Raw genomic sequence first — 72,089 nt, 5'->3', positions numbered from 1 at the left:
AGTAAAAAGGACATCACTTCTATCAGCAGTTATGCCAATAAGCAACAACTGTGCCTAACTGTGTGTGTGTTGGGGGAGGGTGAAGAGCTGGGACTGCACAGAGCGATGGCCAAGTTGTCCCGGGGACAGCCGACCAGTTGTAGCCGAGTGTAGGGTTGAATAATGATCTGGAGGTATGGGGGTGCTCTGCCCTTGGTCACCTTGTAGGCGGACACCATTGTTTTGAATTGAATGCGAGCAGCCACTGGGAGCCAGTGGAGTGAGGATAGGAGGGGGGTTACATGGCAGAAGTTAGGGTGGTTGAAGACAAGCAGGCTGTAGCATTCTGGATGAGCTGTAAGGGTCTGAGACTGGATGTAGGGAGTTACAGTAGTCAAGCCTGGAGATGACTAGAGTTTGGACCAGGAGCTGCGCAGACTCCTTGGTGAGGTAGGGTCTGATCCGACATACGGACATAAAGAGCAAATCTGCAGGATCGAGCAGTGGCTGCAATGGGCCTCGTAGGACAGCTGGTTGTCGAGGGTCACACCAAGAGGTACCATTTGTCAATGGTGATGGAGAGATTGTGTAGAGGACAGGATTTCCCAGGGAAGAAGAGCAGCTCAGTCCGGATTTGGCAGGAAATCTGCTGAATTGCTTTATGGCACAAAAGGGAGATCGCTTTATGGCACCACTTGCTTTACTGCATGGTTCATCCAGCGCAAATGGAGCTAAAGCTTTCAGAGTTTCTGGAAATGGCAGATGGTTGAAGGAGAAAAAAGGCTGATGGAAAAATCACTTCCAACATGTTTGTCCTCTTCAGTAAAGCCAAATAGAAAACACTTGGAAGGATAAATAGCAACATCCTCCTTGCAACAGGAAGCAACAGGGTTTATGGGAAATGTGGTCTTAAAGAACCATACAAGTGTTTTTTTGTGTTTTAGCCAATTTACTACAATTGACATATACTTTACATTACTGCCATTTTCCAAAGCATACTATGCTTGTTTAGATGTTTGAATGTGTTTTTCCTAAGTTCCAGGCAGCCATTCATTTCCATTCATTTCAGTATGGTACGAAAATCAATGTTCAGAGACTTGAAACTTGCTTGAGATGGGTAAACCCACTCAACAGAATGCACGTCTCCATCAGAACATAGTAGCAGTGGTGTCAGTGGCCAGAATTCACTGGGGGAACGCACCTCTCTAGGGGGGTCCAATGGATCAGTGTGGTCGCCTCCTAAAAATACTACATGTAGTACCCTTAATGGACCCGCTTGTAGTAATGGCCGGTCAAAAGACATAGAGATCCGGTACAAAAAAAGGATTTGGCTTTATTAGCATAGCAACACCCTCAAACTGCTGCCCCATCGTTGGTCTATTACTTCTTTGCTCTTGCATGTTTGGAGCAGGGGGCTGACGTCTGAAAAGGCTGCCCAAGTTGATCCATATTCTTATAATTTTTAAAATGATGATTATTAATTCAGTCCAAGGCCATGGCAAGATGATATCTGTCAGCTGGTAGTAGTCCTGTACTCCAGTATCAAAGGCCATTGAGGGACCTATTCATCACCAATTCCTATCTTTTCTTTTCTTATCTCAATAAAAATGACAGTATGTTCACAACAGCACCAAAATTCCTACAAAATTGATCAAGATAAGCATATCGTCCGGTCTTCCCTGATCATTGAGACAGCCGCTCTCAAGAAGAGATTGTCTTTTTGTAAAAATAAAGACCATTATCCCTTCAAAGTGAAATGTGTCCTAATACTATTGAGGATCTGACTTCATTATGCAAATCTAGCAGAGGCAGCCATTCCATCTACTAAGGATTTAGCCTCTGAATTCCAACAATATTGAAGTGTTCAGGGAGATTGAGGGCAACCAGTAAACATGACCTCTTTGGAGGGTAGAGAGGAGTGATAAGAGACAGTGTCCTCTGTGTTACTGAGGCCTAGGTGTCAGAGATTCAAAAGATGCAGTCATAAACCCCAAATCAGCCCTTTGTATCATGGTATAACCAGTCCATAGTCCAAGTAATCACTGTTATTAAGAAGTTATGAAGCTACAGTTGGTTTCACACTTCTATCTACTTTCAATGTCATCTTAAAAAAGTATCAAATAGATCCATTATGCAGTTTCAGAGTTGATCTTAATTTCTTGGTTATAGATTATTTAGTGTTGTAGTTAGTGGTTGAATTTCAAAACAGATACTAAAAATGAAAATATGTATTAATTTATATATCTTAAATGAATATATTGGCAGATCTTATATTGTTCCAGTCCAAAAAAAAAAACAGGCTAAAAATGTAAGCTCTTTAGACCCATTGCCCTCAGTTCATGGTGCTTTTGTTTTACATGTTGATCTACGTCTGCACACATTTGGAAGCTGATGGGAGCAGTGTTAAAATAACCACCCACACTGTCTTGACTAATACTGGTGTTCCCCAGGGTAGTTTCACTTCTTATTTACTGTGTCCACTTCTGACTGCGGAAGCAATGCGGCTTATTGTCGCCCTCGGAAATATTTTGATGATCCTGCTAAGTCATGATGACATTTAGATTATAGAAATTAAATTAATCCATTTGTCAACTTGTGTCACAACAACTTGGCATAGATTTCATGAAGTAAACACTATGCTCATCAGTGGGACAGCAGTAGAGATTTTGCCCTCTTGCAAAGTACTTGGGAGTTCTCATAGACACACTGCATGGGCTAGAAGGAGAACACCAGTGTTGTCTATAAAAAGGCACAATCAAGGCTTTTCCCTCTCATGAATCCGATATTATTTGACGTCAATGGGAATCTCTTGTATACATTCTTCTATGGTATTATGGCTAGTGTTCCTTTTCAATGCCGTGTTACAGTGGGAAGGCAGCATTACTGGAGATAACAAAAAGTGAACCAAGGTTGATCTTGAGTGGTTTTCCATGCTATGGGTAGAATCATAAATTAGTTCAAGTTCTCTTTTCACTGTCTCAGCCACATTAGGAGTCTAGTGGTTTGCAAAGGTGTATAGCAGTGCAATGCAGTCAAGTTTCTTTCTCTCCTGTTTTGGCAAATGAGCCTCTGCTGCTACATTTGGGTTGCATCGTCTTCACTATTAGAACAGCAAGCAGAAAACACTCACACATTATCCCATGCAATCATCATCACCACACACACATGCACACACACACACACACACACACACACATTTGTATTACTAACCCTAACCTAATTCTAAAGTCTAATCTTAACCCTGTACCCAAGTCCTAACCCTTACCTAGCCCTTTAAACCTGCAATAAGTGATATCAGACCTTATAACCAATCCTGAAACTAATGTGGAGATTTCATGGAGACATAATGAGATAAACCAATATCCACACAGCAGCAGCTGTGTTGCTGTTTTCAACTCTTTTCTAAAGCTTGTTGTCAAATTCCGCTCCTGAATGAAGCTCCTCCCGCTCCATTCAGCAGCTTTTCATTTTTTTAAAACTAGCTTGGCTCCTCCGTCGCTGTTTAAAAGCGGCGTTCTCCCCCTCCCATTCCTGAAAAAAATTCTCGTAATGGCGGAATCCATGAAGCGAGAATCATGTTAAACTAGTAGTTTAAACATGTTAAACTAGTAAAGTTGTTAAACTAGTAAACTTGCTACCTATCTCTTCACTTGTCATTGTGGGACATGTAACCTTCACCGGGAGAAAAATCTGGCAAAGTGAGACTGGTAAGCGGCGACACACCTCTGTAGGTACGGTTAGCTTAACCGTTATCCTTTATGCATGGTGCTTTGCTAGGTTTGTCTTCAGGGGCCTCCATAGTCCAGCAGCTTTGTTGTGCTTTATTTACAATGTGTCGCAGTTTCTGTCACCCTCTACTGGTCAGAAAATCGCTTATTGCAGCTTTAAACCCATTGGCAAGTTGACTGTCCCATTTATTTTAGTGTTAAGTGGACTGCCAGGGTCAGTGGAAAAAGTCAGGGAGGGTGAAAAGTACTCACTTCCTGTAGCTGGCTATTGCCTGCCAATCAGGCTCTGCTGAGCATGCAGGCTTTGATTTACTTAACTCTTGCTGCTTTTGTTGTTGGCAGTGCTACCAGCAACAGACAGACCCTTCAACACGTCAGGGTTAGAGGCAGTCCTGTCAAATATTCTGTGCCTAGCACCAATAACTCTTTTCTAACCCTAACCCTTCTTACAATTGAGGCCTACAGGTAATGGCCAAAGTTCAAATGCTAGCTGGGTGTCAGGCAGGGCTGGAGTGCTTCATGGAGGAGGAGCGCTGGCTGCCATGGGAGTTCTTCCATCTGAAGCAGAGGAGTTATTATCACATTCTGCAAGGCATGGCTGTCAGAGTGGGATGGGAAACAAAAGGCTAAGCTTCCCATCAAAGCACAAAGCATTGAAAGGATGAGAAAATTAGGCATCCAGTAGAACATTGATTACTAACATACTGCCAGAAAGATACAGAAAGCAAATGCCTGATGATATGGCTTTGAAAAATGCCCTGATGTGATGTGAAAATTGTCACTGAAATGAAATGGGAGCCAATCAGCTTACAGTGTGGGCGTTCATTTTATCGCTCGCTGCGTTGGCTGTCAGTCTAGACGACTTCATTGAAACAACTGACTGTTTTTTGTGCCATTCTGCTGTTGCATGCTCCCGACGCTGTATGTTAGGAACCAGTGGTATCAGTGGGTGGTTTTTGGGACGTAAGTTGAATGCGGTGGTGGAGATGCTAGGCAAGGATCGCAGAGATCCATGCATGAAAACCTTGTTAGTGTGTGAGGTAGAGGAAACTTTGGTATGAGCATTAGATCTTTATGGAGCTGTTTCTTTGAGTGTGAGGTATTTTCTCCTTTCCTATAGTCACTTTGCCACTACCAGCTAGGACACCGCTGTGCATTTATCTTTCTTCCATGTGTGAGGTGGAGTGCCGAGTTTGGGGGAGGGAGGTGGCTGTCAGGGAAAGGGGTTGAGAAAATCATTGCAGGCAGTAACTGTCACTATTTCAGGATTTGAGTAAAAATTCTATCAAAGTCAAACCATGTGGTGTCTGTCTGGCTTGGTCAGTTCTCATGTATCTAAGCATTCACATATTTCCTGTTGCAAGTTGTGTATTTTCAGTGATTGTCAATGTCTACCTTGACCAAAAATTCGGAAATACTTGATTTTGGTCAATAGTCTTCATTTAGGACCATATTTGGTTTACTGCATGTCAAACAAGCCTATTGAAATATTTCATCAGGCTGATTTGTAATCCAATTTGACAGATGTGATGAAACGCAATGAAGGGAAAACTCCCATCAGTTTTGCACTGGGAGTCTTGTGCAGCGTCATTCTTGTGCAAAACTCACCATTATCAATTTTAAGATGGCTAAGTAATGCTGCAGCAGAGAGTAGAAAGTATTGCTTCTCTCCAGTACCCAGCTATAATTTCCTCTGTGGGAAAATCATCCTTTTTATGGCTCCATATAGTGAATTTAGATTTACCTAGAGACCTAATTGTGCGTGGTAAGTATGCATTGTGAAACAATCCAAAAGGGGACGATAAGTGTCATTGGAGTCATTGAGTAGATTTCATCACCTGCATTTATCAACCAGCCAATGGCACGTTAGCCTAAGAATCACTTCCTAGTATACCTAAGAGACTCCTGGTTATAACATGTATTGCTTATGTCCTCCATCAGTCATTAATGCTAGATGAATGAGCCATACATAAACATTCTGTGCTTTCCATGGATATAGACAGTTCTGTAGACTATTAGAGGATGCTTCATGGGTGCGATCTCTACTCCCATTACTGATGATGGGCCTGCCCACTGTCCCACGGCCCATAGCAATGTTACATAAATCTACAGCTCTGGTCAGCAAATTTTTCCTCCTCTTTCCCATGGCCGGGCTAGTCATGGTGACCTCAGGACATCAGCCGTCCACTCGCTTTCTTGGCCTCCCCGAGGATTTCCCATGCTGCTCCTCACTCTGCTGTCCTCGCTTAGTCCCCAACTTCTCTTAACCATGCCGCCCTCCAGGACTTGTACCACAGCTGCTTTAGCAGTTTCAACTGCTCTTCTTTTTCTATACCTTTTTTTCACAACCCCTTTCCATTCCAGTCTATCGAAGAGGATTAGGGCCAAATTTATTTGAGTTCTGAGTTTAAAGTCCGAATTCTGAGAAAAAAGTCAGAATTCTGAGATTAAAGTCAGAGAAAAAAAATCAGAATTCTGAGTTTAAAGTCATAATTCTGAGAATAATGTCAGAATTCTGACTTTAAAGAAAGACTCAGAACTCAAATACATTTTCACATGTGGCCCTAATCCTCTTCCATACCAGCCTGAGTGACTGAAAAAAAGAAATCCTATCAAATGAGGATTTCGACATCTTCTTTATGCTTTCTTTTCTCTCTCCATCACAACACTCTCACAGCTAGAATCACAAGTGTATTCACACATCTCCCACATTCACCGCTGCGTTCCTGAAATACGTCTCAATTATCTATTCTGTCTAACCACACCACTGCACCAAACTGAATGGTTACTTCACTGTCTCTCTGAAGCCAACAGGGAGATGACATCTCCACCATGACTGGGAGATCTCTCTCAATTTTTCACATGCATTTTAAGCAAAGTGCACATCTTGACACAGTTGAACAGATAACCCACTGAAACAGATCTTCATAATGGGATGCATTAGACAGTGATTTCCTCATTCAGATATTTGCCAGCTTGCCCACCATCTCCTGTTCTCTGTGTTCCTCCTTTGACCACACTACTTGTCTTTGTCCACTCCTCTTATTCATCTTTCTCTGTTCACATTTATTCCTGAGGCTGCTGCTTCCCCTGCTTATCTCAAGCTCTACCCCTGTGGTGGCAGTGGCCCCTTATTTGGAGGGGGGCAACTGTCAATGAAATTGTTTTTGTTTCATTCACAACTCTGTCACTTTTCACTTCTTATTCTCCCCACCTGTCACCTACCTTTGCCACCCTAAAGGTGTGCAGTTTTCCCCTATTAAAACATATCTTGGGTACTCATGTACGACTCTGTCTGCCCCAATACAGGAAATGTGCAAGCCACCCTCTTTCTCTGCAATATTAAGAAACATCCTGTTCTACTCTCTGAATGGCCCTTACCATTTACAATATAATTTGCAACAACCTGCATATCCACTGGGTTGCTCTATTCTACTTGTTACAATGCTTCATCCTTGAAGCCAGGCTTGTGTGTTTCAAATTTGTTTGCAGCTCCACATTCACTACTACTTCCTTGCAATTCTGTCTTGTGTCATTAGAGACCTAACTATTATTGACAGTGATACTATCCATTGCAATATAAAAATTGAACAATCTACCCAGTTTGGAAGGGTTCACCCTATATAATTTTCTATTTTACATTATTTCCATTCCCTAAACTCATGTCAAAGTTCCCTGCTCATCAGTTTTCTTCTTATTCCTTCCACATCAGACCTGCTATACTATAGCTAATAATGGCCTGTCTGAACACATTACCAGACATCCAGGAATATAGTGCTGCACAGCTTACAGTATACAGTACATCAAAAAAAAAAAAAAACTGGCATATGTCCGTCAAGTGCAGCTTGAACATGCCCTGTATTGAGTCTGAGACAAGTTCCAACTACCAAACCCGTGAGAGTTGATCAGCACAACCTTAGTCAACAAATGAAATCTTCATGCTTAAATCCCCAAACAGGGATATCAATCATTATATCCACTTAAAACGTTGCTTAATGTACAGTAGGTAGTGTCAGTGTGCAGAATATTATCATTGTGTGATCTTGTTTCTTAGTTACTAGTGGAATACTGTTTTTCTCTATCAGAATGCACCCAATCACAGCTGGTGCACATTTATTTTCTTATCAATTACAACATGCACTCACACACACATACACACACACACACAGGTCTACACATATACCGAAGAGAGGATGAAAAGCCCCATATTTGACTCCAGCTAAGTACGTCATCTAGTCACATGATAAATGGTACCAGGCACTGAGGGAGGCATTTTGCCATCTTGGCTTTGTATGTCACATTTAAATAAAAAGGACATAGTGCGAGAGAGATGCAATGACAGTTAAAATATCCATACAGTGTCAGGAAAGCAACCCTTTTGATGAGGATGAACATAAATAATATATGGCAACATGATTTTGCAATCTTCAAAGCAACAGAGCAAGAGCGTTTTTTTTATCATGGAAGGACTGTGGCCAATGGAGAAGGTTTCAGGTTTTAAGAAACTGTGACAGGAGTCAATAACTGTATTAGATGTGTTTATGACAGTGTGTTTAGAAGACAATATAGGCCAAACCTCAAGTCAACAAGAGAACATCCTGTTGAGTTGCTGAGTCTTCATGCCTTCTTAGTTGGAAGCAAAGGATTTGACCAAATTAGATTCACCAAATTAGAAAAAAAAAAAGAGTAAATGCAGAGCAGAGCCATATTTGCAGTGTGATACTAGCTAAACCGGCATCGGCCAACTATATACGTTAAGAAATATTACAGTCTCAAAACACTGCAAACGGTCACGGTCATTTCAGGACGAAGAAAAGCACGTTCACTGTCATTTAACGGATACGCTAAATGTGTCTCCAATCGCCATAAGGACACACATTAGAAGAAGTGAAATTAGTGACTGAGACCAAAACCTCTTGTGGAAAAAATGTATTGACTTTATATTTTTAGCGAGAAGTTGGGTTGTGGTCCCATTGACTTGCATGGAGTTGGGCTGAGTTTGGAGTTTTTCTGGAGCTAGCCTCTAGCGGACATCAGAAAAACTGCCTCTGCCGCCACTTCTGCATTAGCTTCAAAAACTCACCCGTGATGTTGGTCGCTTGATTACTTCACAGAACTGCTACAGAGATGATCAAAAGTAGCAAATTCTTATGTTGCCATGGTTTAAAAGCAACTCGCAACACCTTGAGCCAGTTCATAAACTGCCAGTGTTAACGCTACTTGGTTTGACTAATGGGCTGCAGACAAACACTAGAGAAAGCTAAACAACAAGGCTTTTCCAATTTTACTTTTAATTTATTCAGACGGCATGAAACTTTTGATGCCTGGCTAGAAGATGAACAGTCCCTGGTAAAGAAGAGGAAAACCAAACAGTCCAGAAGAAACAAAGTAAGGTTAAAAGGCAACAAAGAGCTGGACGAGGAAGGATGTGTCACCATACACGTCTGGCTCAATGTACAGCAACACCTGGCAAATCGAGGCAGAGGGGGGCAATAGAGATTTAACAAGGGACTCTTTTGTTTGAAAAAGGATGAGAATGGAACCAAGTGTATTTCTCTCTCCCACACACCAGCCCGAGCAAGAGGGAAATGCAAAAAACGAGGGTTCAAATGTTACAGCCTGATCTCCTGAAATTTCGTAAAATATGCACAAAGTCTTAAAATGCAAATACGTGCTCCATGCACATAAAGTGAGAAAAATATGTGTTCCCACTATAAAAGGGTTACATGACAGAGGCAGGACTATAAACATGAAGTAGTCTGACATTGTAGTTGAAGATTGGTGGAAAGTAAGCATGTTGCGGTAAGGGTGGTGATGCCGATGGGCATTTGCCTACTATTCTGATGAACTGGGTTTGAGTCCCAAGACATACCGAGGAGATGTCTACCATGAGTGGTATAGTTTTCATTTTTAGCTTTAGTTTTTCTGATTTACCGAAGCCTTTCCCTAACCTTAACCAAGTTGTTTTAGTTGCCTAAACCTAACCATAACCTTAACCCAAACTTGAAATACAGTTGTTTTAGTTAGGCCCAATCTCAGAGTAGATACAGTGATGCTGCAGAACTGATCCAGTGATTGGTATTGGTCATGTTGCTATGGTTGCAGTTCTGCGGGGACTTTGTTTTTTTGTTGGCAGAAGCTTATCAGTTACTTTAACTCATAAAATCATTTATTCATGAATCAAATGATTAATGCCTTTGGTAAGCAGCTGTGTAGTAAGCTTCACATCAGGTCTCGAATCAGGCCGGGCTTTTTTTGCAATAATGACCAGCTGGCTGTATATTTTCCCTTATTTACTGTGTGCTTGCTCAACACCAAGCTTCCCTTTTTTCCAGCTTCTCATTGTTTTATTTGAAAGAAATATGTGATTATGTCTGCTGTATTGGCAACTTGCTTTAGCAAAGGAGGGGAACACATCTTTATAATCTTTGGTCTCTTTTGAATTCCAGGTCGTTCCTGCCGGTGACGTACCCTACCAATGGCGTGAGAGGACCATTTTCTCAATCAAGATATTAGGTTGAGACTAGATATTCCACTCTCCTCCTCAGTGTGTCCACCTGAGCACGTACACAGATCATGCACACTGACCGCAACAGTTTGTGTTTGTGTACAGAATACACAAACCAGGTGAGAAACATCCATATGTTGATCTGGAATAAACAGGGAAGTGCGAGGGAGAGCCAGCTTTCCTCTGGTGCCCTCAGGAAACATTCAACGCTGTCGGTGAGTTTGACGCTCTGACAGAAACCATCGGCCGTTGACTGTACCCCGAGGGCTGCTCTTCCCATTCATGCAGAGAGAGACAGCCAGAATGACGCCCCCAATTCTTGGCTAGCTTGCTTTGACACCATGCTAAAACTCAACGCTCTAACAAGCTAGTTTGATGGCGCCCTAAAGCATGATACATGAAATCACGAGTGCAACCAGCAATGGAGCTAGCATGCATTCTTATCAGGCTCAGAGGCTACAACTTGACAAATATAATGCACAGAAAAGATACGTACCTCTCTTCATATTTTTTGTGTATTGGTTGATGGTCTAACTTCAATGACTTGAATTAAATTAAGCTAGCAAGATATCAGTAGAGAAGATAGGTAAGATTGGCAAGTTAGCCAAGTAATTGCTAATACAATAGATCAAAATAAATAAATAAATAAATGAGAGATTCCCAGAAATGCAAAAAAAAAGTGCATTATTAGCTTTTGCAATTGCGTTAGCTTAGCTTGCTGGCTAGCAAAGAGCTTGTCTAAAGCTAGCGTGCTAAGCTGGCTAACAGTCGCCGGGGTTTGGAAGATGCTGGTGTCTTGTGATTGGCTGAACGCTGAAGGGCGGAGTGAACGAAACAAGCAATATTCCTGCTTTATAAAAAGAGGCTGGATGAATCTTTTCAACGCCTCCTTTGTCTAATGGCTGCGATAAACATTCATTGCTGTCGGTGGGTTTGCTATAAATATAACTCACTGAACGATGAATGCAAACTGCGGTGCAAACACCTCAAGGACCTTGACATGGAGAAGAGTCAAGATGAAAAGGAGGCTGATGGTCATTAAGGAGCAGAAGTCAAGGCACAGATCATCACCTGCACACATGTACACCAGAAGTAATTGTGATAATCCGTCATGATAGTATGTCACAGTGTATTGTATTTAGCATTATCATAATTTTCTATCACAAAATTAAGTTTACAGAAGAGTTTGCCAATTTTGTAAATTCAAGTAAAAGTTGTATTGTGAAAATTGTATGTGATCCATGAAACTTAACACATTTGCAGCACATTTTCACCTTCCACAATCCTCTTCTTGTATTCAGAAAGAACTGTACATCGTTGCTATATAGAAACAGAATAGAGTTCAAACCCAGAAACAAGGGGAATGGCTGGATCATTTTAGGTGTTTAAGACAAGTGGATTTCAATGGTCATGCATTTGTTTCCCAAACACAACAAAATATGTGACAGAAGACAAGAAAAATATGTATTCATATACATCTTACAGAAAAAGTTTAGACTATTAGGCTACACGTATTGCCAGAAAACATGAATTTTTAACATTGGCAGTAATGGGGAGTCTCCCTGTCTACCCTCTTTCAAGTCACATCTTTCCATGGACTGTGGAACTGTACAGAAACTGCACTTGTTTTCTTTTTGCAACGGCAAAATCAATGTAAAACCCAAGGTTACAGTGTCGATTCATAATTCATCTCACTCAGTCTCAATACCCCTTACAAAATAGTCACATGTGAAAACCCACATGTACTCTCATCATAGTTTGATTTCTGAATTGTGCTCTGACACACTTAAGTTATCAAAATCCCTCATTGCCAAGCTCGGAAAAGGTTTCTTAAGTTTTTCTGTGGTTTGCTTGTTGTAACCCTGGCATACACAATTGCACAGCAGCTCTGTTTATCAGTAGAAAAATTAATTCACCAAAATAACTTATTTAAAACCATTCATCTGGTTGGTTTTTCGCCAGAATGTTCTCCCCTTCAAAGTCATACAAGTAGTAGTCAACGGCCTGAAAGCTTCCTTTTGTGTGTCCAGGAAAAAGCTAGAGTGAAGCACTCATTGTTCTGTCATATTCAGTTTTTGTGCAAGAAAGCTCATACGGGTGTATTTTGCATTTTGGTTAGTCATCTCCTTTGTACCCCAAAATTATGGGAAAGTGAAAGAGAACATTCTACACACTAAAATTTTGTGTGCAGAGTGTTTAACGATTATTCTCTCTCTGCGTTTCAGGACATTAGGCCCTAATGCAACGTTCTCCCCTTAATCACCACTACATATAGATGCACACACACAAATAGACACATACATTATACCACTAACATCACATCAGACCCGTCCTCTAGACTCCACATGACATACTCTGTAACCCAACCAACATTATCTAAACCCGCCTGTCAGCCCCCCAGCTTTATTACTGAATCAGCTCTTAATCCCATTGGTCACACTGGCTGTGGGGCTTTTGGGATTGGCTAACAGGGGTCTGTCTCCATGGAAACAGAAGGGATGGAAGTGGAAGCGGACACACTTTTGCGTGAGATTAGTCAAGTTGGGACTTAGCGCAGCACTCTGCTACTCTCCTTTGTTCACATAGGGGGGTGGCTGAGGGTGCTGAGGGCCATCCTGTACAATCAAATAATTATGTCTCCACAGCACCACTGCATGTGTATTCATGTGTGTGGGTGCACATGGGCAAGGCATGGGGGATGCATGGTATGAAGGTGTCCACACACACACACACACACACACCATCATTCCTTTTGATGAGTTAGTTGCTGCAGCGCTTTCTTTTGTCCATCACATAAGTGTAACATCCATATCCAACTCCTGTGCATATAATTTCAGTTATTCACATCTTATTTTCTCTGTTTATTTCTCTATTCTGCTAAATTAGCCTACCTAAAATTAATTAGGTACAATTTTAACATACAGTGCTGGAAGAACAGGGTAGCTGTCGGATATTATAAGACGAAGTTAGGCTGGTGGTTAGTGCGCATTAGTCGGAGTTAGACAGTAGTTACAGCTACCAAGAGGTATAATTCAGTTTCTTTTATTATTATCAGTACCGACACTATAACTGCTACCTGGTCCTTGCAGGGCATTTGGATAATTTCCCAGTGAAGAACCTCAGAGGTAATCAGAGTTATAGCTATGCCTAACAGAAGGTATCATGTAGTTATCAGTACTTACCCGGTCCTTACAGGAGATCAATGATTTTTAGAAGAATCCGTGTGGCTCTTTTTCAAAACGTCAAATCATTTTCAGTTATTTCACTGCAGCTACCATTAGGGATGGGACGATATGCTTATCTCACGATACGATTCAATATGTGATATGGGGTTCACGATTCGATACAACCACAATACAATGTAGTCTGACTGTGCAGAATTAGGTTTATTTCTGAGCCACAGATCTTTCTAGCGATGCCATTGGCTTGCTCGAATGTAAACAATTTTAAATTGTCATTACAAAATGTAAATATACTTTGGATGGAGAGCTTGTGAAATTGTGATGGGCAAGCGGTCTCATTTGTTATTACTACAGCAGAATAAGATGTAGCTAATATTGAGATTCATTTTTCTGTCCCATGATACGTAATATCACATTTTTGTATGAATTTCGATATATTGTCCCATCCCTATCTACCATGTAACTTCACCAGGTGAGCACCGTATACTAGAGCAAACCATTCACAGTAACGTCATGCCTATAACCGATAACTTACCACGCAATTTAAGCTTGATTAGCTATTTAAAACACATCTAAATGGCTCATAGCCATCTAGGCTAAATTTAGGTTAGGCCTACACGGGGTTGAAAAGTGGAAGGTAGATGTTTACTTCTCTATATATACACATTTAGATGATGTTCAGTCGACATAAAACTTTTTCTTTTGGCAGCAATAGATGTATAAAAGTACACATTCCTCTACAGTAGCCATTTTAAAACACCCTGCTCATATGTCAGTGCTCCAGATAATATAATACTCTCATTCTCCAGACTAGTGGCTTTACTCCCCCTTGTGGATAAATGGGGTATGACCTCAGACAGGGCTCTAGGAAGATGCTGGATGTGCCTGTATACTAAGCAGACAGCTTGTAGTAGTCATGCTGCTATTTCTTTTTTACTTTGGAAGGTAACATACAGAGGCATTTAGACCTCTGATTGTTTTGATATTACATAAAAAATAATCCCCCCCCCCAAAAAAAAACAAAAACAAAATCAAGCTCCCAGTGTGGATGTGTTTACGTGCAGCAATATGAACCAGGGCAGTGCTGAAAAAGAGCATGCAGCAAAATCTGTCCCAAGATAAATGTTACTGTACATCTAGATAGAATGACAAAACAAACAATAAGGTAAGGCAAGTGCTTTCAAAATGATGCATTTAATTTACTGTTTTGTTAAAATGAGAAAATTTGGCATTAAGTGTTGAAATAGTTGTGGATGAAACATCACTAGCCCTTTCCCCCCAGCCTTGTGTTCCCTGCGATATGCAATTCTCCTTCTACATTAGCGTATTCATCTGAATTTCTACAAACATTCATAATGATTGCATCTCTACTGGCTAACAGAAGCAAATCTGTAAAATCTGATGCACAATCTGAGGACGATTCAGCAAGGATTTCACAACTTAGAAATGTTCTGTATTTTGAATCAAATTTTAAATTCAGGCACAATGACATAAGGTACCCTGTCAAAACAAAGCAATATTACTTAATCATTTACAACATGGCATCACCCTAGGGATAAAAACATTAAATTCAAAACCTGTTAAAAATATTCATTTACACAAATCAATCAAAATTTCTACTGGCAAGTATTCTGATATTTATACCGAAAACATGTGCCTCATTATGTGTACTTCAGTGTAAACCTTTGCGGGGCAGAAACATCTGTGAAAAAAAACAAACCTGTGTTTTTCCCCATCATGTGTTTTTATGCATGTGCATCGTGCCACCAGACATATAGCACCCCCTAGTCCTCTAGTCCAGGTATTACAGCATCATCTAAAGTGCATGATGATTAACAACAAAATAAAGCATACTGGTTCAGACCATCAGCTGAGTCCACTGTAGGTAGGGTCTTCCAAATGGCTGAAAGTGGTATTTCTATCATGGAGTCTCGTCTGAGTCATTGTGGTCTTAACTGAGACTAGTGTCCATTTCAGCTGGGATCAGATGAGTTAAGCTTGGCCTCACAGCTTGGCTTTTGGCGATTGCTCCAGCAGCATCCTCATGTCCAGCAGAGCGTCCTCCAGGGCCTGGGCCATGTGCGCCGCGTTCGTTTCTGTACAGCTGTTGAACGCCGACACGGCGAAGTTGATGTGGTTGCTCATGGGGTTGTAGCACGTGGCGTAGCCGTCGGGCACGACGGGGCCGAAGCACATGACGCAGTCCGTCTTGGCTGGCACCTGGAGGAGGGTTTGGGAGGGGAACGGGCGGTGGTTAGTTAAGGGCTATCGATAACAGATCTGCAAGGATTCTGGTCTACTGAGGCTACTGTTGGTGGAGAAATTGCTCTCTCTCCTCTTCTACAATGGATTTCTCCCTGTATGATTGTTGAGCGTCGGTGCAAAATGGAGAGTCTAGAAAGAATCTCTTTCTCTTTGATTGTGACACCAAAACCTGCCAATTACTGCTGACATTTTAGATCGCTGAAACATTTTCTGCTATCAAACTCCATTGTAGCTGTGCTGGAAGAATCTTGACATGACATCACATTGTCTATATTTGGCCAGTTATCCACTGGAATAAGAGTGATACACCAAACAATAAAATGGGTCCAGAAATTATCAATTTATCATCATTCAAATTTTTGTGGAACTTTAATATGACTGAACCTTCTTTTGAAGCTAGGCAAGCATCATCTTTCCTGTGATGTTCGAACCAATGTACAGAATTAATACCATTTACTTTAACACTTTTTTGCAAAGCACTAGGTCATAGTGAGAATATAATTAGCTGACATAGAAAGGTATTTTTTTTTAAGTCATGATTGCAACCCTGGGTCATACCTGGCTGGTGGAAAGCTTGTAGTGCATGGCTACAGCGTAGGAGGTGTCCATGAAGACATCGGGCATGGAGACCAGGTCCTCGATAGCCTGCATCTTGAGGCCCAGGAGGTGTCTGTCTATGGCCTGGCCACGGATTGCCTGGGGTGACAGAGTGTGAGTTGGGGACAGTCAAAACTAGAAAAGTATATTTCCTGGAGAGAATGTGTACACTAGCTGAAAGTAGCTGGAGGGGTACTTGCTTCAGCATGAAAGGTTAAAAAGTTGAAGTCATTAAAAGAGCGCATCTTTTCATCTAAGTGTTTACAAGTCAGGATCACCAGATATAACTATTAACTCTCTGACAATCATTTCTATTGAAAAAAATATATATATTGTAAACTATAAAATGTTAAATACATCTCCTAAAGCTCCTGAAAATATTATAGTTGGGACTAAGTTTCTATCTGAAAGTGTGTAGAAGTAGAAAATAATAATGAGGAAATAGTGGGAACAGCATTACATGTGTTAGCTTTCAATCTCTCTAGGAGGAACTGGTTAAATATACTGGTTTAGATATTTCATTGAGATGAGATAGTTTCAAACAGATGGGACACAGCATTAGTCAAGAATGGCAGATGGGATAATATAAAGGAACAACTCCATTTCCAACAAGCCTTAATAACAGTATCAGCAGATCAGTACTTTCAAAAGGCATGTATGATGGTAACACACTGTGCCTCCACAATTTTTTATTAAAGTGAAATGTTTAGTGGTGCTATGAATAGTACTCACCCTGTCAGTGTACGACCTGTGTGCTTTTACAGCTTTCTCCAATAAAGCCACTTTTTCTGAGTTCTATCCAGAACAGAAAGAAGACAGGAATGTTACTACTACATATCACTTCTAGTGGGTAAACATGTCTCTGGCAAAAATCATTCCTGGTATAAAAGTAAGATTCACTTGGAGATATTATTTAAACAGGAACAGGAAAGCTAAATGTGCAGCAGACAAGGCCCATTCAAAAACACTGTAAATGTATCTGTAAATACATTTCCATATCAGTTTTCTGGAAAACACCTCGTCTCTAGATTTACCTGCATGTGCTTACGATTGCTTATGCCATTTAAACTTCAAGTGTAATTGCTCCAACATACTTAAAGTTTGAACAATTGCATTTTTAGAATGCCCCCTCTCATCACACCTGTTTGCTGGGGTCGTCAAAAGCCTTGGCAAAGTTGGCCGAGTCGATCGAGGCTGAACGGATAGTTTCTGTGCGGCCCAGTCTGAACATACGCAAAGAGGCACTTTCATATGTGGAACCACACCGCTGGTGCAACCTGCCGAGACAGGAGGAGAAACAGTGTGAGGAACAGGCAGTTTGTGTCAAATAATAGTTTCATTGCACTTTACTCACTGGGGTGTTTCCCTTATTTTGTGAGGTGCCTGTAGCTTATCAGCCAGCCAAGCAAATAGCTCTACGTTCTGCTAACACAGCAACTAATTAATAACGAGTGACTATGATTATCATAATACTTTTACCCAGTTTGATGTTGCTGGGGCATTTGGTTATCTATTGCTCCTATGACTTGCTGATTAGAAACACAAAAAGGGCCACACCTATCTACAGTGTTCTTTATCTGCAATCTACTGCTATTCTTGCATATAACCTGAAAGCTTTGGGAGAGTTGAATTTGAAACTGCAACTAAATGTAATTGCACTTATAATAAAAAATTAAAAAAATCAGATCCAAAGCATGGAATTTTCACACAAATTTAGTGCGCATATTTCAAATTCAGCTGCCTAGTGGCACAAATTTCAACCCATATTTCTCAACATTTCTTCCTCTCGTATTTACCTTGTTTTGTAGGTATGTTGTAAGTCATGTAGCAGAGTGTGAATCCCCTGACCCAGTGTTAACACAAGCCCTGAGTGTGTGAATAAGGCTCAATCTACCCTAAGTTTTAGGTTAAGCCAGAATTAAAGTTGCACTATCCAATTTTCACGTTGCTAGCCCAAAATGGCAGCAAGAGGTAACTGTTTGAATTTTTACAACACAAAAAATAACCAGAAATCATGTAGTGTCACATCACTGAACTGCACAAGTTTGCCAACCCAGTCGGTCTGTGATGCTTTATACCCCCCCCCCAAAAAAAACTATGGACAAAATTTGGACAATAATTTGACAAAATTTTGGCAAAAGAAATAATTTGACAAAAAAGCATTTGGAATGGTTGTTTGAAAATTGTCGAACTGAGCAAATTTTTTTCTCTTTTCAAAAATGTCTGGATGGACTTAGAGACAAGGGACTAGCCATTTGAGTGTGAGGATGAGATTAATAATGGTAGTGACTTCTTCTGTCATGTTAAACGCAACATCCGGCCTCGCCCCACCTATCCAGCCATATCATGTGTGAATGCATTCTACGCAGAAATTTTTAAGGAGAGTAGCTAACAGTTTGAAGATTGAAAACCGCTAGCGCTGCTGGAAATGTTAAACACAGCAATATCTGTAAGGGGCTAAAGACGGTCCATCTCCACATGACTCTGCGGAGCCTCACCTGTAGTAGGCCAACTGTAGGGCCATCTGTATGAAAGCATCGGGGCTCATCTTGTGGGCCTTTGGGAGGTTTTTCCCAAAGTGCTCGAACACCATCACCCTCATATCCAGGTCTTGGACCATTCTTGGCGGGAAGGTGTGCAGGGTGGGCAGAGAGGGAGAAAGACAATCAATTAATGGATGTTTGCAGAAATGCGTGTCTCAATATATTTCCATGCCTAATGACACGCAGTATATTAACAATTCAACTTTTAACTTTTAACCTTTATCCGGTTTACTGAGCATTACTTTTGTTTTCTTATTGTATGACATTATTCAGATTTATTTTTTTCATATTCAGCATTAATTCTGTGAATCTTGACATTGACACTTGTAATCTCTTGTTTTACAGAGATGCAATTTTTGTTTTTCACTTTTATAAAGACAAGACTAGACATTAGTCAGATGTTACATTTTACGTCACTAAGCCTGTTTACTAGTGTGTGCATTAAAGTTAAACTCAAAAAGCTGTGCATTTTCACAGTGTATGTTAACATGCTATTACAAGTTATTTCAGTGCACAGAAGTCTGCACTGTTTACATTTAATTTGCCTAATAAAGAAGAATGGAAACATTAAAATCAGTTTTTGCCTCAATTTGTCCCCTAATCCATAAATATTGCACATAATCATGTATCACCATACTAAAAATAGAGCCTACACTGTATAGTTTGTATCAATTCACTGCGGATTTCAGTCATATATACTGTATACTGTACACTGCAGCAGCAGTTATGGTGCAAGAAAAGCACATTATTTGACATTCCTCACTACAATTCTCTCAGGCAGCATGAAGAGTCAAGACAATGTCACCATTCAGGCACAAGCTTGCATCTCTGACCTTCAGGTCACCACAGTTCCTTGTTTCACCTCTACATCAGTGTTTCTGTATATAATACACATTTATATATATATATATATCCAAAATATCACGACTCACATATTCATGTTCTGCTTGGCCTCCTCGATGTCCTTCTTTATCTCAGGTGTGATGTTGAAGCGCAGCTTCTTGGGCATGGGCAGAGGCACCATGGGAGTGCGCACAAGCTCAGGCATCTTCCTGTTCCCACAAATGACGACAGAGAGAAAAGAAACGACTGCATGACATGAACAAGAACAGTGTTATATATAGAGTCACTTAATTTTTTTCTAAATAATGTTTCGGCCTACTTACGTGTATTCTACAACATGGTCAATCAAAGCCACTATGGGTGGGCCTTCAGCAGGGGCGTGCTCGTAGTTCAGACCCCACGTCCCGTCTTCTCCAATAATAAACTGAAATCAAGAACAGAAAAGTTTGGGAATCAAACATACCGTGGATTTGCAGTTTTGTTATGTGTGACTGTGTGTTAGACTTGGGTGAGATTTTTAATTACCATTACTTGTATCCATAGCATGGACCCCAAATTCAGCAGTCACTTAGACGGGAAATGTTTGCAATATTTTCAGCAGACTGGCTTAGTCCCAGGGTGAAACACGTGACAGTGGCAGCTGTCAGTCAGTTTAATGCGGGAGGCCAAATTTTTGCCCAAAAGTTTTGAACATGCATGGTATGCACATTAAAAGACTAAAATCAAAGATGAAAAAAATACAATTACTCAACTAGTAGTTTTACTATAAATGATGTTCACCCAATTTCACTCTATTTACCATGCATATGTGAAGTACAAATGCTGTTTTGATTTCACTTTGACTTTAATGTAAAACAAAGTATATATCATAAATGTCCTGCAAAAACCTGGTCACCAAATTTTTGGTAATAAATTGAAAGCTCACACATTCATGGAGGATGTTCTATAATAATGGGACTAAGCCAACCTACTGAAAATCCATGGGTGTCAGAGGAAAATTCAGGCAATTTTCCTTTATTACTGTAAAAATTCCCTTTGGGAGGTAGGGGCATTTTAGACCTGCACTGATGATATGTATTTTCACATGCTAGGAATAAAGCAACACAGTTGTACAAATTACAAATTGATTACCTTAAGTCAACTGGAGCCTGATTTTCTGGCAAATATGGAAACCTAATCTATGTGCAAATAATTATTTCCTTTTGTAAATTGGGATTTTATTCAAGCGGACTACATGAGACAGATCTGGAAAAATTCCTCCTTCTCAAACCAGGTAAAATCATACTTTTTCAGCATCAATATTTTGTGCAACACTATTTTGTCAACACTAACTGCGTATGTGTATCAGTATATGAGGCATACTGAGTGACATTTTGTGTATTAGTGTATCTGTGTCAGATTTGTGTGCATAAGTGTGTGTGTGTGTGTGTGTGTGTGTGTGATGCCTCTGATCTCACCTGCAGTGTCTTGTCAAACCAGCGGTTTCCGCTGTTCCAGCGACTGCCTCCTCCATGCAGCATCTGGACGGCGGCGCGGCTGCGATACATCTCCTGTGACGTACGAGGCATCGGTGCATCCAAGCACACTGTGAAAATGCTCCTCTGGATAGCTTGCACCGATTGTTTGTTGGTCTTATCTGGACACATTCATTACATGCACACAAAGCAAACATGGATGTTATCATGATTCAATCAGATTACAAATATTAACAAATCAGCCTGAGATATTTAAAAAAACAAAAAAGTACATTCTCATTACAGATCTTTTTAGGTACTCATGTTACATTTTTTCCAAGTTGTTTGGGACTTTATTTCAAATAATTTCATGAGTTACTAATCTATAATAAAATAAAGTTTGCACACCTGACAATTTCAATCATGGGTGCTGGGAGAAAAAAAAACAGAGCAACATAAATATACTACTTGCAAAACTCAACTTATTGTGACGTTTCGTTCATAGACCTTTTTCAAAGCAAACTGTTCATATATTTATCAGTTAGTTAATAATCTGAATTTTTGGAAGCTAGACAATAATTCTACAATTGCAATTACAATTAGTTCAGCCTTCCTAGGCTTAAACTCAATTTCTGAAAGGTCAGGTTGAAATGCTTTATTTATTTATTTTTAAATGTATTAGGGGTCCAAGCACAAAGCTAGATTTTTGAAACTTGTTACATATGTAATGGGCATAACTCAACACCACTTGAATATGATAATGATTAGTCCAAAGGGGGTGCTACAATCACCTTCCAAACTCAAAATTATCCGAAGTCACAAACTGCCAAGAACGATAGTCATAGCCTTTTTTTCCGATAAAAAGTTTAGCCATTGTGAGTAACTTCAAAATGATTTACATCACACTTCTTTCAAAGGCCAGATTTCCCACACCATAGGTCACATAAAATCAAATTTCAAAAGTCATAAAATCTCTTTTCGTTTTTTTATCCCGTCTCCTATCTATACCTGTATCGTATCCCTTTGAAGTCAGTTTTTAAGTTAGTTTAGTTACCATCTAATTCTCATGAATAAAGAAGAACCATTAGCCTACCTACTCTAATCAAGTACCAAGTACACAGGACCTTTAGCTTTGCTTGTGCTAAGCCTTTACATGCACCCACAGTCATGCTCACCCTTGATGAGGTTGAGGTAGGCCTTGCCCCAGGAGTTGCGATGCTGGGTGGTGAGGATGCCGATAGGCTCCTTGTTGGTCTGCAGCGATGAGTTCCAGATCTTCTCCAGCTGGACGTACAGCTGATCCGCTGTCAGTGGAGTCCTGTCGCTGTTGTACACGTCCAGCACAAAGAACTGATTCAAAGGGTAGGAAAGAGATGAGAGGTTGAGTCTATAGGTCCAGCCTCAAAACCAGAACTGGTCAGGTCCAAGGCCATCTTTATTCCATTATATGTCTCACCAATCAAAGTGATAAGCACACTGAGAAGTCTGCATGATTTATATCATCTCACCCTGACTACTGTAATGGCTTTTTTTTCCTCTGTCAAGCTGTGGAACAGCTCCTCAGTAAAAACTTAATTATGCTTTTCACGTTACTTTAATGAAATTCTCAATCATAACATAGCATAGGTCAAAAGCGTTAATCGGTTTTCCCATCCCAGGCACCCAGATGAGTCCATCAAAATCATTCTACACCATTAAAAAACTTGGCATTATCTGACATTATCTGTTAGTTTGACTAGCCCATGTAGATACTTTCTGCATTTTGAATAGCCTCAGCAATGTTACAAAAACTATAAAAACGTCTAAATGGGCAAATGATAAAAAGGGACAGGGAAGAAGTGAGAGATTGTGAGGTAGGGATTGGACAGACCTTTCTTTAGCCCTCACCACCTGGCTGCTTTTGTGCATGTATACATTTGCCTATTTCAACCTGTTGTGCAAGGCATATACTGTACATCATTTAGATAGACTTACTTTGGGTTAGAATTAGGTTTCAACAGAACAAACCCTTAACACATGCTCATAGTGTGACACGACAAGTCTAGCATGTAGCCCAGAATTTGGAGGTTGCCAATTTAAACACTGAAACTCAAACAAATAGCTAACTTGGACTTACAATGTTGTTGTCCTCACCTGGAAGTTGTGCACTACAGTGATGTGTGTGGGGGGCCTGGAGCTCTTGGCGTGGTTGACCACCGAGTCTCTCTTCAGGCCGGGGATACGGCAGGATGACAGCAATTCATAGAACTGATTCATACACAGAGGGCTCCCTCCCAGGTACTCAACCGGTAATGTCTCACTAAGAAACATACAAGGTCTACCGTTAAACAGCAGCTTGGCTTCTTTTTTCTGTATTAGACTTGTAGCCAAATGTGTCATATATTATGATTATATATGTATTCATTTATTGATCTGTTTTAATTTCCTGTAGTTTGTATTCATGGTAAGTTCTCAATATTTGATTTGAAATATATTTGACTCCACTCTAAATTGAAATGGTGACACTGTAATGGTGTACAATGTGGGTGTGTGTGTTTGACCATGAATATGGATTTGGGATTTAACTTTGTATGTGTATAAAATTGGGTAAATCAATCATTGTGGGGAAGGAGAGCCGGGTACTCACTTGTCAATCATTGTCTTGAAGTCCAAAACGCCAGCTATCAGTTTGGCAGCATACCTAAGCAGAGAGAGTGTGCTTATTTATTTAAATGTTAATTTAAAATAAGTAGGCTGATTAAACATTTACATTATTGGTTGCAACCCTTCCTTTTACAGTCATCCTAAGTACAATCCATCAAAACAATCAACAATCTTGTAGGTACTATATAAGCAATTGCAGAAATGTATGGGAAAGACAATACTTTCCCATACATTATCTTTTCTTTTCAATTCAAGACATGCCATGTATGTTCTGGAGAGTAAATAAAACATTCCAATGTACTCAGTAAGTAAGCTGAGAATAGTGTAATAAAGCATCATTCCTCCTCATGGAATTGCCATATTTTAATAATCGGTTACTTCCTTTTCTGAAACGGCCAATTATAAATTATAATAACCCAGTAATACCATCGGAACAAACAATGCTTCCTTTTACAGTCCAGTTTCAGTTTACTTGGGTTGCTAGTGTGTAGAAAGGTTAAAGACCTTGTAGTAAAGGAGCAGAGTAGCATGACTGCCACATAACTGCCACCTAATTGACAGCAATGAACACAGTGAAAATGACTGACAATGACTTTACGATATGACAGCATTTGGAGTAACTGGTGGGTAAAATGTGTATATGGTATAGTGTAGAGTTCATATTCTCAACTAAATCGTTGGAAGTCCATGATGTCTTTAAGTTATGGTTATTGTTGCAAAGCACATGCTCTGTGTGAGTGTGTGTGTGTGTGTGTGTGTGTGTGCTTTCACCTCATTTGTCCCTGCCTGTCATTGAACTCTATGCGGGGCAAAACCAACCCAGGGCTTGAGTGGACCACTACAGGCATCCGGTAGTCTAGATAGGCTGTCTGCACCCACCAGTCTGACAGCTGTAAAACATAAATACACAAAGACACACAGATAGAGACACAATCCATCAGTGATCAAGCTAATGTCTGAAAAATAAATAAATACTGCAGAGATAAGTATTTGTCCAACCATATTTCTGAAAGCCATCATAATCCTAGAGTCCAGTTTAGAGCCATTGATCGAGGTGTTAATGCTTCAGTGACTAATATTGATTACTCTCCAGAAGAATGTGAAAAGTTTTTGATCTTCTTTTCAAAAGAAAATAAAAAAAAACCAAACCAGATTACACCTCCTGATTGAGATTTGAGTATCACCCGCCTCCTTAGGTTCGTTTGAGCAAATTTCTGCAGAAATACTTTTGGAAACTGTATCTCTGAATTGCTTATCATGTCCGCTAGATGTTTACCAAATAGACTCTTAAAAAGAGGTCATTGCTACTATACGCCCAAACATTCTTTCAATTCTAAACAGCTCACTGGCCACTGTCTATATCCCTTCTCATTTCACTGTAGGCCTATCTCTAAACTTCTGTTCCTGTCTAAAGTATTAGAAAATGTTGTTTACAATCAATTAGTAGATTATATGAGTGGAAATGACTTATTTGAAAAATGACAATCTGGTTTCTGCTCTGAACGCAGCACAGAGTCGGCTCTATGTCTCTATGGAGTATCAAATGATCCTCTTCTGGCAGCGGATGCTGGTGAATGTTCTATTCTATTTCTGCTTGACCTTAGTGCTGCGTTTGACACTGTTGATCGCAACATTTTAATTGATCGTCTGAGGGATTTTGTGGAAAATACTGACACAGCTCTTTGGTTCCTATCAATTCTCTCAGATATCCAGTTCTGTTGGTTTAGGTAATTCTACATCCTCCTCAGCACAGTTTAGCTGCAGAGTACCTCAAGGTTCAATTCTGGGTCCTATTTTGTTCTCCATCTACTGTATATGCTCCCGATTGGTCATATAGCCTAATCCGTAGACACAATGGCCCAGATTCATACAATTCAGCGGTAAGAGCTTTGCGCCACGCAAACTTAACTGCGCAGTATTTTGAGTTCATTCATAAAAATTCTGACATCAGTGATATGCCCAAATATTCTAAATGAGTGCTTTCCGTGCCAATGGTATTATGACAGTATTCCACAACGCAAAACTGTCAAGAATGGCAAATTCAAAATATTAATTCAGAATTGTTCAAAAAGCTGTTTTTCATATGTTTTCATTTTCATATTAAGACGTCACTGTATCAATCATAGACTTGCACTAGCATGTGGGGACACAAATGACCTTGTGAAGTACATTAAAGTCATTGAAGTCACACTGGAGCAAGTCTGGAAGTGGCTTGAGTATCCTAAGCACTCGGCAGCATTTGTCACATGTTGCAAATCCTCCAGAAGGACAGAGCAGGTAATTAACATGTATTTAATCCTTTATTGACTCCACGTCTTATTAAAAATTAGTGATTTACTTCTATAAAATAGAATACTGTATCTAACTGCCCTACTACTGTTCAAAATATTAGCGGCCTTCACCAGCATAATACTGATGTTTTGATCTTTGCCAACACCTAAAAGAGCTCTGCTGTTCCAAAACAATTCTACTGATTAATCCTCATCAAATTCCAAGAATACAGCCTTTAAAATGCGTGAGAGCACACTAATATTGAGCTTATGGTGTCCCTAATGGCTGGGGCTAGGGTCTGCTCAGATTTAATTTATGACCAGGAGTCTAAAAGAACCAATGCAGAACATAAGCTTTGTGTTTTCAGCACCAAACCTCAGGATACAATTCATTCAATCCAACACAATCCGGTCACAACTCACCCAGTTCTCAGTCTTTTGCGCTCTCCTCTCAAGGCCTTTCTGCAACCTCTCTCCCACCCCTCCTGGTTTCTGAAACTCTGCTACCAGCTCCTTGGTGTGCGTCAGCTCCTCCGCCTCCACAATGGGTTCCAGGGCAGCCAGGTAGCGCTCGCAGGTCTGCTGCAAGGGCGGGACAGGGAGACAGGACAACCCCCTCTGGTGGGCGAGGTAGCGGCCGGCGATCCGAGTCGCCGACACAGGCTTCACCAGACAACAGGGTTTCACCATACCCACCTTTACCTGAGAGATAGGAGAGTGTAAATTTAATTTCTCTTTAACTAATTGCTCTTAGCCCTGAGGCAATAACTGTTATTGCATCTTTGGCCAGAAACTCGAGTAAGGCCTTACTCTGATATACTGTAGCAAATTATGTTTTGACACTTCTGTTAAGAGCATCAAATTATTGTAATTGCTTATGTTAAAATAAAAGTTAATTGGTATAAATAGTAGAAAACTAGATTTAAAATTGTACATCAAAGAATGCGCTCATGTTTATGTACATCCTATAGTCCTTGTCAATGCTTTTTAACAATGAAGATAGATATATTTTTTGATATATCATCTTCAACTATGTATGGTTGATTTTTCAAAACGAACACCTGTGGCCAGGAGTTATATCCATTGTAATGTGTGGAGGTGTTGTTGGTAATGACTCCAACTTATAAATATTAACAGATTTTGAAATGGAAAACAGACATAATTGATCATGTATCACCATTTCCCAACATTGTGTAACTGTGGTCACAAGACGGGGCGCAACTTGATGCGGGCTTGTCTTCATATTTGTAACTTATTGGTCATTTACAATCATTCTATCACCGACGGCAGGAGAGGGTTCAGAGACAGGAGGTTATGTATTTGTTCGCTTTCTGCTTACCTAAAGGTCACATTTCTCAAAGATTTACATATTACTGTGTTGAACATCTCAAGTGTACTGGAAGGAGCATGCTTTTGAGGCACAACTTTTTGGGAGGCGTGAGTACTGCTGCATTAAAATATTCACACCCACTGAAACATATCCACTACCTCCTGGCCACGGGTGGCAGTACTGAGCGCTTTGCTAAGGCGTACTCTGGCCGGCGAAGAAGTCATATTTGGAAACTTAATGATTTTGGGGGTATCATCGTTTTTAGGTTGATTTTTCAGCACGGCGCTTGTCATCCGTCACCCACCGCCCGTTGAATGAAGTTCAATACATTGTGCTTAAAGTTACGGCAGTCGAAATAGATTTTTTTTTATTGGCGATTGTGCATTAACGCATGTTCGGTCTGGGGCCAGCTGGACGGGGTCTGCTGTCAAAGAGGTCAGAATGTCATGTCCAGTAGACTGGGACTACGTAGCTGCGGCAAACAGTTATGAAAGTAAAGATTTTATTGAAATTAAGTGCTGCTTAGCGCACTCTCTTTATGCCGATTTTTTACCTGAAGACTATAATGATTCGTTAAAGATCGAAATACATGTTCTACCATAAGGCAAACAAGGCCAATTAAAACTGCCACATTTTTAAATGGCCTTTGGTGTGACGTTCTCTCCATACAAGGGAGAACGGCACATATCGGGGCTATGACGGCGTATTAACTAACGTAAAAAAAATATGTAATTTTCCTGTGATAATACATAGACCATCGAACAAAACTGGACATTACTATTTAAACGAGAGTTTGGCTGTTACGCTCATTTTTAAATATTTCTTCCGCAACCGCAGAATCACCTTTGACCTAGTTAGCTACCTAGCTTACTTCAAGAAGAGCTATCATCAGCTAACTTGCCTTAGCTAACAGCTAGCATTCTCTATCCATCGTAACTAACTAACTAGCTATCTTTCGGCAAATTGGGGCTAGTTAAGACGGATATTAGAACCTGAATAACGTTGGATATCTAGCTAATGTTATTCGTTTGCTCACTAAGCAAGCATGTGGCTAATGTCAACAAGCATAGTTAACGGTAAGTTTCTTACCATCGTTCTAGCCCAAATGCCCCACATTCTGCAGTCGGAGAAACGCCCACAAATTGAGGTCAGTCAGCGCTCAAAGTTCAGCAGAAAGGATGTGGTATTTTAAAAAAATTTTCGGGTCACAGTAAAGGCAGGCAAGCGCCACCTCTCCCTTCACAACTTCACAACAACAAGCTCTGACACAAAAGCCTCCAGAGGCAATATCGCCCAGCTGCAGACCGGGCAACTACTCTTACTAATAAAGTGGGTGTGACTTGAATGACTAGGCTTTGTCGATGCAGCGTGTTTCCAATATAACGTTACATTGATATTGATGACAACGTTTTTGCCCTCATTTGTTTTTGGGCTCCACTACACTGCACTCTTCTGGAATTACTGTAAGACACATTACAGACAAGTAGACCTACTACAGGTCAAAATTTTACTGAAAACTTAAGGTCTTATGATTGTAAAGTCAAATGTCTCGAATTCATTTTTAATTGGAGATGTTAATTTTTAAATGTTATAGGGGCCTACCCAAATTCCTCCCTATTTAAATTGGGATTCACATCATTCCTGGACTCCTGGATTGATTGATTGATTGATTGATTGATTGGATGCTTGATTAGTTGATTGGTTGATTGATCTGTCTAAAATTATTATTTTTTCTTTTTTATTTGTTCTATTTTGTATTATTCTGATTAAGTATTTGAATATGTTTTGTACTTGAAGCTTTTAATAAAAAGTGTGCTAAACCATTGCCACTTGTTTTTTGAATGTCCAATTGTGATAAATTCTGGAAAGATTTTTTTCTCATACATAGCCTATATTCTACTTTCAATATAGAAGTACATAATAAGTAAATATTATGGTACTTTATCCTAATCTTTTGTAGAAATATAACTACATTCTAAATAACTGTATAAACGTATAAATAGATAAATAATAATTAAAAAAAACATTTGAAAAAATTAAATAAAAGCGCCCTGTAACTACCTTTCACCACTAGATGTCGGCCTCTTCTAACCACTCAAACCTTCACATACGGTCTGAATATGACATGATGAATAATGATAAAATAATAATAAAACAATAAAAGCAATATAATAGAATATAAACAATTGTTAAGCTATGCTGCTAACAGTGTCAAAACATTAAGTAGATTCTACGAGTGCGAAGTATGGGAAAGAATATGGATTACTAACATTTATGAATTTACCTATTGCCACTTTGTTACTAATAGTCTGGAGTGCTTATTTAAATATATGAAATATGTGTTGTGTATGTAAGTATATAAGTAAATATATAAGTAGCCTATGTATAAACCACATATGTGCTATATATAGGCCTATGCATAAATGGAAGTCAAACGTTAGACTACACTTAATCGTAGAAATCATAACGTTGAATACAATACAGCAAGCAGGGTGCAAGGTGGGTTCCTCTGGGTATATCAGAGAGTAATGAAGCAGCAAAAACAGCAATCTCCAATACGGAGGTAAAAGTGTGATAGTTGTGAGATTCTCTCTACCACTCACTCACAGAAACTAGTATTTATTTATTTATTTTTCCCAGTCAACCATCATCAGTGCAGAAGAGCAGAAGACGTTTTGGAGGAGATAGAAGAGACTTGGTCAATTCACTGAAAACCTCCTGTCATTGTAGGTGGAGGGCGGGCTGTCCTCGGTTGGGGGCTGAGCTGTCGAATATATTTCGAACTGTGGAGGGCAGCAGTATGCAGTCGCAGCTTTTAGTCTGCCGAAATGAAATAAGCAGAAGAGGAATATCCTGTGTCGCCATGGCGGAAACTGAAAATCAGTCAGGTAACTCACAGAGTCAGTTTAATGTTTCTTGTTAGCATTAACAAGTTCTATTTCGTGTTTGCTATCATGTTAAAAAAAAAAGCTAGTTACGTTAGCAGTTGCTACACTACACATGATAATTTAGCGAACTAGCTAATGTTTGCTACATTAGATGACATGTCACTGTGTGCTGTCCCCCCCCGGCAAAGCTATCCAAATAAATGTGTATACTGCTAGACTTGCAATCTAAGCACTTGTTGGTTACCGGTAGTTGTCAGTTAGCTAAATGAAGCATTCAACATCACGTAACGTTAACGTTACTGAAGTGTAAAAAAAACTCTGTGGCTAGTTTTGCTCCCGGGGTAGTGTTAGCATGAAGAGAAAATTAGCAAGAACAGTGTCGTTATGGCGACGTTCACATTTCTCGCCTCCGCTCCTCATGCTGCATTTTGTTAGAAGAAGACTGTGGAAATAGCAGACGAGTCAATAATAAAGGTTTAATTTTTACTGAAGTAAGTGCTGCCTAGTGTATTGGATGCATGCCGAATTGAAGAGTGGTTCCTAATCATTTGTAAAAGGTGTTAAGCGTTGTTTGCCCATAATGAAGGCAACATTAGATTGTCAGATTTTTGAATATGTTTGGCGGTGACGTTCTCTCCATATTAGAGTGAGTGGCATGTATAGGGGCTAGAGATGCACCCAATCAGAACAGTTGTTAACAAACCCTCAACTCACAGGTAGATGAATTACTCACAGGTAGATGAAGACACTCATGAATTTCCTTGTGATATATTGAAATGGCCTAGCCAGCTAGACCTCCCATCCATCTGTAGCTGGGGTCAAATATTCTGGTTAGGACCAGGCAAATATTGTCAAGGAAACAATACAAAATGCATGAATCGAGATTTATCAGTCATTCTCTCATGTAGAGATTAATTGCTTTCCTATAGATTCATCTTCACAAAAGCATGCCATTTATGGCAGGGATGTCAAGGGTTCATTAAATTCTAAGGTATGGCAACAAGTCCCCACATCTGTGATTAGCAATCAAAACCTCCAGATCAGCTTATATTGACTAGATTTCTTGGTACAAAGTGGTGCAGTAACTGAGAGGATATGATTATTTTCTCATTGTGATAAATTATTAGATGTAGGTCACTCAGGCAACACTTTTCTGCTCCGTTGCCGACAATGTAGCTTGGTACACCAGACCGTGTTGTAGCTTTTGAAGCCCATAATCTGAACGTGTTATAAAAGGGTCCTTTTGGATCTGTGAGGCACTCCAAGGTTCATGGAACCATCTCTGAAGAATTGTTGATCTACATTGTTGCGCTTGTCAGATCAGCAATCTAATGGCTTTGGCTAGGCAACTGCAATTAAGCTATGACTTCTTAGTATAGTATAGTAAAGTATTTGTTGAAAGTTTATTTTTTTTTGGGGGGGGGGGGTGAAAATTGCCTATGTAGGGCTGTGTAATATGGTCCCTAAGTAAAAATTTTAACTGAAGCTGTAAGACTCCATGAGTGAACCCGTTTAGTTCCCCTCTGGGCCAGGCCACTAGCCGGCCAACAAAATCACCCATTAGGGGCTTGAGCTCACTCGAGTCCCAGTCCAGTTAAAAACCAGTAAGTGCAGTACCCATGAGGCCTTTCTTGTGCTATACACTGAGGGCAACAGCCCTTTGTCTCTGGTGAGCTCCATGTAATGAGCTCAGCTAGCTCCATGTACAGTAGCTGGCCTCAGGTTGGAGCTACCTGTTTGTCTCCCACTCAGTGCTGTCTGGTGCCAATGAGTAGGAAGATAGCAGCTCGTCTCCACCGCAATGCCACATAGTCCACAAATTATGTAACACAAACATTTTAATATTAGGCTATAACCTATGCTGAAAGATAAGGATGGAATAAATGAGTTTTATGTATTTGTTTATGCACATGTTTATAAAAGCTGTTCACCTGTCTTTGATGTTTAAATGCTGTTGTTGTTTACTAGCTAGCCCAGTTATTGTGTATTTAGACTAGTGTTACCACAGCTATGTTACACCTAATTCTAAAAACACCAAATCAAATCAGGTTACAGCAAGCGATAACAATATTAAATACTTTGAATACGGCATCAATTTGTTTGGAAAGGTCAGCTATCACATAACTGAACAGTCACTTGAGTGCAATATCTGCTTGCATATCTGAGCTTTCTTTTTTTGTTTCTGTAATCAATTCATGAGAATTGTCTCCACTTTGGATTTTCAGGATCCTCTCCTGAGGATGATGCACCTCAACTCCCAGCCAATCCCACCTTCATGATACCCAAGAAAGAAATCAGTATGGTTCCTGACATGGGCAAGTGGAAACGATCTCAAGTAAGTTCCATCCTATGACCTAAAATCCTTCCTTTTGCCCCTCATGACTTAACATGATGTGTCCTAACAATACCGAAACCAGATTATGAGAAATCACCATATATGCAATGTGATGTCAGTTGTGACCAGTATGTCTCAAAATAGCCTTGAACATCCACCAGTTTTCAACAGATTTAAGTTAATTTAGCATCTCTCTTGACCTCCCTGAGGTAAAAAACAAAAAAGAAAAGCAGTAACTTCACCATTGAATGTCATAGTTATTCTCTGATTTGGATTTTTGATTTTTGATTTTTGGTTTTGATACTAACAGGATAACAAGACTAAATTGTAAACACATGAGCTAGCAAGTTTTCCCCTAACCTGTTATGTTTGATGGATAAAGAATTCATAGTGATTAATCCTGTATTTAAGTAGTTACTTTACTCTATGTATCCTAACTTTTATAGCCACCATTATGCTTAGGCTAAATCTTCCACTTGATGAAACACTTTCAAAGTTTCTATCAATCCACTCTACCATTAGGCTCCACATGGGACACATGCAACTCCAAATCAAACTAATTCTGCTCTGAGACTTCCAATGCACACACCTTTCACACTTTTTGTAAACCAGACCGGTGACCACCTTTAGCCCAGAGCACACACACATGCAATTCACCCAGAAATCTTCCAGAAATTTACTGTCGGGGTCAAGTGTGAATGGGAGCCGGCGTCCATATTCTGGACAATGTGATCTGGGAATTTACCTCTTCCAGACCTAGTGAAATTCCCAGTAATCTTCCTTTGCGACACTAGTGTGAACAAAACCCGTAAGATTCCCAAGTGAAGCACACAAAAGGTTACAACAATCTTACGTAATACGCTTTCACATAGAGCGAGCAAACCGATCACAAGAGACTCTCGGGTGGCATATTTCATTCTGCAGCTTGCTCATGGCAAGCATTTGTTTGGGCGGGAGACTTGAAAATCGGAGAAGTGAGCAAATCTTTTGGTTTTCAAATATGTCTAGATATTGGATGGAAGACAAAGACTCCAAGACAAGGGAGCTACTAGATGAGATTAATATGCACATTAATAATAGTAGGAGAAACTTGGTACCCAGCCACAGGACCTCCTTATCTATTGTGATGTCTACCTTAAACACAACATCCGGCCTTACCTCACCTACCTAGGACCGTCATGTCATATGTGAACGCATTCTACACAGAATTGTTTATGGATAGTAGCTAAAAGTGTGAACAGGGGAAACCACTTGCGCTGTTGGAAAAGTTAACACGGCAAACTTGCAGGCTCTATGTGTGAAAGGGTCTCACCACTCACTCACACCTGGGAGCTTGCCAGTACAACCACAGTTTTCTACTGTCAGCAATAAGGCGCTTCATTGGAGCAGTTGGACATAAATTTACAGTAGTTGTAGAGGGGTAGAGCGTTATTCATTTACCCTCCCAGCCAATATTTTCCCAGTGAGTCTGGGAATTCAAATTGTTGACAATCCAGTCACAAGCCAGCTTTTCTAGTCTTTTAGGCCTCTGTAGCCTCCAGGGGGTGGTTTGTAGCTAGTTCATTGATTTAATGTCACTTTAAGATTGGGATGTCTTTTGTATATCTTGTATATACACTTGGTCCAGGGTCTGCATTCTGGCCTAGACAACCTCTTGGATCTTCATCCAACTGGGTTCTTTGCATTTTGTGTTGGGACCCAAGGGATCTACCAAGACACTGCAGTACTGCAGGTCATGCTCACTTGCTGCGTCACTGTAGGTGTTGTTGAGATGATGGTTCATCTCGTCTTTGGATGGAGCATGATGATGACTGAGTATCTTCCCAACGGCTGTTTGGTGAACTCTAAGGGGTTTTAAATGAAAGCAGCCCACTTCCTTGCCCTATCTCTCATCCACCTCCTGCTGTACTCTGCCCTACTAAGGGTGATAAGCTTCCTCCTCAGGATGCCGTGGAGCTCTTCTCAAGCTCAGCAGGGCCACCAAAATTATAGGCTGGTGAATGCCATGCGCACTCCAACGGAGCTGAACGGAAGAGTGGTTGTGAGGGTCACTCTAGGCTAGGGTTCTAGGGTTTACCGATACAGTACAAGTACTGTGGTACCAAAATTTTAAAACGGTAATATACCAGCATTTTGCAAAATTCTACACTTCACTTGCACAAGGCTGTGTCTTTCAGGACTATTGGGAATGGTGATGTAGTGGGTGTGCCTAGTGGCCTGTGTCAGTGTGTGGAAGTGAGAGAGCTAGTTGCATAGCTCAGTATCCTCATGGAGAAAGGGGGAAAAGGTTTGAAATGGCAGCAGTTGATCGCACTACCTGTCCCCAACTTGTAGAGAAGCATGGCGCTCGAAGTGAAATATAGCAGTATTTTCCTACAAAGCCAATTATAAAGGCGAACCTGAAGATATTACTGTGCCTGTTTGCAAAAGTTTGTGTTGCCAAGGGAGGCAACACATCTAATTTAGCAAAGCATCTGTCTGACAACCATCCCGATCTCTACAAGGAATTCAAAGCCTGGCAGGTGTGATAATAACAGATGGATACATGACAAGAATAGATGAAGGAATTTTACACGCAAGTTAATTCAGACCCCTGTGACCCCCCAGTCCCTGACGAACACAAACTTGATACAAACAAACTTCATTCACACTGGTTCAAGCCTGATCCTCCTTGTGATTCTCTAAAATTCAATTCAAGCCAATGTCATTGCCAAAGGTCCCATGAGTCTTTGTCAAGGATCTCATATAATTTTGACCACAATCTGATGTAACTGAACTAGGACACACTGGCGCCTCAAAGACAGCCAGAGACCGAAATGTTTATTGGTGTTTTATGGTCTTTTGACAAGGAAAATCCTTCCACCGTCCTTCGGAATGCAAATGGAGTGGCCTAGCTCTCAGATTATCACACTTCTGGTTAAGGTCACACATCTCTCATTCACATCTGTACGCTATATGGCCTGACTACACTGGTGGTCCAGTCTTTAGGCCACATGAGGAGTTGTAGACTTTGCAGTTAGGGTTGAGTATTGAGAACAGGTGCCGGTTAGGTACTGCTTCCTGATTGGTTGGAACTGAAATAAGCTCCTTGTCTAATTCATTTGAATTGCTTCACACATAACTTCTCATGCATTTCCATTGTAGCCCAGTGTAATGACGCTTTCTTGCAGGAACGTAGGGATAGGGATGGGACAATAACCAGTATTACTATACAGTATCTCACGGTTAAAAACCATAACGGTTATGACACCGCCCCTAATTTTTATGACCGTGACCACCGTGAGACGCATTTGACTGTTTATTTTAGATGCTGTTATTTGGATTTTTAGTTGTGTTGTTTAAATATATCCTTACAGTTTCTATAAGCTAAACCAGCATTTTATAATATAGCTATATTATATAGCATTCAAATGTCTTGTGATTGGTATGATAAATTAGTTGCTAACACTTTATTTGAAGGGGGGTGACTAAGGCTGACATAACACTGTCATAAGTATGTCATGACAGCTGACATGAACATTAATTAAACTTTATGAATGTTTACGACTTGTCATTAAGTGTCATTCGGTTGATAATGACACTTTCAATGCAAAGTTGACACTGTGCTAGATGTCTCTGTCATGACAACTTGACATTAACCAAAGGGACATAACCTGTCATAAACATGTCATGACAGACTTCATTATCAAACACAAATAAACCCTTTGGTTGTATGTGTTAAGATTACATTAAACTGTCGTATTTGACAATGGCTGTCACGAGACCGTCGTAACTGTGTCATGAGTGTTTTCCCTGACCTCAAGTACAGTGGTAGACTTTCAACGTTTCATAAAGACATCATAAAGTGTTAATACACCCTAAAAACTGCAGGGTTGAAAACAACCCTGCATGTGAAAACAGCCTATGTTTGTGAAGTTAGCATAGTGTAACCAGTTAAAGGGACTTATTTGTTCGTAATTTGCCAACTTGGTCCAGCTGGCGTCTTTCTCTTTCGCTAGTTTATGCTGCTAGTTATGTGGAGAAATATTTTTAAAATGCCACTGTCCATGTGTGCATCAAAACTTTGATGTTCACTGACACACGATGATCCCTGCTCTTCAATATCAGCCATCCATTCAAGTAAAAACTGTGATGGCCTCATTCATTGCAGCATATACTCTCAGTGTCTGTAGGCATGGCTGTGCAGTATCATCAGATCTACCACCACTCACTGTTATCCCAAGCCTCTAGCATTTTGCTGGCCCCCCTTAACAAAATGCCTAACCCTAACCCTCCCTAACAGTTGTAGTTTTCAAAATCACCGCACTATGATTCGTGACCTGATCTTGACGTAGCAAATCCTGAAACCCACACTTTGGAAAACAAAAAGTATCCAAGCACCTTAAAATATCCCCTTGAAAACTCACCTATAACATTTTAAGAGCCTCAGGTGGTTGTAAATAGAAAATATTCTTGTCAAATTGATTTTGGATTTGTACATAGAATTGCTCATGGTGTTGTGCATAAATACGTAAGGGCATTTCAGGCTTCTGTACAGATTTTATTCCTGTCAGATTGTCAAACAGCTTGCCTCATATTCATAAAACAATCTCCAGGTTGGATGGTTCCAAGCTGATGCTTAAATAAGATAAAATTCTATTCATGTATTGCTGTATTTTTCATTTCATTCTGTCATTATGCCACATCCTTTCCTCAATGCTGGCTTGCACAACCACAATAGAAACAAGTCTTAGGGATTTATTCTCAATTCTAATGTGTTCTGTTTACAATTTTTGGTACCGTTTTGTCTATTTTAACAAAACTGCCCTTACTCTTAAGTATGAAATTGTCAACTACAATCACTCTGGAACTATATCTACCTATGCTGGTCTATGATCGAACCTTCACAGCTGTGTCTCCTCTGCTGTGTCCCTCTCTGCCTTCCTCTCAATATAGAAAAAAGTACCCAGGAAATACTAGACTAGAAGTACAACTAAATACATTTATTGTAGGTGTTTGCGTGACTACACACCAGTTTCCAACACTTCTTTCCCCTCTTTAAAGGCATATGCGGACTACATGGGCTTCGTTCTGACGCTGAATGAAGGTGTGAAGGGGAAGAAGCTCACGTGTGAATACCAAGTGTCTGAGGTATGTTGTCTATATGGCTTATAAAAGCATGTTTCTCATTATGTTTGGTTTCCACATGACTATCTACCAGAGAGTAGTTGGCACTTACTTGGTTGGAACCAAGCTATGGAACCAAAATAATTGATGTCATTGCAATTTTGGAAAGTGCTCAAAACCATATATTGTCAACAGTTAAAGTTAATCAGACGGAAAGTTCTTAGCATTCTATCATAAACAGAAGTCACTAAATTATAGCACCATGACTGAACTGACACCTACAGAAACTCAACAGAAAATTGAAGGAAAAAGACATCACAGTACTGGACACACTGTTTGATTGACAGGTGATCTCTGGGAAGAGTAGTGCAGAAACACCACAGCAATGAGCGCTGAGCACTTAAGATGGAGACAAAGTCAAAACAGGATCTCAGAGATTGTGACTTTACCTAGTATGTAATAGTAGCCATTGGCACTTTTACTAAACTTACTGGCTGGCCGACCTGCTGTACTTCAATGGTACTCGCACTTATTCAATATTTACATGCAGAGGAAAGAAACAGGTCATGAAATAAAAATTAAAACGAACAATATATTAGGAGGAACAGAAATGCAATTGGGAACTAAGTTGACTTTCATTCCATAACCACACGTTACTCTGATTGCAAAGAATTTGGTTTGGGAGTGTCTTTAAAATCCAGTGGGTGAGGAGTTTTTGTTCCAAAACAGAGTATGGGTCAGAAAGTGTGTTTAGAATGCCAGATGGACATCAGCAGCTGGACAAGTAATCATTGTTACTGGTATTGATCAGGAACCCTACCAACCCTCGCAGATATGTTTTATATTATGTATTGCAGTAAAAATCGTATTCCACCTTTTAATAATTCAAAAATAAGCAACATCCTATGTACAAATCAGCAGCATGTGGCTCATTCCACAGATGAGTTTTTACTCAAGTCACAAGAGATAATACACATAACTTTGGTATTTCTAGCTAATGAATGCAAATCAATATTTACTGTTGATCTTTTTTCATCGTAAACAGTTGGGAATATTACTATGTAGGTTAGAGTGTTTGAACCATAACAAAAACTTCTGGTCACAGGCAGAACAAAGCAGTATCTAATTATAATATGTGTACCTTATATATTATTTATACTACATAAGAACTATGCTATTGTAAGTGTGGGTAGCCAATGAGAGTCAAACCCCTCACCCTGGCATTGTTAGTACCAAGCTGTCAGAAGCTTGGGTATATTTTATCTGAATAAGTAAAAGGTTGATCATCATTGTTAAATTCTACCTATCTCCCATCATCTAAAACATACGCTAAATATTACAATCGATTCACAGATGGTTCAGTAATGATCAATTACCAATTTATGAATACTTGATAAGCTAGCCTAGTGATTGATCACAAATTCATCGTTTGCAAATGAGCAAGTGCCTAATCATTTACAAATTATGTGTATTGTGATTTGTATCAGAATAAAGTTGATATGAATCTGTTTGAAAACAGACTCCACTGTGAAATACAGTGGATATTTACAGTCTGCACACACTTTTCAAATGTCCAAGTTGTATTGCCTGAAATGAAAACCCACTAAATCTGACTTTTTTCAGTTTCATTTGGATACAGTAATGAAAACAAAATCAATCAAAGCAAAATCAATGTGAAAACAAAAAGCTATTAATTTCTAACAGTGTATTAAAAATTAAAAAGGATAGGATTGAGGTCCAGGCTCAGACTGGGGCCTTCAAACAACATACTGATCTTCTTTTTTTCTTTTTTTTTCCATTTCCATTTTTCCGTCTCCCTTAGTTCACTAGCAAAATGAACAGGGAGAAAAAGCTGCTAAAGTCTTTAGTGGCAGAATATTTGCAGATACAATATATGTCTATGTGAGTCTCCATTGTTCATACAGAGACTGTTTACTTGTTGCATGACAGACAGTGGAGAAGTTACTAGATCTGCTGGGGACGCTGGACCGCTGGATAAACGAAACCCCTCCTGTTGACCAGCCATCCCGCTTTGGGAATAAAGCCTACAGGACCTGGTACGCCAAGCTAGACCAGGTGGGTTCACACACACACACGCACACACACACACACACACAACCAACAGCCTAGTCACAGCAACATTTTGATTTTCCACTTTCAACAAGAAAAAATGGGTGTCTCAGTCCACTTGCAATGCCTCCAAATGTTTTCAATTTAGCACTCACACACACACTCATGCACACACAGCCACACGCTCTTCATCTAGATCCCCTTGCACCTGACAGCTGATGTTGACCACCAAGTGCTGTGTCTGTAGGAAGCAGAGGCCTTGGTGTCCGCAGTGCTTCCAGTGGAGCAGCAGGCAGCAGCTCCGGAGATAGCAGTGTATCTGAAAGAGGCTGTGGGTAACTCCACCAGGATAGACTACGGAACAGGTAATAGTGCAGTGTGTGTGTGTGTGTGTGTGTGTGTGTGTGTGTGTGTGTGCGTATAGATGTAGTGAGTGAATGAATCCTATTTTTACACTTAGTTGTTTCCCAGGTGTTGCTGAATGTGCGACCGAACACACTCGTAGTGTGGCTTCTGCCAAATGTAACCAAGGGAATTAGAGCTCAAATAATGTTCTCTATTTGAACAGCAGGAGGTGCAATGATGCACTCCACAACACTGTCACATATATTTATTTTTAATATACACTGCCCATGAAAAGCTTGGGGACATCACATTTTTCTTTTATTTTTACTATTTTCCACATTTTAGAATAATATTAAAGACATCAAAACTATGAAATAACACAAATGGAATTATGCGGTGAGCAAAAAAGTGTGAAACAAATCAAAACTATCTTATATTTTAGATTCTTTAAAGTAGCCGCCCTTTGCCTTGATGGAAAGGCAAAGGCTTTGGAAAGAAATTCATACATAGGATCAACTTCACTATTTATATTTATCTGAGAAACACATTTCAAGCATTTAAGCAGAAGCCTTTAGATCAAAATGGATTTAAGAGAATGAAAAACATAGAACATTCAATAAGTTGGGTCCAGACTTTTGACGGGCAGTGTATACTAATTTTAATAAGAACCACATTTGAATTATTATTTTGCTAATTGACTTGTGAAAATTATTAGTTATTACACTATTAAAATATTCAAATAATTCAATTCTAAATGTATAATGTAATATTGTTACCTGATATACAGTAATGTAAACTGATGTGAACAAGAAATGCTTATAAGAAAAAAAAACAATGCCAAACCTTTCTGAGTTATATCGTTTTCCAGTATTCATATAACAAAAATATAAACGCAACATGCAACAATTTTACTTTTGAAGACTTTAATTTGTTGCAGTTCATAGAAGAAAATCATTCTTGGCGAAGGAGAAATATTCACTAACAGGGATGTAAACAAGTTTGTGCACAAGATGGAGAAATAAGCTTTTTTGTGGAAAAAGCTCATGAAACATGGGACCAAAACGTTACATGTTGCATTTATATTTTTGCTCAGTACAGTTTATGTGAAGTTGTTTATGGAAACATCCATGCCAGGTTTTACTCCAAATGCTCGACTTACATTGAATTTGTTTACCTGGCAGAACACAGCAGATCTAGTGACAGTAGGGATGATGATGGTTTTGATGGTGATATACAGCCGTGTATTTTTGAACCAGAATATAAAAAGGAGGAGTTGGAGCAGATGGAGAGGATATTTATCATTGATGAAAATAATAACAGCGCAGGATCAGAGGTCATGCCGCCAGCTCACATAAACTATGAATACTGGAAAACAAAACAACTTGAGTTTATTGTTGTTTGTTGTGTGTTATGTTTATTGTTCACATAAAAGATTAATATGCAGTGATGACGCGGCCACCTGATGGACCCAAAAATGATTTACACCAATTTAATCATTTTAATAATTTTATGGATTATTTAGCAAGCGGGATCCTTTTGGCCTGCTAAATGATTTAGGCTACGCAGAATGAACGGGTGTTTTTTTATGCTGAGCTGGTACTTGCAGGAAATTTTTAATTCACAAGCTTTGACCAGTGTTGCCTTTTACAGCCTGATGAATATAGATAATATAATACATACATTTCCAAAACCTTCTGATGACTGAAAAAGTTACTCCTTGATTATATTTTCTGTTAATTATATAAGAACGTTTGAGCTGATTCTAGAGCAGATGATGTGATGATATTGGTCTACATCAAGGCACATTCATCCCTTTGTGCAGCCTTCCTCGCAGAAAGGCTTGACGATCAGGCGGATCTTTCAAGTGTAGCAATCAATCTCATTTAAATCCTTGAACTTGACGGTAAAAAAAGTTCTGAGCTGGGATGTGCAGGAGCAAGAAAGAGGAGCCTGTTATTGTGCATCGATGCAAGGCAACGATCAGAGATAACTTTATTGCAGTTAACAAAAGGAAAGAAATAGAAGTTGTTTGAACAGTGTAATATGTGGAATGAGCCTTTAAGCGTCCACTCTGCTGTATCCTCTGATCGTATTCCTCTGACACAGATCTGGAGGTTTGTATGAACCGTTCCCCTCTGGAGTTTTGTGTCCAACTAAGGGAGTAAACAGAGTGCGTACTTAACAGCTTTCAGCCCGTCATCATAGCCCGTAAAGCAGAGAACGCTTCTGATATGGAAACAAGCAGCTTCCCTTTGATGCAACTAATAATAAGAATAATTAGGCTATGACTTTTTCACACCTGTAATAATAGCTTCTACCTCTCACTTTCGCAACTTTTCAGCAATCTTTGGGTATGAATATCTCTCTGAAAACCAACCTGAATGTGACAACCTTATGATCAGTTTATTATATCTGATGCTTAGAGTGCTTAATGTCTTAACCATGGACTTTTCATACCGTTGTCCACAAATTGACAGATTAAAAGTGTCTGAAAATTTGATCTAAACATTTTTTATTTCATTTGAGGTTTAATATTTGTAATGACAACTTGTGTTTTTAACCATTGCTTTCCAATCCTAATGTGCTGACTAGTGTATTTGTTCATTTGAAAGAAAATTAGTTTAGTAATTTATATAAAATAAAAAAGATCTGCCTAATTAAAGCTGGAGTGATTCTAAAAGACAAGCTGGCTACTCACTCCTAATAACTCTGTGTGTGTGTGTGTGTGTGTGTGTGTGTGTGTGTGTGTGTGTGTGTGTGTGTTTTCAGGTCATGAAGCTGCTTTTGCCGCCTTCCTTTGCTGTCTGTGCAAGGTTGGAGCTCTCAGGGTTGATGATCAGCTGGCTATCATTTTTAAAGTTTTTAACAGGTGGGCTACTTTAGCTTGTGTTTGCTTTATGGTAAGCAATAATAAGGCATCAGTATGTTTCGTTTGTTTTTTCCAATTCACAGATGTAATCATACCTTATGCTAATACCTTATGTAGAAATGTTGCCTGGACATTAGAGGAAAAGGTGTGGGTGAATGTACTGTATATGATCCTCCTGAACCTAAACCTGTTTAATATAATACTCATCAGCCAGATGGGGGCGCTGTTATTTAAGGTAAAATATACAAAGTTTAAAGGGGTGTATCTCCCACACTGTTTGTCCAGGTTACACAAAACTTGGTACACATGTCCAGCTGTCTTTACCCTACAAATTTGCCTCAAGGACCCTCAAGGTCCGCCAGGAAAATCTGTGAGATATTTTGAATTTTTTGAAAAACACATTTTTAACATCTCCTCCTACACCGTTTGACTGATTACCACCAAAATCAGTCAGTAGCATCTATGGACCAAGCTCTTTAGAGCTTGTTCGCATATTTTTTTCATGATAGATTGTTCAAACATCATGAATCTTGGTGAACCTGTTCAAATATACTGTACTGTATATGAGTCTTATAAACCTAAACCCGTTTAGACTTGACACTTACCTGCTACCATACAGTGCTACACTGTTAAAACAGCGTGGGCTGACAAGGCATCTCCTCCAGGTAAAACCAAATTGTCTCTAACTGACCTTCCTCTGTTATGTGTATCTGATACACCATCGATGGCCACATCAGCCGAGGAACAGTTTTAATCTGTGTCTTTAACCAGATGTGTGTATTTGGCCAGATGCTTGATGCTCAGGTATCTCAATGTATCTAACTAAATGCTGGTCTTCCAGGTATCTTGCAGTCATGCGGAAGCTGCAGAAGACCTACAGAATGGAGCCAGCTGGAAGCCAGGGTGTCTGGGGACTGGACGACTTCCAGTTTCTCCCCTTCATATGGGGCAGCTCCCAGTTTGTAGGTAAGAGCCTTGCTTCCCCAGTTCAGTAAAAACTATGAGAAGCAAGCATGACAGATCTATATAGAGTAGAGTAGTGATTTTGGTGGTTGTATTGGCAGAATAGGAAAATTAATGTGTGTGTGTGTGTGTGTGTGGCCGTGTGCAATTAATCAACATAAAGAATTTCAAGAATTTCTGAATTTGTGATGTGCATGAAATCCATTTGGCTGAAGGATCTAGACCAGCACCCACAAGTATAAAACTTTGTAAATTGCCTAAAGTTCTCAAACTACGGAGAGCAAGCTGTACTTCAGTGTTTGTCCAACTGTGGGGTGAATAGAGAGATGGTTAGATAGATAAAAATAGAGAGAGAGAGCGAATCCCATAGCACATTTTGTTTCACTCCTTAAATATTAATTCTACAATAGCACGCTGCAAACCAAATGAAAAAGGAAATTCTAAGCTTGGGCTATGGGCGATATTACAACTGAATATTACATGACACTGTACAAACAGGTTGAATGAGCTAGTATGGAAGTAAAACGACACACATATAAATGCATCTCAGTTTATGCCCCGGAAAATGGCTCAGAGACCATTTGTTTCTCTCTGAGTGGCTTTATACAGACAGAGAAGGAGCTTCACTTGAAATCTTTCACATGGGAAAGTCAATGGTGACACCCAGTGGTGCACATTTGCAGTTACACCTGGACTTTTCCCCTCAGATCACCCAACAGTGGAGCCGAAGCATTTCATCGATGAGAAGGTGGTGAACGAGCATCACCCAGACTACATGTTTCTGGAGTGCATCAAGTTCATTAATGAGGTGAGGCAGGAGAGACACACACACACACACACACCGAGTACAATTCCAGGCATATAAACATATACCTATACATCTATGCACGTACATACTTATACATTTTGGAATATATTTGAGGTGTATACTTTTTACTTTCTCTACATATGTATGGTAAACCTGTGAATCTGAATACTGTATTTCTTAATGTATTCATTTTCCTAATTTTTCATATATTGCATATACATGGATTTTTCATCACTATGTGCTGCTGCAATGACCAAATTTACCCACTGGGATTAGTTACAAGTTATTAGTTACTTATTAGATATCATTACTTTAACTCAATCCTTCATAAAGTAATAATTAAAAACACATCAAGAGATGGCAAAGATAAGGGGATCTATGGTAGGTCACTGGGCGTTTGGCAGTTTTTTGCAGATGCAAAGTGACCGTGTTCATTGTCAAATCATTGCAGCTATACTAACGCACGCACATGATAATGTTTTCAGCCAATAGCCTGCCAGTGCCTCGTAGGTTCGCAGCAGGATCACATGGAGACATTCATCTCTTATTGGTTTCTGTGCTGTGCCAGTGGAGTGTACAGTATATAACCAGGATTCTGATGTGGACTGTAAAACTAATCCGGTCCAGATAGGGCTTAACACTAAAATGTTCATCGGAGTAATCGTACTTGTAGCTTATCAAACACACATCCACATGCAGCTGTGCTATAGTGTGCATGGCTCTAAGTTGTAACTACCTGACGCTCAATGATGACACACACCCCAACCCCCCTCTATGGCAAATAAACTGTGCGATATGATCATTGCATTATGGACAATATGTTACTGATCTGTTATCTGACTGTTTACATGATACTGACTTGAAAAATGTCAATTTTTTTTTTTTACTACTTAAGTTTTTACCTAACTGCTCTTAGGTTTTAAACAAACCACTCTTAGGTTTTTAATTTAACTACTCTTAAGTTACGCACTAAAGTTATACACTTTATACACTGTGTTTTTGCACTCAGTTATTTAATTTTATTTACTTGTTTATTGTTTAGTTTGTTATGCATCAAACTCAGGGAGCTGCGAATGCAATTTCGTTGTATTTGTACAATGACAATAAAAGGAAATCTTGAATCTTGAATCTTGATTGCCATGGCCGCAAAATACAAAAGTACGGATACAAATTTTCTAATGTTTGTTAAGAGCAAATGTTATTCAGAAGGCATCCTAATTATTTTATTATATATTTTTAACAGAAACATCAGCCTCACCCCTCCCATTCTGTTCCTAAAAAAATATCTCTCATTACATCAATAAGCCCAGGAAAAGGCAAAGGGATCCATGTGGTAGACTGCCAGAGCAGGAACTTTTTTTTTTTTTTTTTTTTTTTTGAGGAAAAGGAGGGAACGGAAGGTGGGTGTAGGTTGTGCAGCTACATCCTGTTCCTCCCTCCCAGCCAGACTTACCTCCTCCTCCTCCTCTTCCTCCTCCTCATAGCCGGCTGGGTTATGAAAGGATGCTGCTGCTGTGTCAAGAAAGGCCTTCTCTTCTTCTATCACTCTGTCTTTCCATTCTGCCTCCTTTCTCTCTCTTTTTTTGCCTTGTTCTTTATCGGCCTCACTGACTTTTTCTTCTGCAACTTCTGTGACTTTTTCTCGATTCTGTGTTTCTGTTTTCTATCGTTCTCTCTACTCGCAGTTCTCTGTTGCTCTGTTTCCCCCCTCTATTACTGCTTTTGGTCTTTGTTTTCTGTCGGTCTCCCTCTTGTTGTGATACAGTTTTCTCAAACTGGAAGGAAAAAGAGGTGAGGCAGAGGAAAATGAGGGGAACTACAGAGATGGAGTAGGGGAAGGCTGTGACTGATGTTGAAGAATTTCCTCCCTGGCCTTTTCCCTCTTTCTCCTGGTCTAAGCAAAAGATAGGGTGTTGCTTTTCTCTCTCTCTCTCTCTCTCTCTCTCTCTCTCTCTCTCTCTCTCTCTCTCTCTCTGTGTATGTGTGTGTTTTCTGATATTTCTATACTTATGAATACCAAATGTCCTTACAAGGACAGAAAGATGAGGAAGAATATCCTTCAAAGTGAGGACATTTTGCTGCTGCTCACTTCTTTAAGGAACTAGTTTAGGGTTATGGTTTAGGTTAGAGTATGAGTTAAGATTAGTTTAGGTTAGGTTAATGGTTAAGATTAGTTTAGGTTTAGGTTAGGGTACGAGTTAAGATTAGTTTAGGGGAGGTTGGGTATGGGTTAAAATTAGTTTAAGGTAAGAGTTAAGATTAGTTTAGGTTTAGTTTAGGGTAAGAGTTAAGATTAGGGGAGGTTAGGGTACGAGTTAAGATTAGTTTAGGGGAGGTTAGGGTAAGGTCTTTAAAATTAGTTTAGGTAAGGGTTAAAATTAGTTTAGGTAAGGGTTAAGATTAGGATTAGGGTTTAGGTTTGTGTAAGATTTAAGGGTTAGGCATATAGCGGATAGAGTTAAGGTTAGGGAATGAATGAAGTTAATGAAGGTCCTCACAAGCATAATACAAATATGATAATACAATTTGTGTGTTTCTTTGCAGTTATCTCCTTATTGGCAGATTCACATTAAATTCTTTCCCTTTTTTTCTATCAGTGGCCTTGCTTAGTCTTCACTATGTTTTTCCTTTTTTGTTTACTATTTCTCAGACGAGGCCTGTAAGCATGCAACGCCCCATGTATAGACCCGAGTATTTTGCTCTCACTCACGCATATGTGGATACTTAGAACTCACGCTCTTTGTAATTCACACACAAGGATCTCTCACACCACACTCCTCTCTCTCTGATAGTGTGTGTGTGTGTGTGTGTGTGTGTGTGTGAGCGCGAGTCCTAAGCTCACATGAGTCACTTCCTTCCCCACATGCTGCTGTGAATCACTCCTTCCTCAAGGGACTCTGGGGTTGACCCCACCCCCATTCCTCCCTGCCTCCCTCCTCCGTTCCCCTCCCCCCGTCTCTTCTCATGCAAGGCTCTGGAAAGTCTAGTGGAGTGTGTGTGTGTGTGTGTGTGTGTGTGTGTGTGTGTGTGGGTGGGGGTGGGGTGGGGGAGGGGAGTGTGTGTGGGGGTGTGGGGGTTAAAATGGAATGCCCCCGGGGGAAGCCAGAGCCTGGGTCTGGGTTCCTGCCCTGGTCAGACAGGCTCTCTTGGGAGAAGGTGGTGGGAAAACTGTCCATAGCGCACACTGCATGCATTCATTCATTCATTCATTTAGTTAGACTGTTTTATGTATACTGCCCGTCAAAAGTTAGGGGACACCACATTTTTCTTTATTTTTACAATTTTCCACATTTTAGAATAATAGTAAAGACATCAAAACTATGAAATGACACAAATGGAATTATGCAGTGACCAAAAAGGTGTTAAACAAATCCAAAGTATCTTATATTTTAGATTCTTTAAAGTAGCCGCCCTTTGCCTTGATGGAAAGGCAAAGGCTTTGGAAAGAAATTCATACATAGGATCAACTTCACTCTTTATATTTGTCTGAGAAACACATTTCAAGCATTTAAGCATAAGCCTTTAGATCAAAATGGCTTTAAGAGAATGAAAAACATAGAACCTTCAATGAGATGTCCCCAAACCTTTGACAGGCAGCGTATGTTTTCTTTTTTTCAAGAAAACCTTGTTTGTTTAAGACTTGAATTAGAAGACACTTTACTACAAGTGTCCTAGTCATCTAAGATAGGATCAGATCCCCCTGAGTCATTGCAGCAGCAAAATAGTCAGATGCAGCAAAGAAGAAATACAGTATAATTAAGAATAGAGCAAATGGAACTTTTAAAAAAAAATCATAACACAGTTTACAATTACAGCACTACAATGTATTAAGTAGAAATATATCAATGAAAAGTATGAAAAAACATGAATTACAGCATGTATGCAGGGTGTGCAAAATATCAGTAGAATACACCGGAAACAAGAAAAGTAAGTATAAATAATATTGTTTAATATAATAATAATAATAGCGTTATTACCATTTTATAGGCATCTTAAATATGCCACCCATTTTACATTATTTTACAATGGTAGTAACAAAATTAATCTATAGCCCAAAACAAAAAAGCCCAGATTTATTCTCTCTGGTGAATGGACAAGTCATATCATATCATTACTACAGAGTATGAAAAAACTTTCAACTTCCAATACTCTAATTCTCATGGGAATAAATATATCTGGAATAAATATTACTGCCACTCTTCTCAAAGCCAAACACTATCAGTGTTGTTTCAGCTCTACATGTGATGGTCAGAGCAACAATGTGAGGTATAGCCTATATTTTACAGGAAAGGCTAATAGCTATGTTCCATACACAACCCAACTTAACAAAACACTGCCTCCTTTTCTGATGTGGAATTACTTTTTTGCCGCATAAAGAGAAAGGTCCAGCAGGTGGTGGCCAACGTAAGTGCAACCAGTGCACTACATTAAAAGAGTCCCACTTTCAGGGAAAATCCACCCTTGGATACTGGTACACTGTTATACATCATCAGTCTGTGATACTCAATGCATTCCAGGAGTTAGTTTGTGATAAATTGTTGTAATTTACCTTTTTTGCTGTAGCCACTTTCACTCAACCTGCCTTCAAAAGTTTTTCCTTTGGAGAAAGAGTCACTCCTCTTACTCAAAATGCATCAAGTCTTGTAGCTGCATTGCATTATGGTCTATTGAGGCTACTATTGGTGGGGAAATTGGTGTCTTTTCCTCTTGTGTGATGGATTTCTCCCTGTATGATTGTTGAACATCCATGCAAAATGCTGAGTCTAGATAGAAGTCCTTTCTTTTTCATTCTGAGGGACTGACACCAAAACCTGATGTTTACCGCTGATGTTTTAGATCACTGAAAATGTTTCTGCTTAAACTCCATTGTATCTCAATGTGATGTCACATTATCTGTGTTTTGCCAGTTATCTACGGGAATAAGAAAAATACACCATTCCTTAAGTTAACAATGTTTCTCTTATCAAACAGAAATTATGTTATTATTGGTAACATATGCTTAATAATTTGACAGTCTATCATTAAGTCAAGACAACTGAGACCAGAATCGATGTCTATTAACAGCCGATATAAACGGTGTGGAAACAATAGGCCCGCCAGCCATCCAGCCGCTATTAATCAATCTGCGCATCACTAATGCGTAGCGCTTCTTTTTTCACTTGCTCTCAACAGCCACTTTCACACATGCAGCCTGTTCCGGAAATTTAACAGAATGGGCTACATGTGTGAAAAGGAGCCGGTGTCGAAATGCTGGTAAATCAGTCCTGCCAATTTGACTGCTCAAGACGTTGTAACATGACTTCTATATCTTCTAGTTCTATATCTGCCGCATGTGTGAACGATGCTGTAACATTAACGGCACAAGCTGCACAACGTTTGGACGCTCTGCTGTGGAACTGTAGGAGGGAAATACAAACAACTATACAACGGGCTGTAGCTTTGCTTTTTTGACGAAAATGTTGAATTGGACAGACGTGGAAATAAGATTTAATTTAATTTCATCTGCAAACTACAATATAATCAAGCTGACGTCAAATCCAACATGCTGCACTATCATAAACAAGCGCCTAGATAGGACCCTGCTTGTTGATCTGTAGGCTAAATTTTTTTTTAGCTATACGTTGATTACAGTGAAGGGAAGATTATACTTCTGCGTCGAACTGCCGCCGTAGAGTTTATGGTTCTGCGTCGGTGACTGTGCAAGTACACCACCGAAACACTAGACGACAGTGGCGTGCTTTGTTAACACGGATGTAATAACAGAAGAAGTAGTAGAGATTACATTCTCTGAAGCTCATGTTCTGGAATATTCTCACCATGAATTCAGTGACATCTGGTAGTCTTTATAATTTGGGGATGAAGTGTCCTTCAAAGCAATATATTTGCAGCCCTCCACAGCTCGTCTCTCTTCCATCTGCTCTATTGTCTTCGCTATCGGCGGACAGCAACCGGTAGGAGGAAATACGAAGCGGGCCAATCAGAGTTCTTGCGGTTGTGCGTCGCCCTACGCGTAGTTACATTTATGGACGTAAGTTGCAGCGGCAGCCTCTGCGGGCGACGCCGTACCGACAGCGTAGCTACGGTGTAGGACTGACGCAGAAGTATAATTTGCCCTTGGATGAATTACATGATTTACATTTACATTACATGATTACATGGTGATTTCTCACTCTCCCCCTACTCTTCCACCTCCTCTTTGTCACTCTTTCTCTCCTGCTCTGTAGATGAAGACGGGTCCATTTGCTGAGCACTCCAACCAGCTGTGGAACATCAGTGCCGTTGGTACCTGGGCCAAAGTCAACCAGGGCCTGATAAGAATGTACAAGGCCGAGGTACATCGGCTTCGTTCACTCTCATTCTCGTTGTTTTGCCTCATCAACTCCCCTACACAACTTTGGGAGGATAAAATTGATGGACCCACTTGATCCCAAATCAGTCCCATGCTTTAGAATGGGTGTACAATCTAGTGACAGAGAACCAAAACAGTCTTATTCTTATTTACAAAAATGGTCCTAAGGTGATGGCAATGGAAGGGTTGACTCTGTTTACTCCAAAAAGTTAAATGATTAAACTTTGATCCTTGATTGATTAATTATATCTGAACAAAACAAAAACAGATTTATTATTTATAATTACAGGTATTATTCTTTATCAGAGGTGTGACCAAGTCAACTTTGCTCGAGTCCCAAGTCAGTCTCAAGTCTTAAGGCACAAGTCTCAAGTCAAGTCTCAAGTCTAAATGTAGAACAGCAAGTCAAGTCAGAACAAATCAAGAGTCCAGTATCAATATAATATCTTAAAGAAAACTAAATATCTAGGACTTTTCAATGCAATATGGTTTTAATAGGATAAAAATTTGGTAAGAGCATCATGAGTTTGATTTCTAGAATCAGTTTCAACTTCAATAAATTCAGTCATTCCATACAAATTCAGAGAACAGAATTTAAATTCAGTCGTCTGGTGGAACAAATCTCATCACTTTCAATCTAAGTCATTTACACAAACACAAGATCTCAAGTCAAGACTTTAGAAAACTTTTCAAGTCATCAAAGTACAAGTCAAAGTCAAGTCCCAAGTCACCAGAACCCAAGTCAAGTCAAGTCTCAAGCAATTAATATTGTGACTTGTGAATTGAGTCCCCACCTCTGTTATTTATTATTCATTCATAGATTTGGGGTATTTTGGTAGATCAGTCGATTAATGCGCATATCGTATACTACGAATCGAATGCAAGGGCTCAAATGCACATTTCATTGTGTTGGAATGCAATGGAGATTTACGGTATGACCTGTTGAGGTCTGATGTAATGGCAATTTAAAATTGCTCTCACATGTTTGCAAAGTACAGTTAAAGCTGTTGTATAGTACAAATGTACAAATGAAATGTTGCTTAAGCACATTTCTTTGGTGATGGTATTGCATAGCAAAAGCCTAAATTTGATATTGGAGTAGTGTATTTTGTTGCGCTTTTGCAAAGAGAGATTAGCCTGAAACCTAGCTCAGACTACAAGACTGTTCAAAATAAGTTCTAGAGAAGTTCAGACTTAACGACTGGTCTGTTTGCGGTTCTTTTTCTTCCCCCTGTATCTGAACTCCCATTGGTTGTTGCCAGTGTCACTCTCAGATTTCAGTCTTGATGAGTCTTGTACCGCTTCACGCTAGACGAGTCCGACAAGACTTGGCCAATAAAATCAAACATGTTTGAAAAAATTGCATTGGGAGTCCTTATGCAGGTTCTAGGGACTCTGCGCCGCCTAAAGAGCACATACCATAATTCCCCCAAGCACTGCGAATGGCAAAAAGTGTAACACACGAACAAACCAACCAACCAACTACACACAACTCCTATTGAGGTGTTCCCAAGCACCTAATAAGGCTTGAAGCACGCCTACAGTGAGCGCAGTACACTGCAGTTCATTAGTAAAAGTCTTTATCAATGAGGACAAAGTTAGAATTTCTATTAGGTAGCGAACTGAAACTTGCTCATGCGCGTTCAAATATAAGTTTGCATCAAGCTACTGTAACTTCAGTGTAGCAAGTTTTTCTAACATTTTATAAACATTATTGAAAGTTGTACATTTTAACCTGATTTATTTATTCCAAAACAACAATTTCTTCAGACTTATAAAAGAACAGATCAAATCGACAGCAAAAGCAATGGAAGCAAGGCAAGAAAAAATAAATTAAACCATAAATGCGAGGTCAGAAACAATTAATAAGATAATTACTTAAAAGCACGTCTGTAAAAATGTATTTTAAGAAGTCATTCGAAAGACCTTGGTGTTTGATTTTGACTTGAAAAACGGAGTTAATGATTCCTGGGGAGGGTGGCAGGCAAGGGTTAAGAGAGGAATGGAGGGAGTGGAATTGTGTGTGTGTGTGCGTGTGTGTGTGTGTGTGTGTGTGTGTGTGTGAGACACGCCCCACCCCCTTCTCCCCGCCTGCATGCCCACATCCTGTGTTTTCCAGAGCCGGCCTGTGAGTCTTCCCAGAGAGCTGAGGGGCCAAGCTGTCTGCCTTTACCTCCCCCGCCTCTTCCTCCTCCTCCCCCTCCTCCTCCTCCTCCTCTGCCTTTCCCTTCATTCCCTCCCTCCCTCCCTCTGTCCCGACCTTCCTCCAAGCCTGGAGCAACCATCAGCAGACTTGCATTCCTCTCTCCCTCTCCTGGCCCCACACAGGGTTTGGGCTCCACTTCTTTTTCAGACGTTTTTCTTGTCTGTTGTTCACTCTCGCTGCTCTACTTTAGCTCCGGTTCTTTCCCACTGCAAATTTCAAAGTTTCTCTGACCCAAGTCGATTCACTAAAACCAATAGCTATGGCTAAAGTCCCCGCTTCTAATATCAAATGTGTACAAAAACCTCCAAACCTGCTTATATCTACTAATTTTTGGGGACTTCATGGAGCGATGACTGACAAGATATTATTTGGTATTATGTGAAAAATGATTAGATGTACTGTAGGTCACAAAACGAAATGCTTAAAGGGAACATTGGTCCGGAATGCTTCTCTGATGATATTTTCTTTCTATTTTAAATATAGCTTCCAATTAGATTTCTAGTGCTTTTTGCTAGTGCTTTGCTCTCCATTATGATGATTTATGAATTCTCTGTCCCTCCCCTCCTACCATCACCAGTTTGCCATCACCAGTTTGCCATCAGATTTACACAAAATATTTATTCATGTACAGTTACATCACCTTTAGGTACATTTGAAGATGCAATGGAAGCATATGGCAGTGATGAATCTGTTCAAAATGGCTACTAAATATTCAAATAATGGAAAAAATACAGTACAGTGATATGATATCAAGTTAAGGACAGAGAACCCATCTGCCTAAAAATGGTAGGAATTTCCTTCAGGTCCTCGAACTCACCACACTTTGAAGTACCTCAAAGAAAGTATGCATTCTATTTCCAAAGATAACCTGTTAAAACGCTTTTATTGTGTTGTCTGACACTTTTCTTCTTGTCTTCTCTCTTTCTCCCTCCACTCTTCCCTTAATTTATCCCTCATCTCCAATCTCTCAACCGTCCCTTCCTGTTCCCCTCTTTTCTTCTACCTATCTCCATCCAATTCTGATTCCAGTGTCTGGAAAAGTTCCCTGTTATCCAACACTTCAAATTTGGTAGCCTCCTGTCCATCCAACCAGTGAAGCCTTGACAGTCATGGAGGAATGCCACGCACATGACGGAAAGACCAAAATCCCAACAGTTCAAGTGGACAGTTTCCCTTCCTCATGCAGCCCCACTTTCAAATACAACAGTAGCACAAATCAACCGCATATAGTTTTTTTGCGCACACGCAAACGCACCCCCACATGTGCAAAGCATGCATGTGGGCTTGAAAGCTGTAGGTCATCCACAATGCAATGCTGAGAATGCATGTTTATACTTATGTGTCATTTTATTTATTTGCCGGATAGAGTGCTGATCAGACTCCTTTCTGAGGGATTGGGAAGCTTTTTTTTAGATGCGAGCTCAATGAAGAATACTGCTTGTGTTTACTGAAACTGGATGGATTTTTAAATGGTTTGAGTTATTCAAAAATGTCTTTCTCATATTTTCTTCTCCAATTTTAAACCTGATTTTCTTTGTTTTATTTTTAAGGCCAGCTGTTTTTAATTCTGTTGCAAATGTGTCAATGTTTTGCCTGCTATTTCCCAAAATGCAAGTCACATTAATAATTTGCTCAGACATGACTGTTGAGTGTTGTTTCATATAAATGAATGTCTTGATATTCCTTTGTCTTGTTCAAACGGTAGGAGAGGATTGATTTTTTTTATAACAGTCCATGCAAAACAGAATATAGACAGACATTAATTCATCATCATTTCATCATCTTGCCAGATATAGTTATTTACAAGTTTTCAACTAGAAGACTTAAACTGGAATTTTTAAAACAAAATTCACCCGAAACAGAATATCCAAATGCTTGTTGCTGTGATCTTGGGTGTTGTTATACAGAATTTGTTCAGTCTAGAAACAGTGGCTCTAATTTATTATCATGAAGAGACAAAACCTTACGCAGCTCTGTTGGTGATAAAATTAGAGACTGACTTCAACAACTCATAGACTGTTTGAGCTTTTACATCCTGATGAGTGTTATTTCATTGCAGTGCTAACAGGTATGAACCCATATTCTAATGAAATCCCCTTTTGGTAGTGTCAATTTTTCCATACAGTCTGTCTTCCAGTCACTGTCAGTAGTGCAGGTCTATTCATCAAGAGAGTCTTAGGTTTTGTTGCAGTTTTTCATTGGTTCAGACATGTTCCACATTGACAAACCATACTCGATGAAGAAATCCACGCGGTTGTGCTGTGCAGCTATTCACTCAACAAAATTTTGAACTAAAGCGGAATATTGGAGTTTGTGCTCCAGATTTTACTCCCGTTTAAACTGTTTTATAAATTATGCATGTGATTTGATTGGCGTTACGGTAGGATTATGGTATTATGATTTTCTAATAAAACAAAAGCTATTCCATGTGTGTCGGTATTGACCTCCAACACATAATTTAATCTCTAATGTCTTATCATACAGATACTCTCAGCCATGCCCTTGATTTAGTAATCAGTTTTGGCATTACTTTAAATGGTCTAGAAACAATCACTTCATCATCATTGATCTTCATCTTCATTACATATAATGCAGGATTTATTCAAGAAGAGAAAGCATATACCTTTTTGCTAGAATGCTATACATTTATCTGAAAATACTATGCTAACCAACTATGTAACTTGGGAAACAGACATATAGTGGCTTTCAAGCTATGACTTTGTGCGATCCACTGGTGAACCCCAGCAGTGGGCCAGACGGGTTGTGTGATGAAGGCAAGAAAAGTGTTGTACGAGTTGGGATACTTTGGGATTTGTGAACAAACTTTGCCAAATACAGTTACGAGTAGTGGGGGAACGCTGATTCATGTAAAAATCACAATTCTATCAGTATGCAAAAATCTAATTTTATTACATTTTTTGCTATTTTTGTTGGCATTTTGTGTGTTTAAAGCGTTTAACAGAGGGGCCCAATGTCAAAACAAAAATGAAACCCTGCTATGCTATATTGACCTTATGTTCCTTGACAAGTGTCATCTGCCTAGTTCTGATTATGTTTCCACTTTGCTTGCATATTGGCGATACAGAAACTTCTTTTATCTTTGCTAGCTAGCTGCCTTTTACTGATCCAAGTTGTGGGGTACATGTTCAATAAAAGACAACCGCGAGAACTGGGTGAAAAGTAGGCAGATTTAACATCAGCAATATTCACAATATAACTGTGCAGCCCCATGCAACCTGCATCCGCCTACAGAGACGGAGGCTCATGGCTTTGGCCCATGAACCACCCAATAACCACCTAAATGTTTCTCAGGCAGCCACAGTTGAGCTATAGCTCACTTGGTAGGGCAGCGGACGTTCATGGAGGGGCCCCAGTGTGTAATCCGGGTTTGGCAAATTAGGCTTAGGTATTTGGTTTCACAGAACCAAATAAATTGCAGTTAATCACAAATTGTTGGGATATAAAACTGACAAAAGAGCTGAGAAAATAGCTTGGCTTTGCAGCTCCAATAAGGAGCGCACGCAGGGTGTTGGTCAGGCAGACGGGTAAATTAGGTCAAGTAAGTAGCCTAATATGGCAATTCTCTCTAGCGGTGGGACAGAAAAATGACCACATTTGATAAACATCACCAGCTTGAGCCACTTGATCATATTAACTTATCATTTTATGCCTGACACCCTGTTTGCGAAAGGCCTACGTTGGTAAATTTTTTCATAACTGCACATTATTTGAGAAATGCTATTTTACATTTTCACGGATAATGAAACAAACGGCATAGAACATGAAGCCACTGATGAAATTGAGCTTTATATACCACCCACCCAGAGAGATGTTCAGACTGTTCAGACAAGATCATAACTGCAGCTGAAGTCCGACTCATGAGCAAGAAACACATTGTGCAGAACTGCTCTACAATATTCTGCTTTGGATCAAACCTTTATGTCAATTCGATGTTGACTTGTCATGTCTATGATAAGGTTGAGACTCAATCTACTGACTATATCACTGAAAGTTTCGGTGTCTCCCAGAGCATCCATAGTGTCTTGAGCTACTGGATTGTCCTCATGGAGAAACACACCAGGAAATACAGTCCTTGGCGTCCCATGGAGAACATCCATGCTGAAATGTCCCTTTTAGTCACCACTATGGCCAAAACATTATCAAATACCTGATGGCAGTTGTCAGTTCATCACCCCAGCAGAGGTAGAACTGAAAAATTCATTATGTCTGACTGGGTTCCTGGAGTACCTCCACCAAGGTAATGTGGTCTTGGCTGACTGAGGCTTCACAATCCAGGATCTACTCGAAACATCAGCCTGAATAAGACACCAAAAGCACAAGGATAGTTGCAAATATGCAACACTTGACTTATTGATAATGACTGGGAGATACTTGAATTATTGCACAGTTAATACTGATCAACTTTGAATCAAAAATGGATAAAATGCATAGAATTAGAGACTGAAATTGCCCATGTGAGTGTGTTTGTCTGTCTGTGTTCGTCTGTCTATGTGTTGATGAACTGGCTCCTGCCTTCTGCCCCCCCCCCCCACCCCCCACCCCCCCCCCCCCCACCCCCCCCGAATAGGGATAAGCGGGTAGAGAAACTGAATAAATGAATGAATGACTGAACTTTGTCTTGATTACTGGTGTCACTTCTACAATACTGATTGTGTTGTACCATCAGTGCTTTAGAGACAGTACATAATTTCAGTTGTGAGATAGGGGACAGATTTTTGGTTATAGGAAGCTCACCAACGTTGTTTTCATACTGAAACAACAGAAGAATGGTTACAAATGTGCAGTAACTTAAATTGCAATTCACTGTTACTTAAATGGGGAAAAACCTTATGCACCATATTTCACATGTTGACTCCTCTCAAATGTCTAGCTTCAGACCCTTTTCTTGAAGAGGGAATAGAAATAGAGAGAGAGAGAAATGGGGCACAAATATCAAAAGCGTGAACATTGGGTGACTGAAATTAATCTACACTATGTGGCAGCCTTTATTTAAAATAGAAAGCCTGTAGCCTAGTCGTGGCCTTAGTACAGAAATTTGCATTGTGTTGCTTGGAGGAAACCCTGACGAGTAGCTTGTATCTACTTGCACTTTCAACCATCTCCATGTCTGAGGTCTTAACACTGGAGACATGTTTCAGGAACTCTCAGGATTTTGCCAAGATTGGACAGTCTCTAACAGTTCCTTAGGGTTCAACACTGACCGCCGTGACTCTGTAAGTGACAAAGTACCCACAGCCTTCAAGGGAGGCTACCAACTCACCCCCTTTACCATGGCACTGGCAGCAGAACCTTGAGTAGAGATGGCCATGCAAGAACTTCTCAGCGTTGGCTCTAATTGGGACTTTCTGACCCGAATCTTAGGAAAATCAAACCACATTATGAGGGTCTCTTTAATAACCTGCTCTAATTGTTGCAGTCTTGGTCATGACAACTGCTATGACGGTCCTATTCCTGGTAGGTGATGTATGTTAATAACATGCTCGCTGTCTGTTTGAGAAGCATCATCTCTTTGTTGAGTGCTGCAACATTCATACTGCTATGACACAAGCAGCTTTAGATGGTTGAAGTCCTCCCTCAACTCCTCATGAATGAAATAGAGCTTTACCTCTTGGTGCTATAACTGGTCTGTTATAACCGGCTATAACCTCAAGCTCAATGTCGACAAGACTGAACTACTAGTTGTCCTGGGCAAATCCCGCTCTCTTCAAGAACTTTTCATCACCATTGACAACTTCACGGTGAGTCCTGCCTAGATCACCAATTGTAAGGCCCGCATTGCAGTCTACACCATCGGCTTGAATCAAATCCTTCCTCACCAGGGACTCTGCAAAGCTCCTTGTCCAAGCGGTAGTCGTCTCTCATGTGCTGCAACTCCCTGCTGGCCAGGCTTCTAGAATACTCTATTCGGCCTCTACAACTCATCCAGGATGCAGCAGCACACCTTGTTTTCAACCTCCCCAAATTCTCCAATGTCAACCGCCTCCTGTATTCTCTCCACTGGCTGCCTGTGCCTGCTTGCATCACATTCAAAACCCTGGTGCCAGCGTGCAAAGCTGCTAGAGGAGCCCCACTGCCATACCTCCAGGCCATGGTCCAGCCCTACATGCTAGCCCATGCTCTGCGCTCTGCCACTACAGCTGCTTCATTTTTATTTTCCCTGCAACAACCTGATTGCTCCACTTAGGGTAGGAGTGTCAGTCCCCATCTCCCATCTTATTTCTCATATCTTTTCCAAGCACTTCTTTTTTACATAATCATTCTTGGTTCACAGGAATATTGTCAGGGCACTATGGCTCTGTTCCTTGACCTCCTTGCAATATAGGTGATCTCGGAGTTGAGGCTTCTTCTAATAGCTTATATTCTGTTATTCTGCTGCACTCATTATAACTTGATCTAGGTCAGCTAAATGCTAAAAATGTAAATATAAAATTGTCAGTCTTATGTCCACAATAGGGAAATGTTACTTATGAAAGGTGGTTATGCAACTTGCTTTTTGTGTGTGACATAACGCAGCACCTCAACGCCCTGAATGCGAAACCACGGGGACACAAATAGGTGATTAGAAAATATGCATGACACAGTGAAATGTGGGTCTCTGTGTGGGAGAGCCAAATGCAACAGGAAAACTTTGCTCACATCAGTGGCAAATGCACTTACAATCACTACTTTCCCCGAAAGTGGGATATGCACCCAAATGTAACACACTCAGAACAGAATTAAGACCATGAACCTCAGAAATTCAGTCACTCAAAATTCTGTGAACAAATGCTCTTGATGATGATGATGATCGATAAATAAAATCGTTATATGGTATCTGTCAAATAATGACTTATTTCACTTGTAGATGCACTCTTTGCATGACTAAATGACACATACACCGATTGAGATGACACACAATTTGACTATATGGTACTTCTAAAAGTTAAACATAAGTAAAATTCATTATTCAAATTCATTATGTTTCTTGACTAAATGGCATGCTATTGCCACGGCTATTCAGCCATGCATTTGTCATGTTGTTGAAAACTTTAAGGACATATTGTGAAAGCAAGAACACTCATACTACAGAACCGTATGTTATGTTAAACTTATCTCGAAGTCACAGATCTCTTTGTGCATAGTTATGGTCTGGTACATTACCACTAACCATTGAAACAGGCAGGTTTAGTAAAAGTCCTGAAGATGAAGAACATGTCTACTTTGTGATATGGGAGAAACTGAGAACAAGATTCATTTTATGTTCTATTGTCCGGCATATGTTGATCTAAGAAATGTGTCGTATAGCAAAAATGACTTCCGTCTTTGTGAAATTCTTCTGGCTAGATGATTATGAAAAACTTGAACTATGCTTTAGAAAGGGCAGTTTCCATATTGCTTGCTCCATTTGTAAAGCATGGGGAAAAAAGGGAAGATAGGCTATTTTGTTTGTGTGATACCTGAGTTTGCTGAATCCTTTTCTTATTTTACTGTCATGTAAGTCCATGTGGGCTGGGCACCTTGTGTGTATGACACTTGAATAAACTAATCAACCAAATCAACAAAACAATTAAGCAGCCTGTATGCTCCTAGGCTGTATGGGACATTTAAAAACATGGTCAGAGCTCATTACTTTGTTCTGTGCATTTGACTGATGCTCTAAAAATAAATACCCTGCCGGCAACTTGATTCTGATTTTTCAATGTGTGTTTTTGGCACCTCTTTTGACAGGTATTTGCTCCAGTGTAGGCTCCTGAAATCTGTGAGCTTTGCTGACTAATTAACGCTATAGGGAACAGACTCTGGACCTTGCCCTATGTTCCACCAGCCAGCCCCCACCCCCACCCTTTCAAATGCACAGAGCTACTGCTGTGATGCAGCAATGCAAACAGATAGGGCTCGAGGAGAGGAGCCTCAGATCAAGGAACAGCTCCCTAGACCTGAAGAGCAGGCAAAATGACATTTCAAAGGGTTACTGGATGTGCCCACCTGGCCAAACTGTATAGAATAGTAGTGTCTGAAATTAATATTATTATATGGCAAGTGTGCTTGTCATTATAGGCCTAGTTGGTTATGAAATGCAAAGCTTGTCTCTTTGTTTTTAACATGGACACACTGACAGAATAGAAATTCTACGTTAGGCTGTATTTAACAGGAAAACATAAGTTGTGTATTTAAAAAAATCTGTTCAATTCTGATCACTACAAAGAGAAATCCAAAAGAATGATACTTTTATTTTTGTTATTTGTGTGTATGAAAAGGATAAATCATAAAGTAACTGATATTCATGTGGTGCTTTGGCTTACTTTTGGCTATTTAAGTGTTATTTTAACAACACTTTAACAGTATACATACATTCAAGAAGAGATGTTTAGAGAGAGAGAGAGAGAGAGAGAGGGAGAGAGAGAGAGAGAGAGAGAGAGAGAGAGAGAGAGAACGTCCCCACTGGTCTTTTATTTTTACATGGGTGTCATTCTTTTCCAATCCACATGGAGGAGCTCTCTCTACACCACTAAACGAACCATAATCCACGCCATTTGTCAACGTTGCAGAGAGCCAAACCATTATGTTTATGATATTATTTCACGTTTTTTGTTTTTGTCTTCGAGACATGTCGCGGAGCCACGTCGGCAGCACGGTAAAATAACGATTTGGAAGAAAAGACGTTATTTTAAACGCAGTTGTGTAGAAAACAGTCCACACCCCACTGCAGCAAAAACGACGGACATGCAAACTCAGAATAAACGAATTTGTAACATCCTGCTTTCAGTTTCGGCAAAAAAAAACAAAAAAACGTAACGCACAATCTCAGCAAAAGCGATGCGTCGTATCCCCCATTTTCAGCCTACTTACTGCAAATCAGTATGTGTAAAGTCAAATGAGGGAAAAAAAAAAAAACACGCCGAAAAAGCGGAGAGTTGAAGGAGTAAACGTAGGGCAGCGGTGATGTGTTGGATAGAGCGATATCTCAAATTGAGAGGAGTCGAGAGGTTTCGGGTTGGCATAAAAACGAGTGAGACAGGGGAAGGAGGAGGAGGAGGAGGAGGAGGAGGAGGGAGGGAGGGTGTCGGGGGGATGGGGAGTGGAGAGTTTGAGGGAGGGTCAGCCCGAGGTGGCTCTGCATACACGGGCTTACTGATACCTTCATTCATTGATTTTGAAGAACACCACCAAGTGGCACACAGCAGAGATAACACGCCTGCGAGCTTTTTTCTTTTGGTGGGGGTGGGGGGGAGAAAATGCCTGGATGAAGAAAGTAGCCTGTGTAGCATAGAGATAGCGCGTGGGAACAGGCTGCAAAAATACAGGACGGTTATTTTGAACTTTTAGTACAGACAGACAGCATGACAGACCAGACTTTAATGACATGTTGGCCTATTCACTTAAATAAGACTATTGTAGACCTAAATCCTAAATTGCGTTAGAGGCATAAATAAAGTTTCCAATCATGTTTTTTTTTTTATGGTAAAGACCTGTATTCTTGATAGTAGCATGCAATGCTACACAAACACAGGCTGTAATGTTAAGTGTATAATATAGGCCTATGTGGAAGTTAAACTGTTACACTGTCAATTTATGAGAGGACTCAACAACTTCTGTGCCTCAATCACTTCTCTATATTAAACTAATACATTTTAATGTGTATGCATAACAAAAGGCTTCATAACTGCAATATATTTGGCGGTCAAACAAGCAAAGTAAAGATGAAAGTTTTCATTTTTTTTATTAAGATTATAAATTTTTAACAAATAGGTTCTAAAACAGTTTTACCCGGTGATATACAATTTAATATGCACAAAAATACAAGAATAACAACAAAAAATATGGAGAGAACGCCTGAAAACTCCTTTATTTTGGTACACATAGTGCTCATATAATGCATGGACGTAGGCTATGGCTAAAGTATGAGTTTTGCCTTTTTAAAACAAAAGGACTCAGATTTTTTTTTTGTAGAAAATAAAATAAAACTCACAAAACCAAGTCACGTTGGAATTATGAATTGCTGTAAAGGCTTGAGCAACAACTTTGATTAAGGGGGGAGGGGTTATGCTCAACAGATCAAACTGCCATAAAATACCTGGACTGGTTACTCTTGCATGCTGGGAGTTGAAGTGAAGTGATGGCCCCAGTAGCCCACAAAGTGTAATAGACTTAAAAGTTTTGGCACTCCATCAAGTGACATGAGCTGGTTCAGAGTTAATGTACCCCAAAAGAGTTTAGGAGGGAAAACTGAGTCTTCAACATTGTCTTTTACAATGGTCAGAATGTGCAAGGTCCATGTAAGACTGCAATAGGTGTTTTAGCCCAAAGATAGGATATTCAGCAAGAGCACAACAGGGCCATTTTTCAGAAATAGCTGCACATTTGCTGTTTATCTCGTTATAGAGGACACACAACAAAAGCATTTGGCCATACATGGACAGTCACTGTTGGATTGGTGCTGCTGGCTACACTGAGCCACATTAGTGTCTTACTGTATGTTGTCCACACTGTCTTGTACATGAGAGATCAAATAAAAAGACATATGATCCGGCAAAGAGACATTCAACCACTTTCAATGTACTTTCAATTCATGACAATAGCTAGCAGTAGTGTGCGTCTGATTTAAGGCAACGAAATTCAATCCATTTCGTTAAGATAAAATTCACAACTAGGCCTACGTCAATGTGTTCTGTAGACATATATTTCCCGTTTTAAAAAAAAAGGGAAGCCTGCACATAACATATGGCACAACCTCTCTTTCCCCTCCCTGTCAGAAACAATAGTCAACAAAACAAAAATAAAAACCAAACTGCTCCATGTTTTAAATAGCATTTTTTTCCCCCCTTGCAAAAATAAAGTCGATTTGGATTTTAGACTTTGTACAGTTTCATAAAGTGTTTGATTCTCGTGTCAAAACGCCACAATCGCTCTAGTCCATGCCCCGAGGCTGGCCAGGGCTTGTTTGCTACAGATCTGCTCGAAGTCCGCCTGTCGGCTCACCAGCCCCGAGAACCCCGAGCCGAAGATGGAGATCAGATTGGAGATGTTCGACGTGTCCAAGTACTCCGAGCCGGAGTACGAGCAGTCCTCGAATTTCGCCCGCTTGCAGCCGGGCGCAAAATCCGGCACTTCCTCCACGTCGGATATGTAATAACCAAAGTCAACCTTCCGCTTCTTGGCCGGGGACTGCGCGCCCTGGCAGCACTGGAGCGGCGCGCAGCAGTCCTGGTGGAGATACCCATTCTCCACGGTGGTCACTACATGCGTGTCCAAATCCAGCACTGTGGTTTTGTTGCAATGCGTGCTGCTGCTGCTGCTGCTGCTGCTGCTGCTGTTGTTGTTGTTTACCGGGGGAAGGTCACAATTCAGCGCGGGGTAAGCCTCCATGCAGCAGCTTCTGTAGTAAGACGGCTCCGATTCCTTGTCTTCGTTGTGCAGGACGAGGGGCGAGGAGCCGGCTGTCTGGATGTGCGCCGCCGACTGCACCGCGGCGAGGTGGCACGCGGGCAGCAGCGAGCCGCACAGACTCGCCGGCTCGCCGCAGCAGTCCCCCGCCTGCTCGTCGCCGTCCTCCCCGTCCAAATCCAGCGGGTCGAGCTCCTGGATCTCGTTGCAGACGGTCATCACCTCCTCGTACTGCTGCATCCTGTAGATCTCCGCGTACTTCTCGTTCATGTAGACCTGCCTGGCGTTCCTCAGCACATAGGAGACCAGCAGGTTTTTGTGCAGCTTGATCCCCCCTCGCTGCGTCCTGGAGTTGTGGATCTTCCGTAAGGAGATGGAGATGAGGCTTTGCGCGTCCACCGCACACTCCATGGTGTTGATCATTCTTATTTCCGAGCCGTTCTCTCCCCTCCTCCTCCTCCTCCTCTCCGGCTGAAGAAAACCGACTCTTATCTCAGTGGGAATCGCAGTATTTCGTGTGGGGACGAGAGCTCAAGTCAGCTCTGTGGAGAAACATTGAATACGGTCGTCCGCCTCCCTCCACATACGAGCAAGCAATCATTTGTAGGCGACGTTCAACCAGAATATATATATTCAGAGGGAGGGTCCGCCCGCTTCAAATCGGACCAATCAGCTGCCGGGATTCTAATGATTGACGCGCCAGCTCCACCGACACATGTCGTTCTCGGCCAATCAGCGCGAGGCGGTTCTTCTGTGCTATTCAAATTCCAGACTGGCTACCTAACAGGAATGTCCTCATTACCGGGTAGACGGCAAGTTGCGGGCTAGATGTGGGATCTGACCTACAAACTAGTTTGCTTTCTGTATGAAAAATACATTTTGACCACGATGAATGAAACACAACCTATTTTCTCAATCAATGCAACCGCTGCATGATGAACCCCCGAAGCAATACTTTCTGAGATTTTAACAACTCATTGTTATAGACTTTCTTTTATGTAATGAGCTTTTATGGTTTACTTTTATGGCCTTGTCTTGCTTTTGTATTTCATAATGCTTTTGCTGTCAATTTTACCGGTTGTTTCATGTTTTACTCCTGTATGAACTTATTTGTAACTGTGTATTTTAGTTCCCTCTTTAGTTAGACAGGTCCCCAAAACAAGCCTTACCCAAAACGAAATAAATCTGGTTTTCACACCAAAATGTTCTATAACAAAGCTGACGATTGGTAAGCATGCATCCAAAACTTGCTCCACCTTTTACCTTTTACCTTGTGTTTTTATGTTGCTAGCCCTGCACTGTCTTGCTCACCTACCTCATCTGTTTGTATACTTTACCCTTGTCCTGTCATGCTGTCCTGTATGCACCATGTTCACCTGTCTTGCATGTATTGCTGCTACTTGTATTTCTCATTTCCGCGTTTAATGTTTTGTAGCACTTTGAATATGAGAAAAATACTTTATATTCTTGTTGCTGCTATTGTTGGTGTTCTTCTTTTGTCAGTGGTAGGAATAACAGTAGTAGCCTAGTAATAGTAGTAGTAGTAGTAATGGTAGTAGTAGTAGTGGTAGTAGTAGTAGTAGTAGTAGTAGTAGTAGTAAAGTAGTAGGCGTAGTAGCAGGGATAGTAGTAGCAGCAGTAATAGAAGAAGTAGCAGCAATAGTAGTTGTAGCAGCTGCAGCAGCAGTAGTACTATAGCCGTAGTTGTAGTAATATTAATAGTAATAGTATAAGTATAGTAGTAGCAGTAATAGTAGTAGTATCAGCAGTAGTAGTAGTAGTATCAGTAGTAGTAGTAGTAGTAGTATCAGCAGTAGTAGTAGTAGTAGTATCAGCAGTAGTAGTATCAGCAGTAGTAGTAGGCCTAGTAGTAGTAGTAGCAGCAGTAGTAGTATCAGCAGTAGTAGTAGTAGTATCAGCAGTAGTAGTAGTAGTATCAGTAGTAGTAGTAGTAGTATCAGCAGTAGTAGTAGTAGTATCAGTAGTAGTAGTAGTGGTATCAGCAGTAGGCTAGTAGTAGGCCTAGTAGTAGTAGTAGTAGCAGTAGTAGTAGTAGTAGTAGTAGTATCAGCAGTAGTAGTAGTATCAGCAGTAGTAGTATCAGTAGTAGTAGTAGTAGTATCAGCAGTAGTAGTAGTAGTATCAGCAGTAGTAGTAGTAGTATCAGTAGTAGTAGTGGTATCAGCAGTAGGCTAGTAGTAGGCCTAGTAGTAGTAGCAGCAGTAGTAGTAGTAGTAGTAGTAGTATCAGTAGTAGTAGTAGTAGTAGTAGTAGTAGTAGTAGTATCAGCAGTAGTAGTAGTATCAGCAGTAGTAGTAGTAGTATCAGTAGTAGTAGTAGTAGTATCAGCAGTAGTAGTAGTAGTATCAGTAGTAGTAGTAGTAGTAGTATCAGCAGTAGTAGTAGTAGTATCAGCAGTAGTAGTATCAGTAGTAGTAGTAGTATCAGCAGTAGTAGTAGGCCTAGTAGTAGTAGTAGCAGCAGTAGTAGTATCAGTAGTAGTAGTAGTAGTAGTAGTATCAGCAGTAGTAGTAGTAGTATCAGCAGTAGTAGTATCAGTAGTAGTAGTAGTAGTATCAGCAGTAGTAGTAGTAGTATCAGTAGTAGTAGTAGTAGTATCAGTAGTAGTAGTAGTATCAGCAGTAGTAGTAGTAGTATCAGTAGTAGTAGTAGTGGTATCAGCAGTAGGCTAGTAGTAGGCCTAGTAGTAGTAGTAGCAGCAGTAGTAGTAGTAGTAGTAGTAGTATCAGCAGTAGTAGTAGTAGTATCAGTAGTAGTAGTAGTAGTATCAGCAGTAGTAGTAGTAGTACCAGTAGTAGTAGTGGTGTCAGCAGTAGGCTAGTAGTAGGCCTAGTAGTAGTAGTAGCAGTAGTAGTAGTAGTAGTAGTAGTAGTAGTAGTAGTAGTAGTATCAGTAGTAGTAGTAGTAGTAGTAGTAGTATCAGCAGTAGTAGTATCAGCAGTAGTAGTAGTAGTATCAGTAGTAGTAGTAGTAGTATCAGCAGTAGTAGTAGTATCAGCAGTAGTAGTAGTAGTATCAGTAGTAGTAGTGGTATCAGCAGTAGGCTAGTAGTAGGCCTAGTAGTAGTAGTAGCAGCAGTAGTAGTAGTAGTAGCAGTAGTAGTAGTAGCAGTAGTGGTAGTAGTAGGCCTAGTAGTAGTAGTAGCAGCAGTAGTAGTAGTAGTAGTAGTAGTAGTAGTATCAGCAGTAGTAGTAGGCCTAGTAGTAGTAGTAGCAGCAGTAGTAGTAGTAGTAGTAGTAGTAGTAGTATCAGTAGTAGTAGTAGCAGTAGTAGTAGTATCAGCAGTAGTAGTAGTATTAGCAGTAGTACTAGGCCTAGTAGTAGTAGCAGCAGTAGTAGTGTTATTATTAGTAGTAGTGTAGCCTGATCTCCTGAAAGTTTGTGAAATGAGCATGATGTCTTAAAATTTAACCATTAGCTGCCCCTTTCACATGATGAACAGGTAAAAATGGTGTGTACAGTTTGTGCTATTGTCACAGAATTCAATTCGTGGTTGAATAACATAATCTTCACATAATTTGTGTCTACACGTAATCTGTGTTTCAGATTTAGTGATAATTTCACTAAATTTTATGAGATCACATTGCAGTAGTAGTAGTAGTAGTAATAGTAGCAGTAGAAGTGATTCGTTTATTTGTGCAATTTAAACAAGAGAAAATATTAACAAATATATAGCCTACAATAGTGTACAATGCACAGATGGTATAAAAAAAAATCCTCTGAAGGCTTCTAGTTAAAACCACCCACCATACTTACATACATATACAAACACATCCACATATACACTTACACTCACACATATGAACAAGCACACACACACACACACACACACATACACACACAATACATAACCTATATAACATATTAGACCCCTGGTGAAAGTGATTGTATTGCAGTATTGCATTGCAACAGTTACAGTCATGCTTTCCCCCATGACAACTTGGTAAAATCATTAAACATTGTGTGTATATTAAGAATTATGCAGGTCTCACTCATACCCTCAGGCCTATATTCACCTTTTATTATTTACAATAACATACACCGGTTTACCTATTAGGTATCTATGAAAGCCTAATTAAAAAGGTCATTTTAGACCCTGAATCTATATCTATCTATCTATCTATCTATCTATCTATCTATCTATCTATCTATCTATCTATTTATCTATCTATCTATCTATCCATCCATCCATCCATCCATCTAAGGAACATCCATGTAGCTATATATTTTTGAAGCATAGAACTTCTAGATAGAAAATCAACATTTTTGGTTCGTCATTATTTAGAATATGGGTTTATTTTACCACAGAGTTTATAAGCAAGGTAAGGAGAATGAGAACAAAACTTTGACAGCTTGAAAATACATTAACGGGCAGGTTTATGATATGCAAAAGCATATATGCTTTTTACCTGAGCTTCCAGTGCAGGCTCATAAGAGCTATTTGCCAATATGAGGCAACTTTTTGCAACATTTAAAATACAGGTCAGTTTTACTTCAGAGTTAAATAAATACTGCAACAAAAATGTCTGATAAGTCTAAAATGTTGGTTACACCAAGAAATACACCAAGAAAAGTTTTATGCTTCAAGTTTATTTTTGTAAAAATGAGCAACAACCTCAATTTTGCATTTGTTAGCATTACCCAGTACTCTCTGCACTGTCTCATTATATACCATTAACTCATTAAAGGTGTATTACGTAATCTATGAAGTATCAACCTCTATCGGCGACCAAAGAATTGCAACAACATTGACAAGGCACGGCTTACGGTGGCCTCTAATGGACATAAATAATTAAGTTCCATTTTCACACTAGAGAGAGCTAAGCTAGTTAAGTAGAGCAAAGATCCAACAGAAATGTCTAGTGAAGAGGTAATATATCACCATGTGAAATACTGGAATAATAAAGTCTTTGTCTTTTGCTCATGTCAAGTACCAAGTCTAAATGTAGATTACCAAATCGAGTCCAAGTCAAGTCCATGTCATTAATGTCAAGTCTCAAGTCTAAATGTAGAACAGCAAGTCAAGTCAGAACAAATCAAGAGTCCAGTATCAATTTAATATCTTAAAGAAAACTAAATATCTAGGACTTTTCAATGCAATATGGTTTTAATAGGATAAAAACTTGGTAAGAGCATCATGAGTTTGATTTCTAGAATCAGTTTCAACTTCAATAAATTCAATCATTCCATACAAATTCAGAAAACAGAATTTAAATTCGTCTGCTGGAACAAATCTCATCACTTTCAATCTAAGTCATTTACACAAACACAAGATCTCAAGTCAAGACTTTAGAAACCTTTTCAAGTCATCAAAGTACAAGTCAAAGTCAAGTCCCAAGTCAGCAGAACCCAAGTCAAGTCTCAAGTCTTCTCTTCATGCATCAAGTCAAGTCTCAAGTCTTCTCTTCATGCATCAAGTCAAGTCTCAAGCTATTCAAACTGTGACTCGAGTCTGACTCGAATCCAAGTCATGTGACTCGAGTCCCCACCTCTGGATTATGGATATGGAATGATACAGCACTCCAAGGCCTTCAGTGAGAAGGCGAATAGTTAATACATGGATATATGAAAAATCACACAAGCTGAATGACAAGAAAATCAATGAGGTTACATAGTCACTCAAAGGGTGAAAGAAAGCTTGTTTGTATACATGTTATGATGAATTAGCCTATAGTAAGCATGTGGTAGATCTATAGTGGGCCTATCTCATTAATTATTTAACTCCTGTTTATTTACATTTTAAAATCTAATGGAACATTCTGCAAAGCTGATAAAAAAAATGTCTGAGTCCTGAAGTAAGTCTTTCCCCCTCTAAAATGATGGCTACATCCCTTTGCACGTGCGCACGCGCGCGCGCATGCGCGCGCGCACGCACACACACACAACCCCTTCTCTCTCACCTCTCTCACTCACTCACTATCTCTCTCTTTCTCTCTCTCTCTCTCCCTCTCTCACAAACACACACACACACACACACTATCACTCTCTACTCTCACTCTCTATCTCTCTCTCTCACACACAAACACACACACACACACACACATCCCAGCGTGCAGCAGATCTAAGGCTGCACGGCTATTCCAGTGCTGCCTTAGATCTTCCTCCCTACCCCCGTCCTCTCTCTCTCTCTCTCTCTCTCTCTCTCTCTCTCTCTCTCTCTCTCTCTCTCTCTCTCTCTCTCTCTCTGAGACAGAGGAGGACCACTGCTGCATCTTAACAATGCCTGGGAATGGAGGGCCTTCTCTTAGCTCTGCACTGAGAGAGGAAAGAAATCAATAACTGCATGTGTAACTAAGACAGACTACCTAACTGGAATGGTAATAAGCCCCCTCTTTACCTTTACATGCAGAAGAAGTGTTTTGTGTGTGTGTGCGTGTGTGCGTGCGTGTGTGTGTGTGTGTGTGTGTGTGTGTGTGTGCTAGGAATTTGTATGTCTATTTAGTGTCTCTGCATGTCTGCATGTTTTCTTGTGCTGTTCATTCTGAAGATATGTAAATCTAGGTTTGTCACTGTGTGTGTTTGTGTGCATGTGTAAGAATTAAGTTCCTTTCCCTTGGTGAGTGTGATAGGGTGTGCCTGGCCTGAATGCTGAAGCAAGGGCAATCCCAACTGTAGGCCAGAGACACATGGTCCTTTTGTACGAAAAAGGATTAGGGCCACATGTGAAAAATTTGTTTGAGTTCTGAGTTTAAAGTCAGAATCTGAGATTATAAAGTCAGAATTCTGAGAAAAAAGTCAGAATTCTGAGTTTAAAGTCAGAATTATGAGAAAAATAAAATCAGAATTCTGACTTTAAACTCAGAATATTGACTTTAAACCAATTTTTTCGCATGTGGTCCTAATCCATTTGCAGCTCTCCAAAATAATTTAAAAAAAGATAAGGAAGTACAGTTGGCAACAATTATCTGGATTTCTAGAGGTCTGTGCCTATATCAGCAGGTGAAGCTTTGAAAAGTAGTCTAGTACAGCAGTGGTTCTCAACATGGGGTCCAGGGACCACCAGGGGTCCTTGAGGGGGTTCCAGGGGGTCCCCAGCAAATTGATGAATTGTTTAAAGGTCCCATATGGTGTAAAACAGGATTTCCCTTCCCTCTGTGATTATAAAGGAGTTGGCTGTGCTATCTAAACATGGTGAAAGTATCAAAACGCACGGTCGCCAACTAAATCCACACAATCCATATTAGAAAAGCGAGCCTCTAAACGAGCCGTTTGGACTTCCGTAACTTTGTGGCGTCACAAAGGTTCGCTCATCATCATTTCTGTAAGAAATAATAGACTAACAAAGTATTTTTTTCAAAGCGGTTGAGCGGTTGTCATTGTTTATTACGGGAGAGTTTTCCCTACCTGTAGCTGCCGGGCCGCGGTGTCTCACGTTTCACTCTTGAAACGGTTAGCCAATCAG

The 72,089-nt window shown here is 40.0% G+C and overlaps 3 protein-coding genes and 1 long non-coding RNA gene across 5 annotated transcripts; 2 read left to right on the top strand and 2 right to left on the bottom strand.

Moving 5' to 3' along the window:
- Nucleotides 1-14,464: 14,464 nt before the first annotated feature.
- Nucleotides 14,465-28,631, bottom strand: crata (carnitine O-acetyltransferase a). The gene is made up of 14 exons (XM_071917545.2): nt 28,432-28,631; nt 26,436-26,714; nt 24,514-24,632; nt 23,726-23,779; nt 23,233-23,398; nt 22,275-22,449; nt 21,103-21,281; nt 19,969-20,069; nt 19,735-19,854; nt 18,758-18,880; nt 17,401-17,536; nt 16,992-17,054; nt 16,221-16,358; nt 14,465-15,617 (listed from the first exon to the last, which is right to left on the bottom strand). Exons 1-14 carry the CDS (start codon nt 28,456-28,458, stop codon nt 15,402-15,404), a joined length of 1,896 nt encoding a protein of 631 aa, XP_071773646.1. The 5' UTR covers nt 28,459-28,631; the 3' UTR covers nt 14,465-15,401.
- Nucleotides 28,632-30,176: 1,545 nt separating this feature from the next.
- Nucleotides 30,177-54,950, top strand: ptpa (protein phosphatase 2 phosphatase activator). Of its 2 annotated transcripts, XM_078286919.1 has the most exons (10): nt 30,177-30,230; nt 32,456-32,565; nt 37,609-37,695; nt 39,622-39,747; nt 39,989-40,106; nt 42,856-42,955; nt 43,797-43,921; nt 44,626-44,726; nt 50,951-51,058; nt 54,311-54,950. In XM_078286919.1, the coding sequence occupies exons 1-10, from the start codon at nt 30,206-30,208 to the stop codon at nt 54,383-54,385; spliced, it is 975 nt and encodes a 324-aa protein (XP_078143045.1). In that variant the 5' UTR covers nt 30,177-30,205; the 3' UTR covers nt 54,386-54,950. The 2 variants fall into 2 exon arrangements, with proteins under 2 accessions (XP_078143045.1, XP_078143048.1); XM_078286922.1 differs by lacking the exon at nt 50,951-51,058.
- Nucleotides 54,951-55,046: 96 nt separating this feature from the next.
- Nucleotides 55,047-55,716, top strand: LOC139919899 (uncharacterized). Its single transcript, XR_011785011.2, has 2 exons — nt 55,047-55,430; nt 55,489-55,716. It is a non-coding gene; the product is annotated as an uncharacterized LOC139919899 (long non-coding RNA).
- Nucleotides 55,717-63,012: 7,296 nt separating this feature from the next.
- ier5l (immediate early response 5-like) lies at nt 63,013-65,248 on the bottom strand. Its single transcript, XM_071924884.2, has one exon. It carries the CDS (start codon nt 65,087-65,089, stop codon nt 64,172-64,174), a length of 918 nt encoding a protein of 305 aa, XP_071780985.1. The 5' UTR covers nt 65,090-65,248; the 3' UTR covers nt 63,013-64,171.
- Nucleotides 65,249-72,089: the final 6,841 nt, after the last annotated feature.

This window comes from Centroberyx gerrardi, chromosome 2, assembly GCF_048128805.1.
Source record: "Centroberyx gerrardi isolate f3 chromosome 2, fCenGer3.hap1.cur.20231027, whole genome shotgun sequence".
Lineage (NCBI taxonomy): Eukaryota > Metazoa > Chordata > Actinopteri > Beryciformes > Berycidae > Centroberyx > Centroberyx gerrardi.
This window is presented reverse-complemented; position numbering and strand designations above follow the sequence as displayed.

Excerpts from the sequence above, each read along its gene's own strand:
- ptpa (XM_078286919.1), top strand. The coding sequence starts at position 30,206 with ATGGCGGAAACTGAAAATCAGTCAG. Across the intron at positions 40,107-42,855 it reads CAGGATAGACTACGGAACAG|GTCATGAAGCTGCTTTTGCC; the intron begins GTAATAGTGCAG and ends GTGTGTTTTCAG. Across the intron at positions 42,956-43,796 it reads ATTTTTAAAGTTTTTAACAG|GTATCTTGCAGTCATGCGGA; the intron begins GTGGGCTACTTT and ends CTGGTCTTCCAG.
- crata (XM_071917545.2), bottom strand. The coding sequence starts at position 28,458 with ATGTGGGGCATTTGGGCTAGAACGATG. Across the intron at positions 18,881-19,734 it reads GCCAAGCAGAACATGAATAT|AATGGTCCAAGACCTGGATA; the intron begins GTGAGTCGTGAT and ends CTTCCCGCCAAG. Across the intron at positions 16,359-16,991 it reads ACAGGTCGTACACTGACAGG|GCAATCCGTGGCCAGGCCAT; the intron begins GTGAGTACTATT and ends CTGTCACCCCAG.
- ier5l (XM_071924884.2), bottom strand. The coding sequence starts at position 65,089 with ATGATCAACACCATGGAGTGTGCGGTGGACGCGCAAAGCCTCATCTCC.